Here is a 72,089-nt window from a genome sequence, read left to right as displayed (position 1 = left end):
TTGTTCTCTTGCTATAACAGTCGATTTTTCTCTTCTAATTCTATGCTCTTCTCAACCCACTGATTTGGTTGTTCGAAACTTGTCTCTTTTACCCTTTGAACTACCTCCCTTGAGGTAACTATTATATTCTTCCTTCTGTTTTTGCCTACCATGCCTCGTACCCACTAGTAACTCCTTCGTAGTGTCATTTTTTTTTACCTTCCCGACAGATTTCCATGTACATACTACTCGACGTTTTTTCCTTAACAATCTTCAAGATCGTATGAAAAATTAGAATCTTGTAGATTTTGAGTTGGTGGTATAAACTGTTTGAGTCATACCTAACGCAAAACTAACAATGGTGCATAGTTAACACCTCCCCATGGTCTCAATAAAGGCACATTATGAAAATCTCCACATCTATATATCACTACCTTCAAAAGAATCCATTGAGACACCTAAGCTTCCTTCCTTGGATATGTTAGATCCCAAACTTCCATACCAAAGTCACTGATTGTGTTGCACATTAAGTTCCATGGGCTACTAAAATTTATCCTTGGACACCTAAACTCTACGGGAAATTTGATATGACTGTGTATCCAAATATATGATAAAGGAACACAACAATTCAATTTTCCTTTCCCTTTATTTCTACAATAGTTAAGAGATCAAAAAGTTTCAGCCAATGTAGGTATAATAGGATTGATTCCTTGTTCTATTTCAAAAAACAATCAGATCACTTTTCCATCAACATAACCCTCTACCTTAGGAAAAATCAACGCTCCATAAATGCACAATGCCAAAGAGAGTAAGACCTTTGTCTTCATCAATGTAAGTTTGCGTCATCTTTATTAGATAATCAAATGGCACATTCTCTTTCCTACCCTTAACTTTTATGTGCTTTTGAATTATTGTGGCATGGACGATTTCTAAAAACTTTGACAAAGTCCTTTTTGTTGTTTGCATAGGGTTGAAGAAATAAATAATTTTCCTTTCTTTTTTAGGCATGCAAAATATAGCTTGATATTCTTCTATGGTTGGCAGTAAATCGCAAGACCCAAACGTGAAACAATCATATGCTAGATCCCAAAAGTTAATTATTGCTCTTAAGGCAAAATAATTCACCGGTATGTACATCAACTTTGCTATATGTCCATATTCTACAAGAACATGAATCTAAATTGAAGTGTCAATGCTTCCCAGATCATCTTTAGATTCGCTAAATTATTTTTTGTACAAGAGAGTTGGCACCTGGATAGTACTGATACTTAGAAGAACTATTTATACTATCTCCAAATTTTTGTTGCATCTCTTCAGCCGATTTAAGAACATCACTTGCCTCATCAAACTTAGACTCAAAAGATAAATGCATCGACATATTGGACATCTTAGTGTTTCACAAGTGTGTCTTTTTTGCACAATTATGACAAAGAGAAAGACAAGAAGAAAAAAAATAGTCATTTCACTTTGAACAAAATAAAATAAAATAAAAAAACAAAAAATAATAAACATAAAAATAATAAAAATAAAAATAAAAGTAAAATATAATTAATAATAATTAAATAAATAAAAGAAAAAAAGAAAAAAGAAAAAGTAAATAAGGTTTTCATGCACTTTTACGAAAGTCGTAATGAAAGTAAACAATACTCTCCCTATTATTATTGTATAGAAAAAAATATTTATTTAATTTTAGAAAACATAAAGAAAACTACTCTCCTTTAAAGGATGTATGATTAAAGCCAACGACTCAACAACCAAGATAAATAATGATTTAAATCAAACTTTCCTAACAAATCAGTATTTTCCTAACAAATTAGTATTGTGATTGAACCCCTTTTTTTTAAACAAAAAAATATGTATGATTCAAAAATTTTAGAAAAATACAAAACTTTGTTTAGAAAAAATAAAAATAAAAATACTTTGAACAGTTTAACATTCAGATAAAATATGCCAAAAAGACAATGTCATGGTGTTGGTATCATCTAAACTCCTAGAAGGGAAAAGCCATCAAACTTATTTTAATGTTATTTTAAGAAATAACAAAAGAATTAATATGAGCGAGAATTTTTCAAGTGCTTGCACAAGAGTCGAAACCCCTCGAAGGTTAACTTAATCCATCCTCAATTCTAATCCTAAAAGGTTGTATCTCAGGTAGAGGGCTTGTGAGTATGTGTAAAATGCATGATGACAAATTTAAAATAAATGTACCAAAGTACAAATATTCCATATAAATTAAATAAAATAAATAAATAATTAAGTGAACCAACGAATTATAATAGAATAAAAGTAAAAGATAAAAATGTAACAGCTCAACTCTCTTATACATTTTTCAAAATCCCCAGTGGAGTCACCAAGTTATTGCGACGCGGAGCAGCCGACGTCTTCAATCATTTAATTTTTAATAAATAAAAGGTTTATAGTCACCACCAATCATATTAAGGTGTGATTGGTTATCAAAAAACATTGGTCTACGTAAATTCAGATTTAAGGTTCGAGAGTCAGTTTGTGTAGGGAAGGTGTTAGCACCTTACAATACCCCATAAAAATTGTTGTCAAAATTTATCTTTTAAACTGAAGTGATATTTTTGAAAATTTAGAAAAAAGACTCGTTTTAAAGATCATTTTATACAAAGGTCTCAAAATATTATTACTTTCTAAACTAAGATTTCGAGATTTTTAAGGATCATTTTATCACTTATATTAATTACAAATAATATCTATTTTCAGAATTATATAAAAATATATACCATAAATAACTTATTTCACATTTATCAAAAATCTTAAAACTTACCTATTCAATAAATTAAATATATAATTATTTTATTTTATTTATTTTATATCATATTATTTATTAGATATACAAATTAATTATGGTATATATTTTAGTTAAATTTGGTAATAATATATTGAATATTTTTCACAATAGTAACGTTTTTCTCATAATTGCACATTGAACAAAGGCTTTCTATCTATGGTTTACTACTTCCGGCATCTTCCACCAATTTTCCGTCCACTTTAAGTTGTCTTTTACCTGATTCCCTTCGATTTGATTCAAATTCCGATCAATATTTATTTTTCTAGTCATCTCCTCTCCGCCGTTCTTCACCCTTTTTTCGTCCACTTATCAAGTGAGTTCATATATCATATTATTTTACCCACTCAAGTTTCCGATAAAAAAATTTCACTCTGAACTTTCCAGTTATCTCCTTCAACTATTAATTCCATGTTATTAATTTTCTTTCTTTAATTGTGAAATATAGTATACAGCATATAATGAACTTTTTTCTCTTTCTTATTTAAATATTAGTTTGCGGTTAATGAATTTCTTTTTTAAATATAGTATACAGTATATAATGAACTTCTTGTCCCTTACTATATACGATTCTTCATGGCACAGCAATTATCTTGGTCGATAGTCTCAAACTTTTCCAACACATATTTCAAATATTGCTATTATATGATCAATATATAATGATCAACACATAACAACATGTCAATACCAATACATAATAACATGTCATTATGAATATGTAAATATACCCGTGCATATTGATATATATACTTTAAAATAAATGGCATTTTATGCATAAAACAAATCATGTATATATAAATTATACCTTCTTTGTTTCTAATTTTCCTACTTTTTCCTCACTCCTCTTTGCTCCTTTTTCCACACTTTTTTTTTCTTTCAGTTTTTGTTTCTTTCTTCCTTGTTTGGTTCTTTTCTTCTCTTGTTTTTACTTCAACGACTCTTTTTCTTTTCCTTGATACCTACATTTTCATATAAATCAACACAAGATTATATTAATGTAAAATTTGTTAAAAAATTATACATTGTTAGATGCAATTTTTTTCCCTTTCCCCTTTGAGTTTTCTTTAAACAATCTCCTCTTCGCAATTGATAGATTATCATATACAATTATATTTTACATATAAGTACAACCAAACAAAATAATATTTTACAAAATGTTTAAACTAGTCAATATATCTCATCAGATTCTATGTTTTCCTCGAAAGGTACCTCAAATGTATTCTCTCCATCATTGATTTTTACAAAAAAAAATCATATATAATGATTTTTGTAACGACCCAACTTTTCCGGACTAAGCTGAGGTCACTACCAAATACCAAAACTCGACCATTCAACATAAAATTTAAAACGGACCAGATACGATTCATTAAAACATTATAAACCTTACAAAAGACAGTTTCGGGCCCTATTTTAAATAATTCAAAAAAAGTCACAAAATAAAATGTCAAGTCACCAGTCCAAAATCACAGTCAAAATATTCTGACAAAATACATAGCGGAAGCGAAAAGAAAACCAGACGCGTCCATATGGCCTTCACGCATCCTTCCTGCCTCTCGTCGGTCTGCCCCTCGCTGTACCCCTACCTGAAAGGTTAAAGAAGAGAAAGGGTGAGTATAAACATACCCAGTAAGGGACCCACTACTGGGCCCGTTAGGGGACAACAGTTAACTTCCTATTCGAGGGTACCCTACATAACAGTCTAGTGCTCCCGAAGGATGCACATATCAGTCTAGTGCTCCCGAAGGATGCACATATCAGTCTAGTGCTCCCGAAGGATGCACATATCAGTCTAGTGCTCCCGAAGGATGCACATATCAGTCTAGTGCCCCCGAAGGACGCACGTATCAGTCTAGTGCCCCCGAAGGACGCACGTATCCGTAAGGCACACTACCCCATAGACGAAGCTAACCGTTACCCCTCAGTCCAAACTAAACTGTCTACATCAGTCACATCCAAACGGCATTCATATCACAGTCCCGCCATAGGCTTTGTCAGTCAGATAGTATAGGTTTAAACATCTACCTCCTCAGTTGGTATATGCCTTTCCGATTCGCACACCAATAGAGAAAACCCTAGGTCCAATCGACTAACCAACCAAAACCGGACTCACTGTCCATCCCCGTCCAAATTCCATGAACCACATCCAGACCAGTGTTTTACTACATACTAAACCGTAACTTTAAGGTCTATCAACATAAAATTTTCAATCCACAAATAGCAGTCACAGTATATTTTCATCAGACAAAATATAATATCAGTACTTAACAGTCAACACGCATACAGTTATTCAGTACAGTCACTAACGTGCAATCCCCTGTGGATTGCTACGTTCTCAGCCTGGACTCGGGGTCCAGTAGTAGGAAAACCCTTACCTGATACTCGGTTATGCCCCTCGATCGAAATCCACGCTCGACAGATCCACCTAACGAAACACAAAAGTTTTAGTTGATGACTTTAGTAGAAGTCGTTAAAAAAAGGTCGGAAGCGACATCCGTTGACTTACCCAAGGAAAGGAAGCTATCTCCAACCAGGCCTGCCGCGGAACCCGAGAACTTAAGCGTCAACTCTGTACTATCTTCAAGGGAGAAAAGTAGGGCCATAACTTAATCCAACATTCAAACTCGAATCGGACGAGGTAACATTAGGGAATTCATCAAAACAATCCTTACCGAAGACTCACCGTGAACCGAAATGGAGGAAGGAAGGCTTAGGTGGCTCGGCTCGGCTCGGCTCGGCTTGGTTCGGCTCGCGGCTCGGCTTGGTTCGGCTCGCAGCTCGGCTCACTCGGCTCGCGGCTCGGCTTGGTTCGGCTCGCTCGGCTTGGTTCAGCTCGCTCGGCTTGGTTCGGCTCGCTCGGCTTGGTTCGGCTCGCTCGGCTTGGTTCCGGGTCGGGTTGGCTAAACGGGCAGCACGGTTTTTGGAGGGCTTTCTCTCTTCCGGCGACGGCGGCGGTGGCGAAACGACGCTGGGAGGCGTCCGACGGTGGAAACAAATGGACAGGCGGCGGCAGCGTTGGCTGGGTGCGAAACGGAGATCCATTAAGCTTCACGGCTGCGACTGTGGGCTCGGGTTCACCGGAGAAGAAGGAGAAGAAGGAGAAGAAGAGCTGAGGTCGCGACGGCTGTTCGTTTTTCGGAGACGGAGACGACGACGGAGATGAAGAGAAAAACGGAGATGGAAGAGAAAGAGAAAAACGGAGGCGGACGAGAAGACGGTGAGGCGCGGCGTCGGGGAGAGGAAGAAGGAGAAGAAGAAAAATCGGGGGGGGTAGGCGGCGCGCGGTTAGGGTTTGTTTTTAAAAAAAAAATTTATTATATATATATATATATATAATTCTTAATAATTATATAATACTAATAATTTAAATTAAATAATAATATATATATTAAATATAAATAATGATAATAATAATAAAGTAATAATAATAATATATTAATAATATTAATATTAAATAAATAATAATTTATTTTATTGTTTTAGAAATAACAATATTTCTATAATATTAATTAATAATAATTATTATAATATTAATATTATAACAAATAAAATAAATATTAATAATAATAATATAATTAATATTATATTATTATTATATCAACTTGCACTTTACATAAAACGAGAAAAATTTTACCTTAAATTTTCGGGGCGTTACAATCTTCCCTCCTTAGGGAACTTTCGTCCTCGAAAGTTTTATTCCTCGAACAGTTCGGCATAACGGGACCTCATGTCATCTTCACGCTCCCATGTAGCCTCTTCTACCCGGTGATTCCGCCATAAGACTTTAACTAGGGGAATTTCTTTATTTCTCAACGTCTTAACATCTCTAGCAAGCACCTCAACAGGTTGTTCAACATAGCTCAAGTTTTCATCAATCTCTAGTGGCTCGTAATCCACTACATGGGATTGATCTGGCACGTACTTCCTCAACATAGAAACGTGAAACACATCATGGACTGTCGAGAGTGATGGAGGCAACGCCAAGCGGTAAGCTACAGGGCCAATCCGCTCCAGAATCTCAAACGGCCCAACAAAACGGGGACTCAACTTTCCCCTCCTTTCAAAACGCAAGACACCTTTCATAGGTGCTACCTTTAAGAACACCTTATCCCCTACCTCAAACTCAAGGTCCCTCCGCCTCACATCTGCATAACTCTTCTGCCTACTCTGAGCGGTATGCATGCGTGATCTAATCTTCTGTATCGCTTCGTTAGTAGACTGAACTAACTCAGGACCCATCAATCTCTGCTCACCTACCTCACCCCAGCAAACCGGGGATCTACAACATCTGCCGTACAGGGCCTCAAACGGTGCCATGCCAATAGTAGCCTGATAACTGTTATTATAAGCAAATTCCATCAAATGTAAGTGGGAGTCCCAGCTACCTGGAAATTCCAATGCACACGCTCGCAACATATCCTCTAAAACCTGGTTCAGACGCTCAGTCTGACCGTCAGTCTGTGGATGGAAAGCCGTACTAAAGTCCAACCTCGTGCCCATAGCAGTCTGCAAACCCTTCCAAAATTTGGAAGTGAAACGGGCATCTCTATCAGAAACAATCGACACTGGCACTCCGTGTAATCTCACTATCTCAGGCATGTACAACTGTGCCCACTTACTAGCAGTATAGGTGGATTTACCCGGAACGAAGTGCGCTGATTTAGTAAGTCTGTCCACCACAACCCAAATCACTGTAAATCCCCTCAGAGTTCTCGGTAGCCCTGTAATGAAATCCATGGACACGTTCTCCCACTTCCATTCCGGTATGCTCAAGGGTTGTAATAAACCCGCTGGGTTCTGCCTTGGTGCCTTAACCTGCTGACACACCAGGCATTTACTAACAAATTCTGCTACTTCCCTCTTCATGTTACGCCACCAATAAACCCGCTTCAGGTCCTGATACATCTTCGTACTACCTGGGTGCATGGAAAATGGGGAACTGTGCGCCTCAGATAATAATTCTGTCTTAACCGCACTATCTGACGGAACACAGAGGCGTCTCTCAAACAACAGTCCACCATCGGAGGATAACGAGAACTCAGCCGTTTGCCCTGCCTCTGCTAGGCCACGTTTCTCAACCAGATAAGGATCGTTACTCTGAGCATCAATGATCCTCTGCCTCAAAGCCGGCTGTACCGTCAACTGGGCTAACTGCATAGTAACTGCCCCCACTGACACTGCAATCTCAGCCCGCTCGAGATCCCGATGCAATGGGGCCTGCCGGGTAATAAGTGCTGCTGAATGTGACACCTTCCTACTAAGAGCATCAGCTACCACATTTGCCTTGCCCGGATGATACAGTATCTCACAATCGTAATCCTTCACTAACTCAAGTCACCTTCGCTGTCTCATGTTCAATTCTTTCTGAGTAAAGAAGTATTTCAAGCTCTTATGATCTGTGAATATCTGTATCTTTTCACCATATAAATAATGCCTCCATATTTTCAAAGCAAAAACCACTGCTGCCAACTCTAGATCATGTGTAGGGTAGTTCTGCTCATGACTCTTCAACTGACGAGACGCATAAGCGACCACCTTACCCTGCTGCATCAAAACACAACCCAGACCCTTCTTGGAAGCATCACTATAAATCACGAAACTGCCAGAACCATCAGGTACAGTAAGAACCGGCGCGGTAACTAGCTTCTGTTTAAGGGTCTAGAAACTGTCCTCACATGCCTTGCTCCAAACAAAAGGAGCTCCCTTTCTGGTCAACTGAGTAAGAGGAGTAGCTATACGAGAAAAGTTCTCCACAAATCGTCGATAATAGCCTGCTAAACCCAGAAAGCTACGAACCTCACTGACTGTGGAAGGTCGGGTCCAACCAGTGACTGCCTCTATCTTAGCTGGATCTACAGAGACTCCAGCCTTAGAAACCACGTGGCCCAGAAAGAACACCTGCTTCAGCCAAAACTCGCATTTCGAGAACTTTGCATACAACTTATTATCCCGAAGTGTCTGCAAAACCATGCATAAATGCTCCTCATGTTCGGCCTCCGTCTTGGAGTATATCAAGATATCGTCGATAAACACGATCACAAAAGTATCTAGGAACTCCCTAAACACTCTGTTCATCAAGTCCATAAATACTACCGGAGCATTCGTCAAACCAAAAGACATCACAATAAACTCGTAGTGTCCATATCTGGAACGAAATGCTGTCTTCGGTACATCCTCATCCTTAATCCTCAGCTGATGGTATCCCGACCGAAGATCAATCTTAGAGAACACTGTGGCTCCCTGTAACTGGTCAAATAGATCGTCCATCCTGGGCAAGGGATATCTGTTCTTTACGGTTACTTTGTTCAACTCCCTATAGTCAATGCACAGACGCATCGATCCGTCCTTCTTCTTAACGAATAAGACTGGCGCACCCCAAGGTGACACGCTCGGTCGAATGAATCCCTTATCAAGCAATTCCTGTAACTGTACCTTCAGTTCTTTCAGTTCTGCGGGGGCCATTCTGTAAGGGGCTCTGGATATAGGGACCGTGCCCGGCTCCAACTCTATGGCAAACTCAACCTCCCTGTGCGGAGGTAACCCTGGAAGTTCCTCAGGAAAAACGTCCGGATAGTCCCTCACCACCGGTTCTGACGACAGGGATACATCCGCCTCTCTAGTATCCACCACACTCGCTAAGATACCCCAAGTACCCTGACTGAGCAGTTTACTGGCCCTGATGGCTGAGATTACCTGAGGCAACGACTTTGACCCTCCTCCCTTAAATTTAAAACTGGCCATCGAGGGAGGGTTAAACGTTACCTCCTTACGTGAACAATCTATACTGGCGTGGTTAGCGGCCAACCAATCCATACCCAGGATTACATCAAAGTCCAGCATATCCAGAACTATCAGCGTTACTTCAATCACATGGCCTACTATCTCAATCTGGCATGCCTTCACCTTTTCTTTCGACAACATACATTCCCCGGAAGGAGTAGATACTGACAGAACATGGTGTAAGGGCTCTACCTCTAAGCGGGCATGCGACACAAATGCGGAAGAGATAAAAGAATGTGACGAACCTGAATCAAACAAAACTAAGGCGTAATGCCCCAACACTGGGAGCGTACCTGTCACTACTGTGCCTGCCTTCTCAGCCTCAGTCCGGTTGGTAGCAAAGACTCTACCCTGATGTGGAGCACCTGCTCCCTGATTCTGCGCGATCCCCGTGAGTCTCAACGGGCATCTATCAGCTGTATGACCCTCTTGCCTGCACTTAAAGCAGGTCCTGGTCCCGAATAAGCAACGACCCAGATAGTGCTTCCCACAAGTGGTACACAACGGCTTTCCTCTGGCAGCCTCCCCTGCCTCAAAAGGTTTCTGCTGGAAGCTGCGAAACTCACCACCTGGTCTGAAATTCCGCTGTGGCACTGGAACAGGCTGCTGCTCAGCCTTCCTCTTCTGTCCCGATGTCGAACCTCTACCAGCGGTCTTAGACGAGTTGGCCCTCTCCTGTAAACTGAGATCCACTGCCAGGCGCAGTGCATCGGCATGAGTAGCGGGTCTGAAAGCTCGGACCAAACCCTGAATGTCCAGTCGGAGGCCTCTAACAAACTTATCAGCTCTGGCCGCCTCGGTCGCTATCATCTCGGGAGCGAAGCGGGATAACATTTCAAACTCCGCATCATACTGCTCCACTGTCATGTCACCCTGCTCTAAGTTCAGAAACTCCTGCCGCTTGGCATCTCTCAAACTGGCAGAGAAGAATTTCGCATAGAAACTCTCCTTGAACTGCTGCCACGTGATCTGACTCACATCACCACCTAGCATCCTCTCTGTAGTCTCCCACCATGCAGTACCTCTGTCAGTCAACATAAAAACAGCACACTGAACCTTCTGATCCTCAGGGCATTTCATGTAACGGAATAACGGTTTCCAAGGACGATAACCACATCTGAGCCCTGGTGGGGTCCTCCAAAGACCCATCGAACGTCGTGGGATTATACTTCCTGAAATCCCTCAGATACTTAGCCTCTGCTGACAACTGATCCGGCACAAACTGGGGCGCAACTGGTACCGGAGCCGGAGCTGGAGCAGGAACTGGTACTGGAGCTGGCGCTGGAGCTGGCGCCGGAGTTGGCGAGGCAGGCTTCTGCTGCTCCCGCATCTGCATAATCATATCTCTAAACCTCTGCTCCATGGCGGCTAGGTCCGCATGAGTAACTGGCGCAGCCGGGTCAGGGGCTTGGGCTACAGGCTGCACCTCAGGTTGAACGCGTCCTGCTCCCCTTCCTCGGCCTCCTCGGCCACCCCTACGTGCACCTCTCCTTGGTGGCATTTTCCTAACAACCACCAAACGATTCCTTTAGTCATAAATGGTAATTGAATTTGCAGTTTAACTTAGGTAAGGTAATGCATGTAGAGTTATACATATACTTTCATGAGAGCGTACCTGACGAGCGGCAAGGATCGTTTCAGCCATAAGGACACAAAACACAGACTCACATTATAAGTCAGTCTACAGAACCTAAAACTTAGGCTCTGATACCAACTGTAACGACCCAACTTTTCCGGACTAAGCTGAGGTCACTACCAAATACCAAAACTCGACCATTCAACATAAAATTTAAAACGGACCAGATACGATTCATTAAAACATTATAAACCTTACAAAAGAAAGTTTCGGGCCCTATTTTAAATAATTCAAAAAAAGTCACAAAATAAAATGTCAAGTCACCAGTCCAAAATCACAGTCAAAATATTCTGACAAAATACATAGCGGAAGCGAAAAGAAAACCAGACGCGTCCATATGGCCTTCACGCATCCTTCCTGCCTCTCGTCGGTCTGCCCCTCGCTGTACCCCTACCTGAAAGGTTAAAGAAGAGAAAGGGTGAGTATAAACATACCCAGTAAGGGACCCACTACTGGGCCCGTTAGGGGACAACAGTTAACTTCCTATTCGGGGGTACCCTACATAACAGTCTAGTGCTCCCGAAGGATGCACATATCAGTCTAGTGCTCCCGAAGGATGCACATATCAGTCTAGTGCTCCCGAAGGATGCACATATCAGTCTAGTGCTCCGAAGGATGCACATATCAGTCTAGTGCCCCCGAAGGACGCACGTATCAGTCTAGTGCCCCCGAAGGACGCACGTATCCGTAAGGCACACTACCCCATAGACGAAGCTAACCGTTACCCCTCAGTCCAAACGAAACTGTCTACATCAGTCACATCCAAACGGCATTCATATCACAGTCCCGCCATAGGCTTTGTCAGTCAGATAGTATAGGTTTAAACATCTACCTCCTCAGTTGGTATATGCCTTTCCGATTCGCACACCAATAGAGAAAACCCTAGGTCCAATCGACTAACCAACCAAAACCGGACTCACTGTCCATCCCCGTCCAAATTCCATGAACCACATCCAGACCAGTGTTTTACTACATACTAAACCGTAACTTTAAGGTCTATCAACATAAAATTTTCAATCCACAAATAGCAGTCACAGTATATTTTCATCAGACAAAATATAATATCAGTACTTAACAGTCAACACGCATACAGTTATTCAGTACAGTCACTAACGTGCAATCCCCTGTGGATTGCTACGTTCTCAGCCTGGACTCGGGGTCCAGTAGTAGGAAAACCCTTACCTGATACTCGGTTATGCCCCTCGATCGAAATCCACGCTCGACAGATCCACCTAACGAAACACAAAAGTTTTAGTTGATGACTTTAGTAGAAGTCGTTAAAAAAAGGTCGGAAGCGACATCCGTTGACTTACCCAAGGAAAGGAAGCTATCTCCAACCAGGCCTGCCGCGGAACCCGAGAACTTAAGCGTCAACTCTGTACTATCTTCAAGGGAGAAAAGTAGGGCCATAACTTAATCCAACATTCAAACTCGAATCGGACGAGGTAACATTAGGGAATTCATCAAAACAATCCTTACCGAAGACTCACCGTGAACCGAAATGGAGGAAGGAAGGCTTAGGTGGCTCGGCTCGGCTCGGCTCGGCTTGGTTCGGCTCGCGGCTCGGCTCACTCGGCTCGCGGCTCGGCTTGGTTCGGCTCGCAGCTCGGCTCACTCGGCTCGCGGCTCGGCTTGGTTCGGCTCGCTCGGCTTGGTTCGGCTCGCTCGGCTTGGTTCGGCTCACTCGGCTTGGTTCCGGGTCGGGTTGGCTTGGAACCGGGTCGGGTTGGCTAAACGGGCAGCACGGTTTTTGGAGGGCTTTCTCTCTTCCGGCGACGGCGGCGGTGGCGAAACGACGCTGGGAGGCGTCCGACGGTGGAAACAAATGGACAGGCGGCGGCGGCGTTGGCTGGGTGCGAAACGGAGATCCGTTAAGCTTCACGGCTGCGACTGTGGGCTCGGGTTCACCGGAGAAGAAGGAGAAGAAGGAGAAGAAGAGCTGAGGTCGCGACGGCTGTTCGTTTTTCGGAGACGGAGACGACGACGGAGATGAAGAGAAAAACGGAGATGGAAGAGAAAGAGAAAAACGGAGGCGGACGAGAAGACGGTGAGGCGCGGCGTCGGGGAGAGGAAGAAGGAGAAGAAGAAAAATCGGGGGGGGGGGGGGGGTAGGCGGCGCGCGGTTAGGGTTTGTTTTTAAAAAAAAAAATTTATTATATATATATATATATATAATTCTTAATAATTATATAATACTAATAATTTAAATTAAATAATAATATATATATTAAATATAAATAATGATAATAATAATAAAGTAATAATAATAATATATTAATAATATTAATATTAAATAAATAATAATTTATTTTATTGTTTTAGAAATAACAATATTTCTATAATATTAATTAATAATAATAATTATAATATTAATATTATAACAAATAAAATAAATATTATTAATAATAATATAATTAATATTATATTATTATTATATCAACTTGCACTTTACATAAAACGAGAAAAATTTTACCTTAAATTTTCGGGGCGTTACAATTTTTTAATATATACTACGTATAATATTATATTTAATCATAAAAAACATACCTCTTGCTCATTTCTTGGCATTTTTCTTTTCGATGTTTCAATGACAATATCTAGTTCAACCTCTCTTTTTTCCTCGTAGACCATTATTTGTGTCCCATGTGGTCCAGTTAAGTCGTAGTTTTCATCTTTTGGAAACACATGTGCTAGCAGAGGGTAGTCAATTGGGGCCTCTTCATATCTCTCTTCAAAATATAAAAGGTAATAATGACTTGTGTTTTCATCTATTTCATATATACCAATTATATATTAGTGAAATCCGTATACAATATACTATATAATTTCATCAATTGACAAAACAGTTCATATAGTTCACCTCTACATCGTCTATGACAATTGGATCATCTTTGTTTGATTTCATTAGCCTAGACCTTGATTCAAGCATTCTCTCGCTTCTATGTACCATAGTTTGAACTGCATATAAAAATGTCAATACCATATATACATATAGTACAATATCACATATATAAAACGAATTGTTCATTTACAGTTTTAAAGATTATGTTTTCAGTTCACGAAGCATGTATTACATAATATACTATATATATTAAATATACAAAAAAAATTTGCAGTTCACTAATCACACAGTCTGAGACGACAAGGTATTGAATAGCCAAAATCTTACTCTTTTGCTTCAGAAAAAACCCTAATTTCTTTATAGTCAAACTTAAGATACTGATCTTATTTGATTTCGGTCTAATAACATTATAATATGTTCAATCTACTGAATATACTCTAATATTTCGTATAAGAAAATAAATCGATGATGCAATACAGTACATGCGCAGTGGAATAAGGAACAAAACTTTACTCTAATTGTAACTAACTAATTAATGATTAACATGCATTATACCCTAATGAAAACTAAAATTAGGGTTAATAAAAACATCACCTTAGGAGCCTCTCGATTCCTTAAAATTTCCTCAGAACACGATCCCAGACATCCACTAGAGTTGACCCTGTATTTTTCAGACTACAAACCGGGTTGTAGGACTCGTAAGGTGAAGGAAATTGAGAGAGAGATGGAATGTTAGAGGTGGGAATTTAGGTTTAAAGTTTGGGAGAGAAACTGAATTTGGAAGAATTTTTAACTTTTTAAAATAACAAAATTTTTCCAAAAAGTTTTCAAATATTTGAAAAATGATCTTTAAATAACCTAATATGCAACTATTGAATGTAATTAGTTCACTTAAATTCAACACCTCACTTTCCACTTATAATTAGTGAAATTAATCACCATTCCAATTTCTCTTAGTGGGCTTGGTATCATCACCATGAGTTTCTACATAGCCCACGAAGAGTTAGTAGGATTATCCAACAAAATATTGGGTTTTTCCACTAACTTTAGTCAAGGGGTAAAATGGTCATTTGACCATTCTAGTCAAAATCAAAAGTCAACCTTTTGACTTTTTACCATTTGTCCATCTTGACTAATTCCAACCTTCTGAGCATGAATCCACATTCATTTTTTGAAAATTCAAATCACATTTGATTATAAAGTCGTCAAAGTTTGACTTTTCAAAGTCTAAAGTCAACATTTTGACTTTTTACAATACTGACCATTTCTATCAATTCCAAGCTTTTGAATATGAATCTATATTCATATTTTTAATATTTAAATCACATATAAATATAAAGCTCTATCTAAAACTGACAACGGACGAATTTATCACATATATTTGTCGATTTCTTTCTCTTCACCTAATTCGAACAATTCGAATTATTCTATCATATTATTCTAAGTTAATTTCATATAAGTTAGCAGGGGAACCTAATGGACCTATAGATCATGGGCTCCAACAATTCGAGATTAACTGACTAAACTCTTTTAGACCGAGCTAATCAATATTCGTTAACTAACGGGTCATTCCACTAAAATCCTGTAATTGCACTCCCCTCACTATAGATATATTTCTGTTCATCTGATATAACCATGATCAATAAGTTAATCCTTCACAGGTTGTTTATAATCTTAGCTGGGTCAAAGTACCGTTCTACCCTCGAGACTACATCTTGTTCTTTAAGTCTCACTGATCTATTATAGTATAATTGGTTTAAGGTCCAACCTATAAACCGAATCCTACTCGAGCCAATGAAATGTGGGGGCCCTTGTTCAAAACTTGGATTCAGTCCTTAAGAGAACAACCTATCCACTAACCTAAAACGCAGATAGAAGTGAATTCCATCTTGCACCTTATGTTTCTAGTCATCCACCCGTCTTACCCTTGAAATGGGAGGCTTATTGGGCTAGCGTCGTTGAGCTGCCCTCACCTATGCAGATCTAAGAATAATACTGTTTGAACAGAATTTCATAGTTAGCTCATGATTAAGATAAGTTACCTAGGTCATCATAATCGAAATAGTCAATTTTATATAGTCAACAGTGTTATAACTTAAAAGTGACTATTTCATGGTTCTAGTCTTATGTAAACTCTTTACATATGATGTCTCCACTTCCATGTCTCGACATGAACGATTCAGGATCACCTCATTTGTACTAACTACAAAGCGCGTCGCATCCATAGCGTTCTTACACTATAGACTGTTTGGGTTATAAACTCAAACTTAATCCAAGTTTATGTCTCAACATAAAGTTCAAGTCTACACTTGAAAGACTCAGGACCTTAGTTTATTAGATTCAAGATTATAGTATTCTATTTTCACTAATAAGTCCTCAATAACTACTTCATTGAATAGAATGTAATTTAAACTACAAACTACGAGTTTTAGGACCTAAATTCCAATAATCCAAACTTACTAGAAATATTTGCAGAAATAGGTTCTAAATTTCTCTACTTCAGCCTGTCATCGGAAAGGTTAGTAGTTAAACCCTTTTTTTCCTAAAAGCCAACCAAACCTAAAATTCAATAGATTAACATTTGTCATCCAATTCAAGCCCACATGACCGATGTAAACTTTATTAAATAAATAACTAAAAAAGCTTCTCATTTGGAGGGTTTAGAAAATTGATATTCCAAATCACTATTTTTAGAAGATCATAAACCTTTTATGAAGCTCTTAAAAACTACTATAAATGTTTGTAGATTGAAGGACTCCTCAAAGGTAGAAAGACTTCAAGAATTAAAAGAGTTTTTGAAGATCGAAAGGTTTTGAATACCAAAAAGTAAGATTTTGAAAATTGAAAGGCTTTGAATACCAAGATTTTCTTTCAAGACAGAGTCAAATATATATACACACACGTATGAGAAAAAGAACCAGATGATAAATATTAGAGATTGTACAATAACCACAAACAAATCAATAAAATTCAAGTTCACCTTAAGATATTAAATTTCTCTATTAAGATGTCATATAGGTAAGCACAAATCGTTTTTTTTTTTCTTTTAGTACAAATAAGGGTGCGAGGATTTGAATTATAGGCTCATCCTTTTTTATCCTCATCATACATTGATATCAATAATTGAGTTAAATTCTTGACAGATTTAAAGAAAATACCTAGTATCATTAGGAAATTTTACTAATTTCTTAAAATAAAGTTTATTTTCTTGATTAGGATTTCGTATATTTTTAGGACAATTATAAATTTATCATAATTATTAATTATATATAATTTTTAAAATTAAATAAAAAATATTTATTTATTTATATTATATTGAATTTATTATGTAATTTATTATTTCCTTACTTATGCTAATAAATAATATACAATTTTAATTATATTCAAAATTACGTTATCATTTATTGTACATTTGCAAATATTATCAAATAAAATCTCTTCTAATATGGAAATACTTTGCTAATTAAATTTGACCATATAATTTTGTCATCAATATTATTTTCATCACCATGTAAAACATCATTAATTTAATCTGACACCGCAACAATTTTTTTATCAAATCTGGTCATTTCTTCAATCAATTTCGGAGCCTTCAAGTAAGCTTGATTCCGGCTGAAACGTCCTCCATCGTTTTCATTTTTGATTTCATTCTTCACCGTTTGCCATTTCGTCCATCAATTTATCAGTTTATTTCGTCATTTCGTTCTCCTCAATCTTCCAAATAGTTGTCTTCCTTAATTCCTCATATTTTTCCTCACTCAATTACATCATAGTTTACCTAGAACATCTTTTTTTTCCTTCATTTTTCCTATCTTTTTTCCTTCCATTTCGTTTTAAAATTAGCTTCTTAATATCTTTTGGTCATGTTTTTAATACTTTTGGGGATGTTCTTCATTTTTTATTTTATTACAGGGCCTTCGGGTAATGTTTATCATATATTTCTTTATGTCTAGCATATTTTCTTTATTTACATCGTATTCTGGTCATGTTCGTTATATTTTGTTTAATTTTTTATTGTTCAGTTCATCTTCTTGTTTTGTTCGGCATAGATTTTTTTATTAAATGTCCCGTCATACATACATACTATGGTATACCACTAAATAATACATTTATATTCTATGATTTGTTACATATATATATATACTACTGCATATATTCAATAATACATACACATATTGTTTTTTCATGTTCTTAATATTTTGTTTAATTACGACATGTTTCGGTCATCTTATTCATAGTTTTGTTTAGTAAAGTTTCCGTGAACAATATATACATTTATATACCATTGTTTAATCTACTTCTATTATGTGATTTATCAGATATATATACATCTTATTCATATTTATGTTTTGTGATTTGTTACATATATACTACTGCATATATTCAATAATACATAAATTATAGTTTTTTTTAGCAAGAAACAGTAGGAGACTATATGAAACCACCTTCAAAGAGGGGCCATATAGCAACCCAATATATTAGAGAATCAGAGTCGATACAAATGGAAAGGCTAGATAAAAGCCCTATGAGAAGACACATCGAATAGGATCTTAATTAAAGAAAGCCTGGAAGTTTAAGGCAATAGTGTCAGAGAGTAGTTCGAAAGGAGTTTGTTCATACTATACCAAAGCCCTATTAAGTTGCAAATATTTTCCCAAATATTGGTAATTGAATTTGGTTTGCCTCTAAAAGTTCTATTGTTCCTTTCTTTCTAAATGGACCAAAGTAAAGTAGCTCCACCACTAAGAATGATGACGTTTTGTATGTTTGTGGGTTTATAGGAGCAAAGAGAAAGGCCAAGGGTATGTAAATTGCTTCTGTCGGCAGCTTCAAAGATCAGAGAGCAAAGTTTATACCAAAGGTGAGAGGTGATTTTGCAATTCAGAAAAAGGTGGTCCAAGTCCTCTCCCCTTTCCATACGAAGGATGCAGACGCTTGGATTGAGACAATAATTCTAGAGCTTTTTCTGGAGGATGTCGACCGTATTATTTTTTTGTGGAAGAGGGATCGAAGGAAGAATTTGATGTTCTTCGGAAGCGTGGACTTCCATAAAGAGGAGAAGAGCTGGCAAGTTCCATCAAATTGCTGGTTCGAGACCTTGTCTGCAGCCGATTGAAGCAATTGAGAACATATTGTCTTTGTTTAAATTCCATTTAGGTTTTTCTTCTCTCATAGCTTGATCTGGAATGTTAAGAGATGATTGAATGTTATCCCAGATTCTTTTTTCTCTATCATTTAGGGGTCTTATGTGATTTAGGGTCCAAATTTTGTTTATATCATCCCATTTATCCATAATGGTAGTCTCTTTATTGATAACTAGTGCAAATAATCTTGGGAAAACTTTATGAAGAGGACCGTTGTTGGACCAATTTGCAAAGCAGAAAGAAATGTTCCTACCATTGTTGATTTTCCAATGGTAATTCCTATCGAACCACTCCAAACCTTTCATAATAGAGTTCCAGGGCGCATTTGAGCTATTGTGTTAGCAATTTTTTGGAATATCCCTAATGTGAGTAACTTGGTATTTTGCTGAGATTAATTTTCTCCAAAGAGCCTGTTGTTCCTTTTGAAACCGACACAGCTATTTGCGGAGCATTGCAAAATTTGTGTCCTGAATAGGGGTAATGCCAAGACCCCCTTTGTCTTTATGAGTAGTCGCTTCATTCCAGTTGATGATGTGAGATATGGTGGATTCCTTGTTGCTTCTCCAGAGGAAATTTCTCCAATGCTATTCAATTTCCTTGTAAATAGAGGCAGAGGCTTTGAAAACTGATAACTGGTATGTTGGGATACTCGATAAAGAAGCTTTAAGGAGTGTAAGTTTGCCACCTTTGGAGATATGTTGATATTTCCAACTATTAAGCTTCTTGTGGATTTTGCCAATGATAGGATCCCAGAAACTTTTGCTTTGGGGTTTTCCCCCAAGGGGGACACCAAAGTAGTTGATGGGGAAATGATGGAGAGGGATGTCCCAAGTGGTTGTGACAGTCGTAACCCTGTCCAAGTGGACATTTATGGAGGATAGCGATGACTTTTTGCGATTTATTCTAAGGCCTGAAGCTTTTTCAAATAGCAAGATGGCCATTTGGAGATTGCTAACTGAGATACCATCATCTTCAATAAAAATAAGAATGTCATCTGCGAAAAGGATGTGGTTAGTGATCGTTTTTCCATTTATCGCAACCCCTTTAATGGCCTTTTTATCTTGGAGGAAGTAAAGAAGGCTACTTAGGTAGTCCATGGCCAAGATAAAGATAAAGGGGGGAGATTGGGTCTCCTTGTGTGATACCTCTGTTTGGTTTAATCCTGCCATATGGTTTGTCGTTGATAAGCACGGAGCATTGTACATTCCTCACGCTAGCCTTTATCTAGTTTCTCCATTTCTCAAGGTAGTTTTTCTTCATAAGCATGAAATCAATGAAGTCCCAGTTGATTGTGCCAAAAGCTTTTTCAATATCCAACTTTAAAACAAAATCCTTTGCCTTTTTAAGTTTCTAGTAGTCAACTATCTCATTTGCCATTAGAATGACTTCAGTGATTTGTCTCCCTTTAACAAAAGCTAGTTGGCTTTCTGCAATGGTTTCTAGAAGAGTAAGCTTTAATCTATCAGCCAACATTTTTGCAATAATTTTGTAAAGGGAGGTTGTTAGGCTGATAGGCCTGTAGTCTGTGGGGCTTTCGCTGCTAGATCTTTTGGCTATAAGGGCGATGAAAGTGTTATTCATAGCCTTGTTGATGATTGCTTTTGAATGTAAATCCCTACACAGTGTTAGGATATCAGTCTTGAGAAGGTGCCAGAATTTTTTGTAGAAAGCCATTGAGAAACCATCAGGACCAGGGGCTTTGTTGTTGCTGAAAGAAAAGATGGCTTTTTTTATTTCATCTGCTTCAAAAATAGCACATAAAGATGTTGGGTTTTATGTCCTAAAACTCGTAGATAGTAAATATAATCCATTGGTCGTTATTAATAAAGTGTTTTATTATTATAATTTCAATAAGTGTTATTTATTATATTATTAGTTTTGTCTTAATAACCTAAATCCAATAAACTAACATCCTAAGCTGTTTGATGAGTCTTGAACAGTATGTAGAGACATACGGGGATCAATGTTCAAGATCAGCTTAAAGTGTCTATAGTATAGGGTTAAGGTCGGGTACCTTATCCTGTTAACACTATGGATACGCCTCACTTTATATTTGATACAAACACATTGATCCAATGCATTCATGTATGTGACATGCGAGTGAGGGTATCCTATGCAATAAGTTTGCATAAGATCGGACCACGAAATAGTAATCACTAGATGTAACTCCGTTAACTAGTTGAATTTCTATTTCATTAGGATGACCTAGGTAACTTAGTCTTAATCCTGAGTGTATTATGAACTTCTGTTTGCGAGGGATTTTCCTTTGATTTTTACGAGTGAGAGTGGTCAGATTGCCGACTCAATATGCTTATGATTTTGGGGACAAGACAGAGTGCGGAGCTGGGAACATAATCGCACAAGATGGAATTCACTCCTTCCCACCTTTAAGGTAAGTAGATAATTGTTCCCTTAAATGGTGTCTCCAAAACTTGAACAAAGGGCCCTACCCTCTCTATGGCATAAGAGGGGTTTCTGTTTAGTGGTTGGACCATAAACAGATTGTTCATTAGAGGAGCACTGGTATTTAAGAACTAGAAGTAACCCAGGGGTAAAACGGTAATTTAACCCAGCTGGTTTTACAAACACTTGTGAAAGACTAACTTACTGGTATTGGTCTATATCCGTGGACACAGAAATATATCTATAGTGAGAAGAGTTTCGCTATGAGTCTTTAGTGGAGTGTACACACAGTTAACGAATATTGATTAATGTGGTTAATGAGTTTAGCTAATTAATCTCATATTGTTGTAGCTTCTGATCTGTAGGTCCATTAGGTCCCCTTCCTAACTCATAAAGAGTAATGAGATTTATTTATATTGATTGTAATTTGAAATGTTCAAATTTACTTTGGGAATTAATATAATGTATGTTGATACATTATAATATAAAGTTTATATTTTAATTAGACTTTATCATATAAATTTGATTTTGGATATGATTCAAAATTATATTATGAGAGAATAAAATATTTGAATGAGTTCAAATATTAATTTAATGTGAATTATATTCATATTAAAACTATAGGTTAAAATTTAATTTGTATTTGATACATATTAAAACTATAGGTTATGAGAGAAATTTATATTTGAATATGATTTAAATTATGGATTAAATTAAATATAATATATTTAATTTAGAAATTAATTAATTGGAGAATTAATTAATAGTTTAGTTTAATTTGATTTAATTAAATTAATTAAATTAAAACTATAGGTTATGCGAGAGATATTCATTTAAATATGATTTAAATGAAAATATTAATTAAATATGATTTAATTAATTATTAAATATGATTTAATTAATTATTAAATTAATGAATTAATTAGTTTAATATATATTAATTTAATAATTATTAAGTTAATAGGGAACGTGGGTGGTTTTCCCACGTTCCCATTTATTCTCTCTAACATTCCACTTCTTCCGTCTGAAGAAGAGGGATTTCTTTGCGTAACAAAACAGAAGGAGTTCTGTGTTTTTTTTTTTTAAAGATCCTCCCATTCTCTCTGAAAATTTTATCTCTGTAAAGAAAAATTCCTTCAATCCAATTTGGTTCCCACAAACCATCTTAATTAGAGAATAGGAAGGTTTCCAAGTGGTGGTGCCCCAAGTTGGTGTTTGGTAGATTCAGAGTTGTCAACGAGAGTAAGTTCTACTTCTCTATATTTTCTTCAAAGCATGTTTAGCCATATAAATTATTTTTGAAATTTTGCCAATGTATTGGTATTTTTTAAGGTTCCAATTAAAATTGGATCTCTGTAATTCTTCCGGTAAAGGGTTTTTTATCCCTTCAAAAGAAAGGTGGTGATTGCTATTGATCGGCCTCTAATCCAAATTGTCGATAAGAAAATTGGATGTGGTAGGACTATTGTAGATTTTCTCAAAATGCGACAAAAAAAGTTTCTGCAATAGAGTAGTTGGAGGTGTGTTCTATACCTTTGTCATCTATGATTTTTTAGATTAAGTTCCTCTTTTGTTGGACTTAGCATACTCTATGGAAAAAGCCTGAATTTTCATCACCTCCTTTAATCCAAAGTTTTTTAGCTCTTTGAGACCAGTAAGAAGCTTCTTTTCTTTCTTATTCTATTAGATCAGCTTTAAGGGTCTTTCTCTTGTCACTGTGTATGCTGCTGATTGAATTTTGAGCTTCTAGCTGGTCGATGGAATTGATTTCATCGATAATGGCTTGTTTTTGTGTTTTTGAGCACACAAACTTTTCATTATGCCAAACTCTGATCTTAGAAGCAAGCTATTTAAGTCTTTGCATGAAAGCAAAACCCGAATAGCCCACATTGGTGGTATAGTACCCCCAATTATTCATATTGTTTTTTAATTCGACGTCATTCAAATAAAAGTTGTTAATTCGAAAGGGGGAAGGACCCCATTTGATCTCAGAGCATTCAAGATCCAAAGGAAAATGGTCTGATGTTGTTCTGGAAAAAGTTTTTAAGTAATGAGGTTTGAAAGTTTGTTCCCAAGGAGAGTTATATGAAAAGCGGTCAAATCTTGAGAGAACTGGGTTTATCCTTAAATTTGACCATATGAATTTGTTGTTGGTAAGTGGCGGGTCAATCAAATTATTCTTTAGGATAAAATCGTTGAATTTGTTCATGCTAAAGATAGCTGGATTCTTGGAATTGGTTTCCTCTTTCCATCTAATAACGTTGAAATCTCCTCCTATGAGCCATCCAGAAGGGCACTTAGAGGAGATATCATTGAGCTCATTCTAGAAAACAATTCTTTGTCTTCTTTTAGCAGGACCATAAACAGCGGTGAGGGACGAAAGGGGAAGGAATTGATTGGAGAAGTTTGCCGTAATGGTGAAGTTACCTTCGAAGTAATTGACCAACTTGAATTTCCTTCAGAACTTTTATAAATGAAGTTTACGCATCATCCTTTTAACTTGAGACATTTTGGTTTCTGTAATGATAACAAAATCAGGGTCGTAGTTGGAAATAACTTTACTGATAAGTACTCTTTTTAGGGAAGAGCATAAACAACTTACATTCGATTGTAGTACTTTCATTTAAATGAGTTATTTCCCCCATTTTCTTTGACCCTTTCATCCCCAATTCCTGAAGCAATTTCTGTGGCCATTTGTTGAGGGAGGTCGATCATTGTGGTAGCCAATTTTAGGTTGTTGTCTTGAGCCACTGGATTAGTTTGACCTTGAAAGCATCTTCTTCTTCTTTGTTCGTCATGTCAACCTCAAATGAAGCTATTTGCAAACCATTTTCTCGAGCACCTTTTGTATTTGCGATTTGAGCTTCATCCTTTTATGAGTCTATGTCTTGTGTTTCCTTGCCAATATCTAGGTTGGAGTTTGTATGATCTTCAGTCTGAATATGAAGTTGTGGGTTAATAAGAGATAGCTAGCCCAAATCAACAGTGAGATCCCCTTCTTTGTTTTGGTCATAAAAAAGGTTCGATTGGGTTGGTTTAACAATTAGGCTAGGAATAGTGGGCTTTGGCCTATATTCCTCTTTTTTGCCTGGTTTCTTTCTTAGTTTCGGTTCCCCAATACTGTTGATTTTTCTTGATGACTCGACACTTTCAATTTGCCTTGCTGGAGCGTGATTGGAATTGAAGAAGATGGTTTTATTTTTTGGTGATAAGAAGCAAACTTTTCTCTTTCCTCCGGATCTAGTAGATACGTTATCCATCTCATTTATGTCTTCAAATGAATGCTCATGGTCAGAACTCATCTCATCATTGCTTGTAGTAATTACAACTCTTTTTTTCATCCATCTTTCTACCAATTTCGACCTCTTAGAGTTTTTATACCCGATTTTGGAAGATCCTTGTCATTAATTTCCTTGGCATGTGTGGGATTTCCTTCCATTGTCAATTCTACTATTAATGATTTGTTTTTTGGGATTTCAAACTCGTCGATCGGAATTGCCAAATCGCCGAAGAAGGTGAAGTGCTCCGCTTTTGGGTTGAAGTTATCAAATTCAATGGCTGTCTGTCTCTTGAAAGAACTATGTATTTTAACATCGCGTTCAGCTAACCACTTGCTCAAGCATATTGTAATTGAGTGAACAACGAAAGAATGGCCATTTTTGTCTTTAATTCTAATAGTAGCTGGAATGAATCCGCAGTAGTTGTACCTTACCTTAATTTTGGCATAAAGGAGATTTTCCATATTCATTGTAGCTTTGTCTACTTCCAACAGACCTCCACATGCGTTTCCGATTTGGAGGAAAGTGTCCATATTTCAAGCGTATATAGGAATCCCTCTAAAGAAGGTCCATCCTCCATAGCTTGGGATAAGTTTTTTACCCGCGTATTTTTCAATGCTCCAAAACTCAAATTTTACCTGGAATTTTTCGACTGATGTCCAACCCAAGTTGCTACAAAGAGACTTGGCATTCCAAGGATATGTGAAGATGATCAGGGCTTTTTCTGCATGGAAGGGATGATATGTGAAAGTAGATTCAGTTTGCCTCTTTAGACTGCTCATGATGACTTTCCAATCATCATGGAAGAGGCGTCTGGTTATAACTACCGCATTTTCAACAGGTGGAGGATTCACTTGAGTGACCTTCTGACACGACCCTTGCATAAGACTTCCTTGAAGAGTCTGAATCAGAGTCAATTGTTGCAATCTTCTTTCCTTTCTTGAAAAAATGATCAAGAGGAGGGCACACCTTTGGTTCAGTTTCCACATTGGGGTTGATCATAGAGAGGAAAGAGACCCATCCAAGGTTGAATCACCTTCGGGAACCAGAACACGGCATTTTCTGCCTTGTTGATCAATACTGAAAACTTCTACAATGTAGCCATTTCTATTTCTTGTCTTTTTGACCCAATAACAATATTCATGAAACCTTTTTTCAATGAAAAATCTGTTTTGTTTTGGCGTTTCAAAGAGAGATTTCATAGTGTTTCTGAGTCAGGTTAACGCATGCAGGGAGAAGAGAATTGAAAAGGACCTATGGGCCCCCAATTTTGTTATCCAAAAAATGGATAGCATTTGTTTTTTTGTCTAAAGATAGTATAAATTCTTTTCTTTCAATTTGACAGTTACGGGGTAAGTGTTTGAAAAGAGCTATATTGTCGTTGCAAGAGGGAAAGGAAATATTTTTAATGTGAAAAAAGGGAGGGTGTAAGTATGATAGGCAAGTAAAAGGTACCTTTTAAAGAAGTTGGTAGCTGCATGGTGTCTGAATTAATGGTAACAATCAGAATGTTGCATGTTCCATTAGTGGCAGGCGCCGCCATCTTGCTATCAAAGAGATGTACTTGAGTACCATTGGGTAGTGGAACGGTCTCATAAGGTTTCGTTTACCGAAAACCTCTCTCTCTCCTCTCTCTAACATTTTTCTTTTTTTAATACATAAATTGTAGTTGAATTTCATTATATATCATTGCATACATAGATGATGTTATCGGTATCCACATTTGTATATATATAAAAGCACATATTTAGTGACACATATAGTTTAGTTTTTTTTCCTTCATGTTTCGTATCGTTTTCTTTATTGTTTTCTTGATTCGATTAGTATTTTCTTTGATTTCTTACATATATACTAATGCACAATACATTTATGTTCTGTGATTTGTTATAAATATACTACTACATATATTCAGTAATACAGAAATTGAAGTTGTCATCCTTTCACTAAATGTAAAACGTTAAGTTGGTCGAGCAAAGAAGATTAGAATTTATTCTAAAATGGAGTTCAAGAGACGCGTTAAATGTGGTCGTTGTCACATAACCGAAAAAGATACAAGTTTTCTTTATTGAACTAGTTTTTCCTTATTATTATTAGACTTTTAGGGCTTGTTTGGGGTAGGTATGAGTAGGGTAGAGTGGGCTATTATAGCCCACTCCATGTTTGGCCCACAAACTAACATATTTGGGAATTAGGTTTATCTCAACTCCCTTCACACTATTCAACTCCTCATCCTCCACTGTTCAAACTCTCCGTCCTCTACTGTTCAAACTGCCCGTCCTCTACTGTTCAAACTCCCCGTCCTCCACTACTCAAACTCCCCGTCCTCCATTACTCAAACTCGCCCTCTCTGTTTCGTTTTCCTTCTCCGTTCTCTAATGCCTCTCCTCTCTCTCTCTTTCATTTTCCTTCTCCTTTCTCTGATGTATCTATCTTCATCTTCCTTCTCCGGATGTTTTTGTTTTCAACTCCATCTCCGTCTTCATTTTTGTCTTCCTCCTCCGTCTCCGTTTCCGGTCACTCGACTTTGGCGAGCGTAATGGCTATGGAGGAAGATGAAGAATATTTGCTTCTTTTTCAAAATATTTGTTCAAGGACAAGAATGGTGGTGGTGGTGGAGAATTTGTTTTTATAGATTAAAAAAAAAAAGAGGATCTGCAATTTTTTTCATTGTAAGTTCATATTGATAAAAATGAATGGTTGACATTAAATATCAATATTGTGTATACTTGAATCCAAAATTTTACTTTATGTGTGTGGTTCTTTTATATAGAGATTCAACTTTTATTCTCTTTAATTTTTTCTTTCTCTTTCAATTCACGTATTGCTGCCTTCCATTATTATTACACTAGAATGTTGTCAATCTGAAAGCCACTTCAATTATAAACTCCAGAATCTTAATTTTGGACTCTACTTCCAATATGATTTTATATTGTTTAAGCTTGCTTTTTGGATTATATCAATGGAATTTTTGTCTTCACATGTAAATCCCTTCCTAACTCTGACTTGATTCTCTGCAAAAGGATAGAGTGTAACATATCATTTAATTAAAGATGTTGAAGTTAATGGAGGATGGGTTCTTGTTCTTCAAACTTGAACAAAAAACAGAGTTTAGAGTTTAAGAAGAAAAGGATTTGAAGATGATAGGGGAAGAAATGGATGGAGAGTTGGCAACTGCAATAATTGAAGGGATGGGCAGAAATGAACACGTGGAATAATAAAAACTAAAAAAAACAAGAACCCATAATGAAACTAATCAATTAGAGGTAAGTGTATCAAATACTAGAAACAATTTTATCAATTATAAATTTTTTACTCTATACTTATAAGGTAACATGGGGCCGTTTAGGAACATTTCCGTTCCATGTTTCCCATTTCTGTTTTTTTATTTTTAGAATATGTTTGATAACATTTTCTGTTTTTCTCATTTCCAAAATATTATAAATGTTTTGTTCCTTCTTTTTTTTCATTAAAATTATCAAATGAACTACATAATTAACAAGATCGAATAAAATAACTTTAAAAAATATGTATATTGCAAAATGAATAGATAAAAAAATAATTTTTGACATAATCTGCACCTCAAACACAGATTATAATAACTCAGACTATAATAATCTGCATCCCAAATACAAACTATAATAACCACAGATTATAATAACTCACTCCATGCCTTAAACACGCCCCTTAGTATGTTGTTTCAGACTTTTATTCGAAATATTCATATTCCATTTTTTAGTTCAATTATTTTATTTTCATATGTTTTCATAAATTTCCATCAAATGTATTAATCAAAGTTTCTCAATTTATTATATTTAATATACTACCCTTCATACATAATCACTATTGTTTCAAACATAACATATTATTTATTACATATAATATGAATATTTAAAATGGAACACATAAACCAATTTAACAAATTGAAAACACAACATTTCATTCATATAATATACAATGTATTATTTCATATATACTATTCATAAACCAATTTAAAATATTCTCCCTATTCAACCACTTTTTCATACAATTCTCTAAATCTTCAATTCTTTCATCAAAGTCTCTACAGCATAAACATATTCAGTTTTCCTTAACATTACATATATTAGAGAACAACTAATGTTTTAATGGTATATATTACATATACTCATCGTAATTTTTTATCATCCACGTTGCTGTAAACATAAACAACTTTCATACATAATCACTATTGTTTCAAACATAACGCATTATTTACTACGTAAGATATGAATATTTTAAATAAAATATATAAACAAATTGATATCAGAATCTTTCATTCATAAAATATACACCATGTTATTAAATATATATTATAATTACGTGGAATATATGAAAAACAATGCAAAACAAAAGAAAAAATGTGGAGAGAGATTGGAAAGTGAGAGAGAGATCGGTATAGAAGAACTTTGAAACAAAATCACAAAAAAAAAATTAATTAAGGAGTAATTTTGATTATAATATTACCATAATATAATTAATCACTTACCATATTTCACACCTATAATGTCCATGCACATTTCTTTTTTATTTTTTATTTTTTATTTATTTTATATTTTTAATGGAAATGGGTAATAAGGTAAATTGGGTTATACATTTGTGAAATTTTATAACTCATTTAGAAATTGTCTGAAATTACTTAGTGAAAAAGACCCATTATGTAAAATGATATACCGCTTTAGGCTATTCTAGTTGAATCCCCTAAATTCTTTGACTTTTTCTTTTCTTTTTCTTTTCTTTTTATTAAAACAAACTGTTTTTTAATTTACAAAAGTGTGTTTTTATTGTAAAATATAAAATTACAAGAAGGCATTACACTTTACCTTGTGTTATTTTACTTTTGTGATTTTATAACATTGACAATTGAAAGGGAAGACTGAAAAAATAAAACGAGAGAGAGAGAGAATTGGGAACAAAAAAACATATATTATTATATTTATTCCTACACTTAAAAAAGGATAGCACCTAAATCCTCTTCACACAAGCATCCTTGCCAACAAGATGTATTTAACTAAAATCACAAACCAAAACACACATATTACTTATCTTTTCTTATAAACCCTAAAGAAACTCCCAGACATTACAAAACACATAAAAAGAACACACCAAATTTTGTAAACCCCCACTCTAAGATTAATACTTTAAGGAAGTTTAACGAGTCCACCACCACCACCAATCCCACCGATTCCCCCTATCACGCCACCTCCAACTCCGCCACCAATACCACCAATGCCAACCCCACCGAATCCGCCAACGCCGCCACCAAGCCCGCCTAAGCCACCACCTCCTCCAAGCCCTCCCCCGCCGAAACCGCCTCCGAAGGGGAGTCCACCGTCACCAATGCCAGAGAAACCACCAACTCCACCATAGTTGAGGAAGTTCTTTTGGTCATTGAGACCTTTTGCCGCCTCATTTGGGGCAGTTCTTGCAGCAACATGGAGTGCAAGTGCAGCCATAGCCATAACCAACATCAAATTAAGCTTGTAATTTGCCATTTCAAGGCCTCTTTTCTGTGTGGTGAAATGATATCAAATTTGTGTCTTCTTAAAGGGAATAGAAGACGGTGGACTGTTGGGGGAAAATTGAATAGGGCTAGCCAACTTTAGTTAATGCTATGGCATAGGATCCATTGTGAATTTAGGTTTGAGTAACATGAACCTCATGAATGTCTTAACTCTCTCTCATAAGTTATTTTAGTTGTCTTTCTTGTTCCCTTCACGAAATCTATTCTCCTTTAACATATTCACAATATCCCTTTGAAATATCTCAATCTCAGACGTCTAAGCCTTATGTCCAGAATTTTCCTAATGTTTTTTTTACCTATAGTACTCTTCATATTCGATTTAATATTGAATTCATTAGCAATTGGGTTATATATACTACTTTAGTATGTTGACTTTCGAATTTGGTTCGTTTTCATCTTTGTTGGCTTATAGCATTTTTAAAATCTCTTTTGGCTCACATACTTTTACCTTTGGTTTATTTAGTTCTTGTATTTTTCAAAATCGACCATTTTCTTCCCTTAAAATTGGAATATAAATGAAAACAATATTGACCACTTTGTCACATTTTAGAATTAAAAGTTAAAAATACAATGACCAAAATAATATTTAAACATTAATTGATTTGGGAGGTGAAAATATAAAAGATAAATTTTTTATATATACTAGAGTTCAAATTCTAAAACAGTGTTTTAGCCAAACTTAAACAATTAAATATAAATAATCGTATATCAAAATATAAACGGTCGTGTACCAAAAAATCTTGAAAATTTTGGCTACTCAAATTTAAACGATCAAATCTAAAAGATCGTGTATCAAAAAATTTTGAAAAAAAACAATCGTCGAGATTTGGCTATTTAGATTTAAACGATCAAATGTAAATGATCATGTATCAAATCTAATTGATATTGTACCAAAAAATCTTGAAAAAAAACCGTTATAAACGATCATGCAAATCTAAACGATCGTTTACCAAATATATTACGTATTGGGTGCCATTTAATCATTGAGCTTTTTTTTGTATTTTTCATGTAGACTTGTGGGTTTTTTCTGTTCTCAAAATTGTTCTATACAATATGAATGTTTTGTCGCTTTGTTATATTTTTAAAATACCATAATTTAAAAACTAAAAAATAGTTTTTAAACAGGACCACTTGCAAAAATGGCTTTTAAGCAAAAAATAATAATAAAATATATAGCACAAAAATAAAATAATTGTACAATAGCACAAAATTAGTAAAAGACTAAAAAACTCACATGCAACCACCATTTTGATCGGTGCTTCTTCCTAGAATTTTCAAATTAAAAGCTATCTAATAAAAGCTATCACTGATAGCTACTATTAGTTGTTATTATTGATAGTAGCTAGCTGAAGGAATGGAATTCTCAAAGCGAAAGCGTATGAATGCCGTGCAAAAAAACCAATTTGAAAAAAATAAAGAATGAAGAGAAAACAACAGTAAAGCTTAAACATGCTTCTAAAAAGGAAAAGAAAAAAAAAAAAAAAAACTAAAATGCCTTTATAGAACCTCCCAAAAACTTTTTGAATCTCCCAAGAACACCATGAAGTTTTCCTCATTATTCTCAAGGGGAGAATCAACGGAAAGTTATGGGCTTCTGTAATTTGGTAAGGAAAAAATTTTGAGAGAGATTTCTTTTTCCTTTTGGAAAAAAGGATCCTCCAAAAATACAGAAAGCAGAGGTTAAAATTCCATATTTTAAGAGAGATGGAGGGGATGTTATCAAATAACTTCCTCCCTCACTCTCACGTAGAAGGGAGTTAGTGTATTAAGAAAATCCAACTCTCTAATTAAGAAAATTGCAAATTGCCGGAAAAATAACTTAATTTTAAAAAGAGAACAACAAGAAGGGAACTCTCCAAATTATGGGCCCAAATAAAATGGCTTGAAAAGCCCAAGCAAACTTGGAATTGGAGTGGGCCCTTTCTTCCCGAGGCTGAGAATTTGTGGTTCTTTTGCTTAGTCAACTTTTAGCTTCTATTGAAGAAAGCCTCACCTTCTTTCTCAATTCAATTCCATCGTCGTTTCAAAATCATCCATTTTAATGGCTTCTTCGTGTCTATTTCACAACTTCCCTTCAATTTCAGCACACCCTTTAACACGCCATAGAAATCCAACTATTTCCCTCCATTCCCAGTTCCTCCCTTTGAATTCCTTAAAACTCAAAAAACAATCTCAAATTGAAAAGCTAAGAGCTCGAGGTTCTCCTTCTTTCCCTCTTGTATATGCCGCTCAGAACAATTTCTTGAGAGGTTGGCTTTCTTTCTCTTAAGGTTTCTGTTTCTGCTTCATTGCTGTCCTCTAACGGGTTGTTTAGAATTTCAGTTGAAGTGGTTGAGTTGCTCAATTGAAGTGAGTTGGAATTTAAGTGGTTGAGTTTCTCTAACTAAAGGTCTCCATTAGAATTTGTCAAAGTTTCCATGATGTTGGACATTTGTTGTCTTTGCACTCCATTGTTATGTTTTTACAATGGCATTATGAAGTTCTAATTCTGTTGAGAAATGCTTTGAAACAGTCTTTCAGACAGTTTGGAAGATTGGGAAGGATGGAATTGAGGCAGGAACAGACCTAGTACCTGTAAGTTCTCCTCTTCTATATTCATAGCTTTCTCTTTGTGTCATGACATATTTGAAAGTGATTTTGAAATTGTCGAAATTACTTTTGTTATGTTAACTGGTTAAAAGATATTTGACGTGTTGAAAGATATTCGATGTTACATTTTCAAATGCTATTGGCACGCCTGTTTTTGAATGGTTATAAGATATTTAGTGATTTTGAACTTGATGCAAGTGATTTTAACCATTTCAAAAATCAATCCCGAATATGCTCTCAGTTCATTCAAGTGCAAAGAATCGTAGAACTGATTGTCAATTTTGTGGCCTTGTTTTTAGGGCTCTGTACCAAGACCAATTGCAAGGATATCTGTTGGAATAGTTGCATTAGCAATTGGACTCTTTTTGTTCAAGTCAATTTTGTCTACAGCCTTATTTGTGCTGGTATTGCCTACTCTTACCGTCACTTGTGGACTTCTGTTTTTGTTTTTTTTTTTTTTTTTTTTGTTCTTTTCCTTTTTTTCTACTGCCTATATTTATATATTGTTTAACTGAATTTTTGAGTATCTCATTCTTTTTTTGAAGTTTGTACTATTTTCTTCGGGTACATTTGATTTTATAAAAAAGGTTAGTTGTTTTTGTTGTAACTCCAATTGTCTGTAGTTGTAATCGAGTATTTCCAGTACTAACCATCATGGATTGACCTAGTGGTCAAAAAGGGTCATGTATTCAATAAAGGACTTGGATGAACGAGTTCAATCAATCCATGATGGCCACTACCTAGAATTTAATACCCTGCGAGTTTCTTTAGTACCCAAAAGAGTGGTTGGAGAACTAGAATGTAATCAAGATTATTGGGAATCAGAAAAGTATTGGAATGCGTGAAAACAATGAGATAGAGGGTTGATGAAAACTGTTGAAACGAATGAGTCTTATATTACAAATTTTGGGCTCCAATCTCATTCCAAACATGGATTTCGAGCCATTACGGTCCACCAAAAACCCTTTAAATGATACAAGGTCAAGCGGGTTCTCCTATGAGATTAGTCGTACTCATAAGTTGGTCTAGATACCAACAAATACATAAAATTTAGTATTTCCCCTGCGTCATCAACTTGTAATAGCTGGAAAAGTGGAAAAAAACTAATTTTTTAGGTCAACCCTACTAGGAAAGTACGTTTGACATTTCTCTAGTCTCACTTTGAATCCTTTCTACCTTTACAAGACCACCTATTCCTTTCGTTCCAAATCACCCCATATGCAATAACCTGAACAATAGGATGTTTAAAGGTCTTGGAACGGATCCATGTGATGTTTGGCCCCTAGTGAGGTATCATGTTTCGCTATGGACTTCAGTTACAAAGGCTTTTTGTAATTATCTCCTACGTCATATTTTTATTTTACTTAGTTGGAAACTCTTCTTTTAGTGTGGGTGCTTTTGTGGACCTTTTTTTTCCCAATGAAAGTTGTTTTCATAAAAAAATAAATAAATAAATAAATAAATAAATAAGAAAACCAGATGTGAATCTAATTAATTGTTTTGTTAATTCATGGACCTTGCACCGTTCTTAAATACTACTCAAAGGAGCAAAAGTAATGGTTATATAGAAATTTATCTTGCTACTGTACTACTAGAGTATTTTCCCTTATTCTTGGAAAAGAGACCAATTGCAGGTTGGTAGATGTGATTCAAGATGTACCTCGAAAATTAAGCCTTTTGCAATCGGCATACATGTGAATGTCTGTGTGTTTTCTTACACATAAGTTGAACAAAATCTCACAAAATTCTACATGAACATGCAAAGGGGCATGACATCTATTGAGAAGTAACTGAGCAAAAGTTTTCCTTTAGCTTTTACCTATGAAGCACAAACATGAAAACAACACAATATGGACACGGTGACACATCAATTGGACTTGGAAATACATTTTTTTGTAATAAAATGTATTTGTAATTTTGTATGTATATATATGTATGTATGTATACATACACATACTTTTCTTTAGATAGAACATGTAAATTTAACACAAAAACAAAATACACTTCACTAAAACCATAAAAAGTCAATTCAATTAACTATACATGAAATCCTAAAAGATATGGAAGGATTTGGTTAGTTTTGGCAAGAGGAAGAAGATGTCTTCCTAATACTTCAGGATCGATCAATTCATTAGAATTCAGTCTGTAAAAGTTCTCTACTTTTTTCTTTATTTTTAGGTTAAATATTTTCCAGTCATGCCAAAGTCGTGTTCAACCATGTAGTCCATGTCCAAGTCATATTCCAGTTGTGTCCAAAACTAGAATAAAAAAGATTAATTCAAACACATTTTTTACCGTGCCAAACAAGTGCTCAATGTATCCAATATATTTTATTATGCTAAATTGAGGTTTGCTCGACCCGAACTTACTTGGGTACGGTCGGGTTTGTCCGAACAAAAACCAAACTAGGTTTGGTTGGGTTTGTTTTGAAGAAAGTTTGACGAAACCCATTTACACCCCTTATATTCATGTCTGGCATGTGTCAAACATGTTGCTTCCCTGTATACTAAGATAAAATAAAATAGTAATAGTATTGAAAAACAAATGGATCTAACACAGAACACAATGTCAACCACGATGTCATAGACAATATGTACGTAAGAGGGCAATCATGAAAACAAACATAAATATAAAGACAGAGATTCATAACTCAGTTCGGTGCAAAATCACCTACTTTTAAAGGAAAATGTGCCCGATGGAACGAAATAGTTTACCAATTACAACAAAAGTACTTATCTAATAGACTTCCTCTTCAGTGATTTACATATAGCCTCCTATTCAGTGTCAACTTAGGCTCCCCTAAGTTTGAGCTCTCCTCCACTTCCAAAATAATGATTCTTTAAGCTTTGTATGAGATCCCCTCAATACAAAATGCTTAGGCTCTTTCTAAAAGGGAGATCCCATCACCTTTACCATATTTAGGCTCCCCCTAGATACTATATCAAAACAAACTCCTCCCAAGTTCATCAATGGCTTCCGAACCAAAAAAGTCACAAGGATAAGAACAAGGATTTTTAATAGCAATACATGAAGGAGCGCTAAAGGGGTGTCAACCTAGATAAGATGTCCCTATGCGTCTACTGATCCTTAGGTTTTGCTCATGTATATCCCTCATATATCCCTCATGTACTTTGAGTTTCTGCTTTTTATTATTGTTATTAATCAATAAAGAGATATATTTTCATTTAAAATAAATAACAATACATGAAGGTTGAAGCTTAGACAAACCTTAAGCTCAAAACATTCAATGTACAAACTTTTATAATGAGACAGCTAATCCTAAAATTGAAAAAGAGCACCATATAAATATGACTAGCCTTGAGAATATATTTTAGCAGAAAATAAATATTCCTTACATATTATATATGGAAAGAATAGGTGTTATTGACAATGTCTTTAGACATGTTGTACAACATGTTACTCAAGTTTTGTCTTTTATAAAATTAGCTAACACACTGTTGTAACAAGTATAATAACAATAATCATAATAATCACCATAATAGGGTTCTTCTCTGATTGCCTTAGTTCAAGACAAGATCTTTTCTAGTTCAGCTGTTTACTCAAATTTTTATTTGTTATTATTTTTTTGAATAGATACCACTTATTCTAAATCCTATGCAATTTGAAAGAGATAACTGTCTGATTTTTTTTATGCAATTTTTCTATAATGTTTTTTTATCTTTTGTAAAGAAACGTGAGTTCATAGTCAAATTCCGAAAACAGAAACTAGACTTTTTAGTTTTCAAAAAGTTAGCACAGATTTTGAAAACATCCTTAGAAAGTAGATATAAGACAAAATGGTTATCAAACGGAGCCTTAGTTTTTTCACAAACACTAGGAAATGAAATTGGGGCCTAGGATGATCCTGTGCTGTCCTTCAGGACTATCATGATCCATGGTGATAATTCTAACACCCTGATAGTATGTTGCTTCACAACCCAGCTAGAACCTTTAGTTTCGCATACGAATTCGGCAATCAATATGCCTTATAACATTCATGTGTAGAAGACTTGGCACTTAATTTTTGGTTTCATCAATCGATTGCAACTCATGGTTGGTAGTGAGCATTTTAGCCATTGATTATTTATTATTTTTTTGCCTGGTAGTGATTAAATCTGGTTTCAAAAGGAATATCTTTAATGCTTTTCTGATTGCCTGATCATGGACCTGTTTCTTTCCTCGATGACTACATTGAAGTTGTCACTCGCAATCAATCAAATTGTGCAAAGTTACTGAAAAAAAAAGGGATTGTGTGAATGCAGGCTATGATGGGAGCAATTTATTTCATATTTATAGCGTTGAATAAAGATGAAGGGCCAAGAGGAGGTGGAGGCTCTTCCTCCTCCTCCTCCTCAACCTCTACAGAAGAAACTCTTGAAGAAGCCAGAAGAATAATGGAGAAGTACAAGTAGCAACACCTGCTGAAAGCCAGTGTCAAATACTCCGTAGGAATTTGGTATAAATCATTTCCCATAATTTGTCAAATATCATAGTCACCCTAGTCTTGCCTCCCACCAGGATATGAAGTTAATATTCGTCAACATAACTAAAATTGCTTCACAATCCAAACAATCCTAAGTTTTGTCTGCTTTATAATTTTTTGGGGTCACACACCGTACAAGAGGTTGCTATATTTGCTGGTATCTTGTCCAATTGAAGTTGTAAATACCATGAATTTGAGGACTACAAGTATAACGAATGCAATGCTCTTTTTGTAATTAAGATGCAAATCTATATTTTTCTGGGCCATACACTATGACCCATTTTATCTGCTGAAGAAGTGTTCCAGATATCACATTTTTGTAATTGTTTTGATCTTTGAATTCTACCCATTGATATCCTTGGTGAAGATTTAGATTTATCTTAAATGTAGTTGCGAAGTCTAAATTTATTGTTTTCGTATGTGACTCTGATTCATGATGAAATGATCCCTTGTTATAAATCAGTATTGGAGATGGTATCTCACTAACTTGTGGGCTTGTCATGTGATGTATGAGTTAGTTTCGCGGAAGTAAGAGGTTTTGAATGAGGTAGGGACCCTCTTTTGTTATACTACCAGTATTAAGAAAAAATAGGTACACAAAACGAGTTAGAAGTGAGTGAGTTTGGTGAGGAGAGACAGCCTCTTGAAGGCATGTGAGCTTGTAAGTTTTCTTTTCCCTATCAATATCAATGGCATTTTTTTGAGCAAAGCCTCAATCATAGTTTGAAGACAAAATCTCACTTACAATTAAGTTTTAACAAGTGGCTTTGTTTTGTTTCTATAGCTCATATGAAGCTTCATTTTGAAGCTCAGTCTTAGACTTCATCTAAACTTGCATTACTCCTACCTTTACTCATGTATAATCTTTTTGTACTTTAAGTTTTTGTTTCCTTATTAATATGTTAATGAAAGAGATTGTTTCCTTTTTAAAAAATTGTAAACTTGCATTACCTTGATGCATACTCGTAATATTATTGCCAAGCTAATTAGTTTTTTTTAATGAATTTTGATGGTGATGATTAGAAAACTTGCAGAACTTATTAAGTTGCAAAATATCTTATCTTCCTGATTCCTTTCTTTCGTTCATTATACAAAATGAAGACAATGAGGGCATGGTACAGCTATAGCTCAGTGCCTCTTCTAAGTTCACGTGGGCAAAAGATGACAACTCAAGTGAAGTTCATAATTGCAACATGGGTGGTCTAAACAAACTAGTTGGCAAGAAAAAACGACATTATTTTATAAGGTATAAGAAATGGACACATGACTACAGGCCCTCTAAACACCACGTGTCCACAGAGCAGGTTGTAGCATTTGTCATTTATTCCTGAATTATTGTGGAAAATATTTATATTAGACTCCTGTTCATGAATTGTGGAAGGAAAATCTTTAGTTCAGACATATTCTCATTTTATGATTTGATGTTCATTAATGTCTCTAATACTCACTTTTTAAACAAATGTAAAAGAATGAGAGTGGTGGACAATAGAAAATAATAGAGTATTTCATCAGAGGAACCCCGATTAAGTAGAGAAATCAGACAAGGTTGCCTCTTTAGGATTAAATTTCCTGATTGCTCAGCTTAGTCTTAGTTTCGAGATGATTATGACATGTCAATTCTCTCTTGTGGGTTAGTCGGAATGTCTTTGGAAGTTTTCTAAAATTGGTCGCGACCCCCTTTTTCATCCTTTATTTTGTGAAGCTTAGGAGAAGTAATAGTTTTAAAGTGAGAAAGAATCTTGATGTAGAGTATGGACAAGTCACGAGTCTTTCACTTTAGGTTTACGTCCATTGTTCAATTACCATAATCCTTCCCATTTGCCATAATCTGATTTTCTAAGTAATGTTGTCAGAAGATAAAATGATATGAATATTACAACATTTGGCATTAATATGTAACTGAAGAAAAATGTACAGTTTCCAATTCTTGATTGGGACAAGTACAAAGTGGGGGGTTTGTAAACAGAATGGATGGCTCAAAGCCTCAAACTCATTGGGATAATGCTATAACTATAACAATCATAAGGAAGAAGAAAATGAGTAAATTGTTTTCTTCTTCCTTTAAATGTTCAAATCTTTTTTCTTCTTCATTGCTTTTCCTTTTTTATATTTATCTTATTTTAACTGTGACTCGAAATTAACACCGGTATCCCCTACGACAAGCAAGGGCACCTGCATTTGAAGTAATAGAGCCCACCAAGGAAGAGGATTTAGCTCCTAAGCTTGAGGCTCTTGCATAACTGGCTGCTGCACCAGCTCCTGATGGAGTGAAGTAGGCTCCATTGAGCATAAGATCTCCCTCTGATCTCCAATTCCAGTGCTTCCATACACCGTTGTGTGTGTCAACTCTCTTTGTTACCTTCACACATTAACAAGTAGAACCAATCAGAGTTTGCAGGAGTGGAAGATCGATTGGTAATTGGTGCCATATTGACCTTACTATGTTTGAATTGTAATCTTTGCTTATGAGTTATAACCATTATATTGATTATATTTTTCTACTGTTCCAAACTTCCAAACAGGATTGAGATGTAGAAAGAGAGAAAAGATACCTCTTTGGCAAAAGGGTTGGCAGGGGCAAGATATCTGTTGCCTTGGCTATTAATGGTGGGATCAGCACTTCCACCGATGGCATACATTACCCAGTGAGTGTAGTCATTATTTACTACGTGGAAATACCCATGTCTACACCTGCAACATTAAATGATGGGTCCCAACCAACCATTAATTTTTTTTTTTGTTAAATTATAAGTTTAGTTTTGAACTTTTAAGCAATTGATCTAGTTTTATCGATTTTATATTTAATAGGTCCTTGAACTTCAAACTTGTCTGATAAATCTCTAATAGATTTCGTTCATTTTAAAACTTAAATTTGGTGGATAGAACTTTAAACTTTCAATTTTTTGTAATAAACAAAAATTTAGGGACTAAACGTAATTAGGAAAGAGAGAGGGGAGAAGGGAAGAGAAGAGTACCTTGGCATTCTTTGGATGAGACCTTCGCCAAAATGGTTATAAGCAATGGTGACTTGCATTTGCTTGTCTCTTACATAAGAATCACTATGACCCAAGAGCATCACCTGTTATGATTCTCAGCCAATTTCAGACTAAATTCCAATTTGTGATGCGCACATAACATTTGATGGATCATTGAACAAAAGCGTAGTAAGCTTTTTTACCTCATTGTGGTGAGTGAAGTAGTTGTTAGAAATTGTGATGGCAGTTGATCCCATGACAGCATCAATGAGCCCATCAGCACAGGAAGAAAGAGAATTATGGTCAATCCAAATATGACTTGACCCAAAAATGGAAATGCCATCACCATCAGCCATTGTCCTCCATCCATAATGACTTGGTGAGCTTCGAACCATGGCATTGCCCGTTGGCTTGCAGTCGTGAATGTGCAAACCATGAATAATGACGTTGGTTATGTATTGGATCGTAATACAAGCTCCATAAGCAATGTGTACATTAGCACCACGGCCATCAATTGTCTTGAAACTGTTCATGATGAGTTCTTGCTTTAGAGTGATAACCATATCTCTTTTGAACACAATCCACAATGGCCTGTCTTGAATCACTGCATGGCGAAGGGTTCCTGGTCGGGGATTGATAGGATCGTCATCACCGGGATCGGAGACGACGTAGTATCGACCATCACGTCCACCAACTGCATTACGACCGAACCCAATGCCGCAGTTGGCCAAGTGCTTTCGCCGCAATTGCCAACGTGGGTCACAACGCCAACAGTCATCTATTGGATTTCCTGTTCCACAAGAGAAGAACCCCAAGTTCCTCCTCTCTGTGCTATTGCGAATGCTCCTGTGGAATATTACCAAACAATAATTGATCAAGCAGCTCAACGGATTAAGACGTATATTAGTTTCAAATCTCGTTTTATACGTAAATTAAACCCCACATTTTTCCATGAGTTAGGTGGGTACGGATCATACGGAAAATGTTGAACCTTATTTAAGAGTTATAAAATTCGCTGGGAAAATTTAATGCTAGAGATGAAAGAGAGAAATTTCATTCTTTTTTGCGTTTATTTGACTAAAATTTGATGTGTCGGTGAAGGTGTCTTTAAATGCAAAGGTGGTCTCATTTATTGATTAGTATATAGTTTCTGCCAGCTAGGCAGCTGCCCCCTGCATGATTTCTACAATAAATTCAACCAAAGAAAAAAAAAGAGAATAACTTATAAGTTCCTCTCCTTCAACTTTCATGTTCGTATTTAATAGATCATCAAAGTTAGAGTGTTGGAAAAGCTTTTAAAGATTTATTATTTTTCAAGTTTAGGAAGCTAAGACACAAAAGTGAAAGCCCAAGATTTTAGAAGAGATATTTTGAATTTTAAGACCTATTTGGCACAGACCTATAAATTTAAAGACAAAACTTATAATTTAACTAGAAGAAAAATATAATGAGAAAACTAGATAGATCTAAAACATAAACGTATATAGGATTTAGCTAAAGTGATTCCTTTAGCATATGTCTAGTGGATGTCTAGTGTGGGACTCACACAATGAAATGAAGTTACATTTCTAATATCAATACATTTATATCCAAACTAACTGTGTAATCGCATTGATTGATTAATCTTTAGATTGAAAGATTGAAATAATATTGTCCGCTCAATATTTTGTTTCCTCTGCTTCAAAATCAAAGGATATCATAAAAAAGAATAAAACGTTGACAAAGTGGACGTAAGATCTTAGCCACAGTCCTTAGGGAACCTTTTCTGAGGATTGAAACAAGAAGATGCGTTTGGGCAATGGAGAGAAATAGAGTAATGAATCTTACACAGATAGATGAGGGAATGGGGTATTATTTTTCCTTTCTTTTTCAATAAAATTTTTTATGCTTATTTATATATTTATTTGTTTCTTTTTCAATATTTTGGATAAGGGAAAAGACAAGAATTAAATTATGAGCGTGACAGGTGGATCTCGCCACATGGGCATGTGTGAAAGAGATTGAAATTTCAGTAGCAAAGAACGTGGTGTTTGGGTCCCTCCCAATCATTATAAATTTTATATCACTAATCTCCTCCTTCACACTATGTTATTATTAAATAAATACAAAACCCATTTGTTTCAGAAATATCTTTACGCTCTCTAAACATTGAATATTATCTTTAAAATCTTAAATATGTTTTAGAAAGGGTTTAGATTTAATTCTTTTACGAAAATTGGCATTTGAATATTGTGGTAGTGATCTAAAATGAGAAATTCAATCACTACACTATTTTAAGTCATTGACATATTTTTTCTTTTTCATGTTTTGATTTATTTCAAAAGAATTTCAAGAATTTAGGTTTCAATTGTAGTTTTGAAACATTTATAAATTTATTTTCTAAATAATGGTTTAAGTTTATTTTACCAATCTTTTTTTAAAATTTAGCTTTAAAAATGGAGTGTTGTTAATTTTGAATTTAAAAAAGAAAAGTTGGCATAAAGGTTTGAGGTAGATTATCTCAAAATCACCTTCAAAACTCAATTATACATATGGAAATCTAACATTTTCTGCAAGTAGCCTAAATGTAATTAATTTTCAGGTTAATGATAAAGTATCTTTATTTTCATTAGTTCATGTATTTATTAAATTAGATCTCTCTCTTTTCGAGTTTGTTTATCATTAGTAAAAGAGACGTCAATTAAAAGTCTTTCTTAATACTTAAAATAATGATTTTTCTTCATTCTATAATATTTATTTAAAACTTAACATTTTCATCAAAACTTAACATATTTGGAGTGAAAAAAAAAAAAACACAAGCGAATCAAAAACAAATATTATTATTATTAGTCATTTTTAATTCTCTCATTTGTCGCCCATTAAACTAAATATCAAAGAAAGAGACAGGAATCTTACGAATCAACCATTGATGCAATTTCCTCTGGATTATCAACAGCATGTTCATTCTTAATATACCTGAAATTTTCAATTAAAAAAATATTATTAAAAATTATAACATTTAACTACGTAATTAAAATATCTCAACATAAATAAAAAAACAATAATAATAATAATAGTAATAAGCTCTTGGTCGGTGGAAGGCTGATCCATACGTTTTTAATATTTTAGTATTTCTCAAAATTTGCGCTAATTTTCTCATTAATGAAATATTTTATTTAATTGTAAAAAGAAAAAAGAAAAAAGAAAAGTTAACGCAAGTAATTTAATTGAGAAATGTGAAAAAAGAAAAGTTGTAGACGTGTAAGCGAAAATGGCCATTGACCAAAAGGTCCAAAATTAGGCGAAAGTTGGGATGTGATGTTGAAGGGTAAATTAGTCATTAAGAAGAAACGAGTCAATGAAGGTAATTAATAAGGGAAAATGAATGAAGGGCCCAGATTTTTGTGATCCGATCTCGAAATTGCACTTTTTGAATATATCCAACGGCCTAAGTTTTGCATTAGGCTTTAGATATTGAATTTATGGTAAGTGAATAAAAAAAATGTTTGTTTGTAAGCTGATAACTTGTGATCGAGCAGTTTAGCAAGTGCAGTACATCAAGTATTATATAAAATCGAAATTTCAACATTGACATTTTTCTGTACCAACAGATTCAAATGTCACATTTCCATAGATGGTTTGACCGGATTTTGAAAATACATCATGTTGTTGTCACAGATCATTAAACCTTGGTTTGTTAATGGATTGAAGTAAGCAAATAGAATGTTAGACATCCTCATTTTCATTCTCATATTCAAAACTGGATCAAGATCAAACCGGAAAAAGCAAAAACAAAAAGGAAAAAAGCAGAGAGAATAATATGTGTAGTTATAAGCGAAACAGACCGGTAGGGCATTGACGAAGAATTGAAGCTCTGCAATCTCTCATCTTCAGCAAAACTAAAGAAGAATGGGAAGAGAAAATAAGAAGAAGGAAGACGAAGAATAATGGGAATATAATTAATGAATGGGCGGGGAGATGATACATTTGATGAAATGAAAAGAATTGAATTACCTGGAATGAAGGAAGAAGATGAGGAGAAGGAGAAGGAGAAGGGATGTGGAGGTTCGTAGTGTGACAGAAACCGCCATTATTCAAGATTTCTGAAGCCTTCTTTTTGCTTCTGTGAAGGAAATAGCAGTAGGTTGGAGTGTGTGTATGTATTGAATTCAATTAGGGGTTTTGTCTCTCTCTTGATCTCTCAGATTTGTATGAGAGACAGACGGAGATAAATGCGAGTAGTTGTGAAACCAAATACACAAATTGAATGGGAACCAAAATTGAGATGTATAATCTCCTTTTATAGGCCCCCACTTATAAGCTTTTCCCAATTTCTTTTTTTCTTTTTTCTTTTTTCTTTTTTCTTTTTTCTTTTTTCTTTTTTCTTTTTTCTTTTTTTAAATTCAACGATTTTTTTTAATTTTTATACCTTTGACTATGAGATTAATTCATGAACCTAACTAAATTATATCCCAAATCATAACAACTCACCCCATAATCTACAGATTAAATTCTTTAACCGTACAAAAGAAATATATTTCCAAAATTTATTATGTAAATGTTAATATATGATAAAAATGTTTTGAAATAAACTAGTACATTAGTATGTATTTTCTTTCATTCATGTGGATAAAATAAATAATCTTTGCCTATCCGTTGGATCGAAAAAGTATTTTTTGTATTTCTTTGAGTAGATTTTTTGCTACAATGTTTATTAGTTATTTTTTAGTGCCTTGTTCACAAACTTCCTCCGATCAAAGGCTTTCTCAATAAGGTATGTACTCCACTATTTTCTTAGACTATGAGACGATGGTTCGTATGATTAACAAAGCTTTATTAGAATATTCTTATTATCTTCGAAAATATCTTAAGTTTAGTTTCCACTTCTCATTCCACCGAAGTTCACTTTGTACGACGAGAATGGAATAAGGTTGCCCATACATGATTTAGCTAGGTGTGGACATGATTCTTCTTTCATTTATTTTGGTTTGCTAATCTTTCTAAGCGGTTAATTTCTGGTATGTATATTCTCCATGTAGAAGAAACCATTTTTTTTATTAAAGAATAAAAAGAATGTGATTTCTATTGACATTTTTATTTCTCCCTTTTGAACTTGGATTTTCCTTCCGTCTTGAGTTTTAAAAATCAATAATTTATGTCGGAGAAGATTTAAATTTAGTTTATATTTGGTTTTTAAAACGAATATTTCAAGTTTGAATCTTATCTCTTTTTAGCTACGTTTTAAATTTTTTCATTTTAAAAATAATCTTTAAAGGAAAATTTAACTTTGGAAAGATAGTTGTAACTTGAAATTACAACCTTAAAATTAATTTAATCGTACAAATTGAGCCCTGGCACTTAGATAAGTGTTAAAATTAGTCTATCAAACTTATAATAGTTGTAAGATCCTTAAAATGATAAAAATTGACCCTTATCAAACTTACATTATCTTACGATCGAAAGTTTGAGAGTGTAATTACAACTACAAATTTATCACTGTACCAAAATTTCAAAGTTAAAGATATATTCTTCCTTTTTTTTCTAGCAGCTAATTAATACAATCAACTAAAACAATTAATCAAATAAAAATCACCTGAGCATTTCCATGTTAAGAATGTGACAAATAGTTGTATTAGGGACTATATTTAAGAATTTTGACCAAATTTTAGGGATCAAATTTGAACTTTCTAAAACCATATCGACCAAATTGATGCTTTTTAAAAAATGCGGAGATCAAAATCAAAGAAAAGGTTATGTACTAATTTAACAGAAATGTATTCTCTCTCTCATACTATTATGTTTAATCATTCAATTGGATATATTTAACCTCTATATATATATCTTCGTTATATTATGTTGAGTAAGGGTTTTTTTTATTAAAAAAAAAAGGTTAATTTTCATAAATGTAACAAAATCCAAAAAAACTCACGAGGCCGATAAAATATTTTCACAAATTCTAGATTTTCTCGTGATATTGCGGACGATTTGTCTCTTCTCTTTCTTATTCTTTGCGATTTATTCATATTCTTTTCCAGATTTTCTCACATTTCCTTCCCTATTTTATTTCTTATATTTTTAAATGATTAATTTTTCTGTTTAAATTTCTTATTTCATCTTTACCATTATCAACAAGATTTTTGAAGCTACTTTTTCTTCCTTGTATATGAGAATATCAAGATTGTTTAAGTATCATTTTGACATGATCTAAACAATTGTTTGTCGTTGTCAATACAATCATTTACCATGGTCAACACACAATTATTTAAATTTGAAACCATTTTCCCATCGTTTAAAAAGAACTACACAATCATGTGTTGATAACAATCACTTACCATAGTCAGCACGATTATTTAACATTCAACACAATCGTTTAGATTTGAAGCCATTTTCCCATCGTTTAAAAAGAACTACACGATCGTGTTGATATGATTTAAACGATTGCTTACCATGTATGCATGGTCAACATTATCGTTTAATATAATCAATATGATCTTTTATCATAGTCAACACAATCGTTAGATTTGAAGTTTTTAACAATCATTTACATTAATGAACTACACGATCGCTTACCATAATCAAGATGATCGTTTTCCATGATCAACCCGATTGTTTGCCCTGGTCAATATTATCGTTTAGCATTGTTCACATAATCGTTAAATTTGAAGTTTTCTTTTCCCATCGTTAAAAATGAACTACACGATCGTGTATCATGATTATAGTACATGATCGTTCAAAAACAGATTACTTGCGCACACGTGTGGCCTATTAATCGCGTATTGACTAGAGCATTTTTTATATTTTTCATTGTGAGTCTGTAAGTTTTTTTCGCTTTTAGAATTGTTCTATATGATGTACATATTTTATCGATTTGTTATATTTTTTAAAAAACCTTAATAATAATAATAATAATAATAATAATAATAATAATAATAATAATAATAATAATAATAATAATAATAATAAAACTAGAGTTAAATTTATAATTTAATCTGTTAAATTTTCTAAAATTTTCCAAGCGAATCAATTTAAAGTCTGACTAAAATATTCTTCTATCAAATTTTAATTGTCCATTTGATTGATGTGACATTTAAGAAAGTGTATACATGAACAAACAATTCGTCAGCAGTAATCTTAATTATATAAGTTTCAATTTTTATTTTTTTAGAAAAATTATGATTAAATCTAAGATTGATGCAAAAAAAAACCAAACCATGTCCAAATTGATCCAATAATTTGGTTTGGCTTTTTAGTATCAACTTGGACTTGATCTTTGGTTTGAATTTAGAAAAGACTAATAATAAGTATTGGTTCAAATTACAATTTTGTTGGAAAAACCAATGAAAACCAAACCTAACCAATAGTATATATACCCTTTAGAATCCATTCTGCCGATGAGTATATCTAGTTGTATTTTAATGACTATAGTGAAATAAGATTATCTAATTTAAATTTTTTTTAAAGTGGAACTAATTTAAAATAAATTATCTTAGAAAAAATTGAATTGTTTTTTACGATGACATACATTAGTTTTAAAACATTTTTAAGTGTGTTTTAGACCACTTTTATCAAATAAATTTAAAAAACATTGGATTTTTTTAGAAAATAGTATATACATATTAATCAATCTAACCCACTCTTAATGTTTAAAAATAAAGCAATTAGAAATAGAAAAAAATTGGAGTGATCAAATAACCAATAAGTAAATATATAGCATTGCCAAACATGAATACATTATACATGTTTGCGTATTTATTTGACTATGTGTTTTATTTTAGTTTGCTCGTAATAAATCTCAAAGTATTAAATTTTATTAAAGTTTTATATACCCTATCATTCAAATGCATTAAATGTAAATGCTTACTAATTAAAATCTATAGCAAATATAATTCAATACTTACAAATGCGATCATGTAACATTTTCTACAAGAATGTGTATAATCATTTCCTACATAATCGCGTATCATGATTGTTTAGAAGAAGAATTACGTAAAACATTTTTTTCATCGTTAAAAAGAACTAAACGATCGTGCATCATTTTCTAGACAATCGTGTATTATTTTTAACACAATCGCATATCATAATCTTTTAGAAAAAGAATTATATGAAACATTTTTCCATCATTAAAAAAAAACTACATGATTGTATATCATTTCTTACACAATCTACACGATTGCGTATCATGATCGCTTAGAAGAAGAATTACACGCGTGCGTGTGACCTATTAATTACATGTTAATTGAGACATTTTTGGTATTTTCTATTATGGGTCTGTAAATTTTTTTCATTTTCAAAATTGTTTTATAGAGTATAAATATTTTATCGATTTGTTATATTAAAAGAAAAAACCAATATTTGTTGCTATTTTAAATTGACATACTTCAACCAACAAATAAATCGTCTATTTTAATACCTTCTAATTTTAAATACAATTAAAAATATATAATTATTCTAAAAGTTATTTCAAAATAATTATTTCTTTTGTTATTCAATTTTTATTTGATAAATTATTTTTATGGCAAAATGGTGTTCTTATCTCTTAACTTATACTAGACATACCTTAAGTTAATAAAATAAATTTAACTCAGCCATAATTGTCATAGTTTTTCATCTTTGAGTGAAAGATCCGTTTTTTCATCACCATAATTATTATATTAAAAAACACGCTTTTAGTTATTAATTATTTTTTTCTAGATTTAAATATAAAAAAAGTCAATTTTATTTCTCTCTAAAATATGTTGCATTTGATGTTATTCGAAAAAAATAAATAAACACTTTATGTTTTTTAACAAGTTTAATGTGTGTGTATATATTTAGCGTGTATATATATATACATATATATATTATTTTAGCACCTTGCTTATTTTTATTGTATTTTACTAAAATTAAACTATGCATCTAATTCCCATTTATAAGATGGCAAATGCATAATAATAATAGTAATATTACTATTATATTATTATTATTATTATTATTATTATTATTATTATTATTATTATTATTATTATTATTATTATTATTATTATTATTATTATTATTATTATTATTATTATTATTATTATTATTATTATTATTATTATTATTATTAACGACATAAAATTTAACATTATACTTATCTACTCTGAAATCAATTTTAATAATGATAAAAAATAGTAAAATTTAATTAATATGAATGAATAGGTATTTAAAAATAAGAATTTAATAAAAATTTTAAATACTAAATCTTAAAATTTAGAAACTAAATTTATGTGAAATAAAAAATTCAAGAATAAAATTGAAATAAAATAAGGTTTTGACATACTGAACAAAGTTTGGAGAGTGAATTAAAATAGATTCAAAATTGAATGAATATGTATATATTATATTTTAAAAGTTGAATCGAATGAGACTAAAAACGTAAAAAGAAAAAATATAGAGGAAATTAGTAATAAAGTCCACGAATCCCCATGGTAACTGTCACTAACCAACTTATTAACTATTGCTCTTCAGTTTTCTTTTCTTTTCTTCTATTTTTTCACCTTGCTTACGTGTCACATCTGTCGGTCAATCACGTGGCCTACTCTTTCTTGTCTGACACCTCAGCCAACTTTAAAAGCGCTTGACCACCACATCCTCCCTGGGACCACCGTCTCATGCCACGTCAGAATATTAATTTCTTATTCTATACTTTCAATGCTGGACGCTCACAGTTCGGAGCGTTGGGACCACTCTCCATACACTTTCTCCACGTGTCCACGAGACCGATGTTGAAAAGTAACAGATTTTCTGGTGAATTTTACCCAACTGTTCGTATCAAGATCTGGCGGTTCTTAACACACAAGTTTTCCCAAACCGAGTACGGTTCAACCCTGGTTTTTACTTTTGCTACACGGCGTCGTTTTACTTGCCGGTTTTCACTTGCCAGCGCGACCACGTTTTACTTCAATTCTACTTCTTTTAAAATGAATCAATAATAAGTTTTAAGGTCAAAGTACGATTTCCAGAATTTTATTATTTTTATAATCCATAACTTTTATTGTTTTTTTCTTTTCATTGAAATTGGCTAAATTAACCATTTTCATTTTCATTCTTTTTGAAAAAATCAACCGTAAACCAACTGAACAAATATATACTAAATTTCTAAAACAATTTTATTTATTTAAAAAATTTACTTGAATGAACTAAAATTGAATATCTTAAAGTACAAAAATCAAAATCAAAATCAAAATAATATTTTAATTTAATGATATCTACGTTCCTTCTCGTGATAAATTGTAAATTGAAATTTATTATATACGATATTAATTTTCTAAAGTAACTTTTACAAATTAGTTCATTAAAAAATGTTGTAATAAAATAACAATGTCAATAAAATATCCCACAGAAAATATAGGAAAAAGACTTTTTTTTTTTCAAAAAAAAACCATTACATTAACTTAACCTATATTTTATCAATCACAAAGTCCTAAAAGGACCTAAACCATTACTCATCATTAACTAAAGATATTATGGACAAATTTAACTAATTTTTGCAACTACTTTCTTTTAAAAATTAATAGGTCAATTTTGAAAATATGTGACATAAAGAAATTAATGACAATAGTTTTTACCATAAATAAAAGCGGTAATCACATTAAATAATTACAATAATATAAAGAGCATGATGTAGGAGTAGGACCAAAAGTAAATTCACACACTTTATTTTATATACTTTGCCATGTTATTTACAAATGGTTACTTACACCAAAAGCAATGTTCTATTCTATGAAGTTTCACTACTTTAATAATATATATGTACATGTTAATTCTGCTAAATGGGACTATCATATATTAAATGATGTTTATTTGTTATTAATATGATTTTCGTTAAAAGAAAAGAAAAGAAAAATGAGATGTTAATTATATGGAATGGAAGGTAGAGGTTGGTATACATAGTTGGAAATTAATAGAGGTGTGGTAGCCTTGTCTTATCATGTTCAAAGATATATGTATGATTGGATCTACAAAATTGTATATATAGTGCCAAACTCAAAATGTGATGTCTCCATTCTCTTTTAGATAATGCATGGGTCAACTTCATTTTGTCTTCTTAAAATAATAGAGAAGTATATTGAATTTCACTAATTTTTTATAATATAAAACTAATCATTCTATTTTTTATAATATAAAAATAATTATCCGACTATTATAAAGTTTAACACTTAAAAGTGGAAAATATTGTTTCTGGTCATTAAATTTTAGATTTAACTTTTAATTGGTCTCTAAATTTCAGAATCTTTTAATTTCTAAAAATATTATAATTAACCATTTGAGCTTTATTATTATTATTTGGTTGGTTTCAAGTTTATACTTTTACTTTCCATTTTTCGTTTAGTATTAATGTTTATTACTTAATTTAAATAATTATATAATTAATCTTTTTCATTGCTATTAAAATTAAAATTTCATTTCATAATTCTTTTAAATTGATTAACGGACACCAACATTAAAAACAATAAATAATTATTCAGTAAGGTACGAAATTAAAAATGTAAATTTTAAGATCTAAAGATCACATCTTGTAACATTTTAAAATATAAAATATAAATTGAAACCAAACTCAAAACTTAAAAATTAAAAGTGTATTTTAAAGTTTAGGATAAAAGTTGAAACTTAAGGATAAAAAAAAAAAAGATATAATTTTCTCTTCTTTCATATTATTTTTAAAATAAATAATCGAAAAGAGAAAAATAATAATATATATAATAGTAAGTGATATAAAATTAAATATATTTTAACACATGAATTAAGTAATAATTGAAAGAATATGTATATAATAGGTGATATAGAGAGAAGTGGTTAAATAATATAATATTAAATTTGTTTTTGGCATATTAAGTTAAAATTTAGGGTGAAATGTGGTTGATTTAAAATACAAAATTCTGGCAGGCACAGGCAGAGAAGCTGTCTTGGTCTAAGATCTCTCCCTCCAAAAGGTACGCCAATATATATCTGAAAACAAAAGAAACACATTTTAATACTTTTTTATTTCCCCCCTTTTGAGTTCGAAGTAAACAAAATATTTTATACAATTGGTGGGTCAATAAGAAAGTCTCAATTGAAATCCTAAGTACATTTTATTTTAATATTCATATAATTTTGATTAGCTTATTTCATCTTTCTTAAACTTGATTGTGACAAAGGAATGATACAAAAGAAAGAGAAAGAGAAAGAGAAAGAAAGAATAAGATTACAGTTAAAAATAAAATACAAAACCAATATCAAAGGCATTAATTGTGCTTTCTAAAAGACCAAATTACCATTACAAAACATGCAAATATTAATAACTCTAATGTTATCATATAAAAAAGAAACGCCTTTTCTTATTTGACTTTGACAATTTAAATTCAAAGAAAAGTCTAATATTCATACACCTAAAATCCCATTAACAAATTTGACCAATTGGAGAATTGGCTCAAACTTTCACCAATCAACCAAATTCTTATACTACATGATAATAACATATACAGTAAAAAAATTTAGAATTAATGTAAATTTTGATTAATTAATTAATAGCTCATAAATAATAATAAAAACAAAATATCCAAAAAGTTAATACTCTATTTAATTTCTCCAACTTTGAAGGGTTTATTAAATAGAAGGAATAAATGTGAAGAAAATTTATCAATTTAAAATTATATTGATGGAAAATGATATTGATAGGGGGTAGTTAAAGAATTTGTTGAGGCTCTTTTCATTAAAGTTAGCTAAGACTTTTGGAAGTGTTTGAAAATGAAAATTGCCAAAATGAAAGGGACAAAGTTCACTAAAGGTCCAATTATAAAAAGAGTTTTTGTGTGTTAGTCAATTTATTGTATATATAACATACCATAATCAATGCCATAATTGGCTCCCCTACTTGTAACACTACTTTTGTACCCTTTACATTCCCCATATCTTATTTTATGTGGAAAAAAAAAATCTTCAATTAAACATTATTATATATAGCATTTAATTAATTAAGTTAATTATATATATAGAATAAGGTTTGGTCTAATTTGTTGAATAGATATATACGTTATTTGAATTTGACATTTCTTTTTGGTCCAGCTTTTATGTTCGGGCTTTTATAAAGTTAATATTTAGATTTTCATGTGCATATATTCATAATTTTAGAGTTATAATATATTTTTTTTGAAAATTACAAAGAAAAATATGTATTGAATTAAAAAAAAAAAAAAAAAAGAGAAAAAACTATCAAAATATGTTTTCACTATAGAACAAATAGGTTTATTTTGTGCCAAAATAATCATAGGTATACACCTTCATTTGAGGTTGGTTTAGAGGTTCAATTTTGTTTTTCTACTTCCACTTTATTTATGTACTTAAAAATGTTTATTTTCTTGTTATGCACAATTCCTTTCATTCTTGGTTTAGGCTTTGTTTTGATAACAATTTTATTTTTAAAATTTATATTTCGTTATTTCTAATTTTTCTAAAAAACTTTTATCGTATAACTTTTTCATGGACTAATTAACGAACCTCTTCTCGTGTAGTCTATCCAAAACGCTTCTTTCAGGACACACTTAGTCAAATTTTACTTCTTATCTTAACTACAGATCTTACAGTATCGATCTAATTCTATGAAAATTTGTTAATTTGTTTAACCTAGATGAACATGCAAGTTATCTTTGTTATAGATTTTAAAAGTATAAGTTATTTTATAGCACTTATAAAAGAATTAGGATATACTACAACATTCAAGTATTATATAATCAATATATAAAGAAATTAATTAATATGGATTTTAATTTGTTTAACTTTTAATTAAATCATATTAAATTAAATTAATCAATAATTCATTAATTCATTAAACCATATTTAATCAAAATTAACTTAATTAATCATATCAATTAATTACCATATTAATTAGGGAACTTTTCATAGATATTGACAAAGATAGAGCAATCAGACAAAGATACACAAATATAGGCAATGATAGAATACTATACAAATAGATATTGGTGTTCTATTTTGTTACCTTCATTTCCCTTTCTTTCTTTATTTATTTTTCGTTCCACCTTTCCTTTAGATTTCATTGATTTGCTAGTTGATGCTGCTTGCTTCTTGCTCACTATCTATGAAAAAAAAAAATAGGGTTAAGTTACATAGAATAATAATGATTATTCAATTAAATATAAACGAATATAGATTCAGATCTTTTTGTATGGGAGATAGATCGAAATAGTTAGAAATAGATGATGAAGATAGATCGAGATAGATGGAGATCGATTTGGTTGTGGAACCAAAATATTAAGCAACGACCATAATGCCAAAAATAAATTTTTGAACATTGATGAGAACGGAAAGTGAAGAACAAGATGGAGAAATTTTTTGAAAGTTTTGTTGAAGAAAGGTACAAGGAAATAAACGATTGATGAAGAAGATATATGACAAAAATGATGTAATAAGAAGATGAGGACTGTAAAGAAGAGGAAAAGTCTGAACAAGTGTCTTCTCCTTTTTATATATAGCGCGTTGATTTCGATGGTATTTTTGTAATTATGAGTGATTGAGCTTGACTTCTCTAAACGATCGTTTATACTTACATACACAATCAGATATACATATGTGGCGATCTTTGAAGGTACTCTACATGATCGTTTATATCTAAAGTTTTTCGCCATCGTTTAGCTATTATCTGATCATTTATATCTATGATAATTTACAAGATCATATATCAGTTGTATCTTTGTCTACACGATCACATATATGATGATCGTTTAGTAGAACATTACTCTCGTGCATGTGGCCAATTAATAGCATGTTGATTGTGATATTTTTTGTATTTTGTATTGTGGGCCTTGGACTTTTTTTGTTTTTGAAATTATTCTATAGAGTGTAAATATTTTACCGATTTGTTATATTTTTTAAAAGATCCCTTTAACTAAATAGCATTAAACTAAATTATTAATTAATTCTTCAATTAATTAATTACTAAATTAAATATATTATATTTAATTTGATTCATATATAAATTTATCTCATAAATTATAGTTTTAATATAATGTATATCATATACACATTAAATTTGAATCTATAGTTTTAATATGAATCTAATTCACATTAATTAAATTAATATTTGAACTCATTCAAAGATTTTATTCACTACAAGAAAATGGAGCATTCCCGACGCCGAAAAGCACGTCGGCATAAAGAACGTCGGGAATAAGGGCTTTCCCGACGCCCTCAACAACGCGTCGGGAGCTGCGTCGGGAAAACCATCTTTCCCGACGCACCATGAAGGTGTCGGCAAAAATACGTCGGGAAAAGGGGTTTTTCCCGACGCATCTCCCAGTGCGTCGGGAGCGGCGTTGGGAATAGGGGTTTTTCCCGACGCCGCGTGAAACGTCTGGAAAAGGGGTTTAATGAGCGTCGGAAATTCCCCTTTTCCCGACGCATTTTGAGGGATTTCCCGACGCCACGTCATTGCGTCGGGAAAGCCCCTTTAAATTCGTTTCAGTTCTGTGAATTACAGAACCGAAACCGAGAGGAGGAGAAAAAGAAAGGAGAAGAAGAAGAAGTCGCCGCCGTTGAAATTTCCTGTTGTTCCGTCGCCGTCCGTCGCCGACCGCCCTCGCCGTTGTTCCTCGTCGCCGTCTGCCACTTTAGGTAAGTGAAATATGTAAATTTATTTAGTTTTTTTAGGGTTTTTTTTGATAAAAATTAGTTTAGGGTTTGTTTGTTTTTTTGTTTTTTTGTTTCAAAGTTAAAAAAATGTATGTATTAAATTAACGTATATTCAAATTGTTTGCTAGATAGAGTTTATTGAAATTGTTAAAGTTCTTTTTTGTTTTTGTTTTAGTTTTGCTTTAGTTAATTAGTTTTAGGATTAGTTTTAGAATTTAGATTTTGAAATAGTTTTATATATATATATATATATATATATATATATATATATTCTTAGTTTTATTAATGATATTTAATTGTGACTATCAATTATGAGACTTGCATACTGTTTATGACACTTCATTCATCCCTAATCGGTTAATGTATGATTTAGATTTTTGTTCTATTTAGATTTTTTATATATACTTTTCGTTGTTTAATTTTCTTTTCACATAAGTTTTTAATAAATCTTAAAATTAGTCTATGTTTTATCGATTTTTTTTTCATATTATCTATTGTCCTTTTTAGATAAAAAATATTGAAGTTTATATTTGGAAGACTAAATTTATGTTTTATGATTTAATTAGACTTTTATTGAACAAAATTTAAAGTACTTATATTCAAGTAATTTTTTTTTAAAAAAATTAACAATAACAATAATAATAATAATAAGTATCTCATCTTCAAATGTTATAACTTTAGAGTTTGGACAAAAAATCATCTTTTCTAGTGTCTATGTTTTGAAGAATATTACTGTTTAATTCTAGATTTTAAAAAATATGGCTTTCAATCTTTTTGTTTATAAGAATAAATCTAGGGAGATTTCTACAAATTAGTTAAAATACATTTTCCATCATTGAAATTTTAAAAATATGTTTAAAAGTTAGTAAAACATATAATAAAATAGAATTGGATTGGATTGGAGATATATAGTCCATAACTCGAAAAACAAATTCCTCTCTCTGTCTTTAAACCACCGCAATTAAATGTTATATATACTATACTATAGTAAATAAGATTTCTTCTTTTCAATTTATGTATTCAACTTCTAATTTAAGTCTTAAAAATAAAACCCATAGTCTTAATTAAATTGTTCATAATCTAAATGTTTGTTTTCTATGTCCATAGCCATTATGTCATATCGACGATCAAATTTTATGGAGACGGACGATATGTTCCTCCAGTTTGAGGACGATTTAGATAATAACATCGCGGGAGGGTCATCATCTGTGGGCGACAATACGGGTGAGTCTAAGAATTTTCTTAATTTTAACTTACAAATATTTCATGTTCTTTTTTCTAACTTTATATGTTATTGTCTATTTATTGAGCAGGGTCTTCTTCTCAACAAACGACTCCGACTCCTAGGAGACGTGCGCAGTCTCGACTCTTAGAGTTAGAGCGCCACGTTGCAATAAATGGGCGCATTCCGATGACGATCGCCCCTGGAGCGGAGAAGCCTATTTCTCCACACGCCGTTCGCTTCAGCCAGGCGATAGGCGTGTGCGTGCGAAAGACATTTCCCGTCCACTGTCTTAAGTGGACGGACGTTGGGAGAGAATACATTGAGGTCGTCAAGGGCGACCTCCAGGTAATTAAATGCACTACACATTTATATATGATTTCATTTGAAACATATCTAACTTTAACCAATCTAATGTGTTATGTTTGTAATGTGCAGCGATTCTTTGTGCTTGATTTCAATGATCAAGCAATGAACAGGTTTGTTGAGCATCAGATGCTCATGACCTTTAAAGAGTTCCGGGCCGACTGTCATAAACATTTCAAAAAGTACAGCGACCCGGAGGAGGCTCGTGCCAACCCACCAAACGCATTGGTTGGACGTGATGAGGATTGGCACTTCCTCTGCGACCATTATATCAGCCGTGCATTCCAGGTATTTGTCATGATTAATTATGATAACAAGTTTTTATATGTATAAGAAATAAACAATATAATTGTTTTAATGCAGGAGCAATCACGGACAAACAAGGCTGCTAGACAGAAGCAGCCTTACAATCATAGTAGCGGGTCCAAGTCGTTTCTACAACGACAGTATGAGCTCGCTGAAAGAAGAGGGCAGCCGGTCGATCGTGTGGAATTGTTCCGGGAAACACACGTTCGAGCTGGGACATTCGTGTCGCAAGCCGCCGAGGATGCGCATGTAAGTTATACCCTTATTAATTATCCACTTTTATTATATATTTTTGCGCGTTACCTAACATAATTTTTAAATTTGTTGCAGAATCAAATGCTGGAACTCCAATCCCAGCCTATCCCAGAGGGTAGTCAGCCACTCTCTGAGGATGAGATATGCGATCAGGTGTTGGGTAGACGACCAGGCTACTCAAAAGGCCTTGGTTGGGGACCCAAGCCGAAGGCCCGCAGAACGGCAAGTGCAAGCAGTTCGTCGACATCTTGTTCGCAGTCCACACAAAAAGAGATTGAATTACAAGCTAAACTTCATGAAGCTTTGGAACGGATTGAAGTACAAGATAGAAATCACCAAGCATTAGCTTCACAAGTGGAAGCTATGAAAAAGATGATTGAAGACCTAACTCGTGCACAACAGGGACCACCACATGATCCCTAGCTCTGCGGTACGTCGTATATGTCTCTATTATTCTTAAGTTTTTGCAATATATGATTATGTATTAAACTTAGTTATTTTTATACCATTTTTAGGACCGAAGGTGTAGAATGACGCGCATACGCACCTCGTTGGGAGATTTTTCATTATGTTTATGTTTTTTCTATATTGAGAACTATATTTTGTTGTAGTCAACTTATTCGTATTATTAATTTTAATTCTATTTTTTAAATTTGTGTTTGTATATTTATTAATTTATTTTAATTTAATCCAAAACGTCGCGAAATTTTTTTGAGCAATCCGAACATCATTGTGAATGTTTGAGCAAAATATTATAAGGAAAAAAGTAAAAATAAAATATTTAAAAAAATATATAAAAAAATATTTCCCGACGTTCATTATGTTGGGAAAAAAACGTCGGAAAACAGGTTTTCCCGACGCCGGGAGATGCGTCGGCATAGACGGCGTCGGGAATAAGGTTTTCCCGACGCCGTCATGCCAACGCATCTCCCAGCGTCGGGAAAGGCTTTCCCGACGCTGATTTGGTACGGCGTCGGGAAAGCCTCTCGCGACGCATTTCTCCCGACGTTCTTCCCGACGTCATTTTGTACGTCGGGATATCCGTTCCCGACGTACTTTGCATTTTCGCCGACGTATTTGTGCGTCGGGAGTACCCCCGTCTCTTGTAGTGATTCTCTCAAAAAATAATTTTGAATCATACCCAAAAGTGTTGAAGGTTGTCCTAGGTAAGGCCTAAAGTTCATGGATGGAGCTAAAGTTCAAGAAAAATTAGGAGCTGACATGAGGGAACATGTGTCCAAAAGAGAAAAGTTAGAGTCCAAGTTTCAGGTCCGGTTGAATCGGTAGTATATACCAATCAAGAAATAATTGAGCATTGCTCGATCTGACGCCTTGTAACCTTGAGCATTGCGACTGAAAAAATGTAATTCCCAAAGTAGAAGCGAATAAACACCGTGCAAATAAAATTCAATTTGTAAAACAAAAAAATTTAGAGAAAAACAAAACTAAAGCCTAAGCATGCTTCTAAGGAGGAAAAAGGGGAAAGAAACTCACTTTTGTAGAACATCCAAGAATTCTCCAAACACTACGAAGTCTTCCTCGTTATTCTTAAGGTGAGAATCGGGCTTCTGTAATTAGGTGAGGAAAAAGTTTTAAGAGAGAATTATTTTTCTTTTTGGAACAGAGAGATCGTTCGAAAAAGCAAAGCAAGAAGAGCAGAGAGATAACACAATAAATCTTCTGAATATCTCAACTATTAAGAGAGATGGAGGGAAGTTATCAAATAACTTCTTCCATCTATGAACTTAGAATAACTCCATTGGGAATTATTTTACTAATTAAAATAAAACAAAATCAATATAAATTTAATCTATATTATATCATATATAATATAACCAAATGGTTTAGATCTCTCATATGATCTATATTTCTAACATGAATCGAATACATATTAATTTTAACCTATAATTTATTTATGAATCTTATTCATATTATTATTATTATTATTATTTGAATCATATCCAAATATTAACTTCTCTCATAAAAACTTTATATTAATAATGTATCAAATACATTATATTAATTGTATCATATACAATTTAATCCCTTTAATCAATTTGAACAATTCAAATTAAACAAAATAAATTTGATTCTCTTTTATCCTTATTGAGCTAACAAGGGGACCTTATGGACCTACATATTGAAGATCCAATGATATGAAATTTATTAATTAAACTATTTAATCAAATTAATCTCTATTCATTAACTATCGGTCATTCCACTAAAGACTAATAGTTGCACTCTTCTTATTGTAGATATATTTTTGTATCCATTAGAAATAACCAATCAATAGTGTAATGACCCTTTACAAATTGCTCGTAAGTACAGCTAGGTCAAAATTACCGTTTTACCCTTGTAGTTACATTTAACTCTTTAAGTACCACTAATTCCTCTAATGAACAATGTTCATAGTCCCACCATAACTTAACTCCTCTCGGACCAAGAGAGGGTGTGACACCACATTGTTTAAGCCTTAAAATTAGCTCTTAAGAGAGCAATTTCTCTACTTACTCTATCTATAGAGAATGGGTGAATTCCTTCTTGTGTAGCTGTGTTCCCAACTCCCCAATCAGACGAATCCCTAAAATGATAGGCATATTGAGTCGGCGATATAGGTCACTCTCACCCATGCAAATCAAAGAACCGCCTTCATAGGCAGGAGTTCACAACTTACTTAGGATTTAGGTCAAGCCACCTATGGTCATCTTAGTGAAATGTAGTCTCAACTAGTAACAGTGTTAATAAGAGAGACTATTCATTTTATGGTCCAGTCTTATACAAACTCTCTGTATAGAATATCTCGGCTCTAATGTCTCGACATGAATGATTAGGATCAAATCATTTGTAGCACTTTAGAACAATTGTAACAACTACAAATCAGGTCGTATTCATAGTGTCACCAGGATAAGGTATCCAACCTTATCCATCTACTAGAGACTATTTAGGTTATCACTTAAATATGATCCACTTGTATGTCTCCACATATACGTTTAGGTTACAGAAGATAACCTTGGATGTTAGTTTATTGGTTTTGTGGGTTAATGCAACTAAATGTCAAATGAAATAAAACACTTTATTTTATTAGATAAATAAAATGTTTGAATTGTAATATATACAATTACAAACTATAGGACCACGAGATTTAGGGCATCAATCCCAATAGCAACTACCCTAACATCATTGTTGGAGTTACACATAATCACAGGAGCAAAACAGAGGAAAAACATTATAAATAACCCCATTGGATGACCATAAAAGGAAGAGTAAAGTAATCTTCAAATAAAAGTTTTGCTCTTCTTTTTGTGCTTAATTAAACTATATCCTTTTTGTATTAATTTAGACATTAAAGTAGTGTAGTACTCGTCACCATATTTGTATAAGCAACTCACACACGTTAGTTCGAAAGACAAGACTAGACTAGATAAGTGGGAAAACAGATATGCCCAAGAAGGGTTCGTAGAAACGACGATCACGTGCGAATTTCCTATGCCAACAAAACAATATAAAAATAAATGACAATAACACAGGGATTATAAAATTTTAATGTTAGCATTTATGTTATAAGAATCTTGATACGTGAAAGGATGCAACAAAGCACTAATTAAGAGCATGTGATAGAGGAATCTCCTTCCCTTATCTCACTGTTGTTACAAATAATTTTCACATGGACCGACCGCCATGCAATTCCAAAACTTTCTTTATATTATATTAAATATTTTATAATGTAACCATATATTATACTTCTAAAATTAATTTTATTTTTAATACCCAGCTATGTACTTAATCAATGACGAATTATGATTGGCAATTTTTATTATCGAATTAGGGTCTTAATTAAAAGACAAGATTACACAAATTCTATACGTGGATTATTATTAGTCTTTATAAACCCAAGAAATGTTAAATCCAAGGTGGAAATATATTATATCTATATAGTATGGTGCATTTAATTCTAAATTTTATTATTTTGATTAACGTAAGAACCGTACTTAAAGGAAAGAGAAGTCGTTTTAATTAAGAAGAGACTTTTTAAATAACTTTGAGATCAACAAAAATTTCAGTATAAACATTAAACAAATATTTAAGTAATTTTAAAACAATAAATTAGTTTTTTTTTCGATCCTCAAGAATATTCTTTTTCAGAGTAATGGTTCTTGCAAAACGAAATGGTTATCCCAATCTAAAATCACCAAATACAACCTACAAAGCTATATAGGTCAACCTTCTTATACACTTGAATTAAAAGAATAAAAAAAAAAAAAAAAAAAAAAAAAAAAAAAAAAAAAACTACGAACAAAGGAGCACAACTTGTAATTTAGAAAAATAAAAAACTAGATTTTGTTTTTAGCATTTATCTAAAATTGTAACCCTGGTATTTAAGTACCATACAACTCATGGTAAAACTTCTTTTAAAAAATAGACCTAATTTTCTTAAATAAAAATAAAAAAATGATTACACAACCGAGACTAAAATTTTTCATTTTTTATCAAATATGAAAAGGGAAACTTTCGTAAATATAACAAACTACTAAAATATATTTACGGCCATAACAAAACTAGTCATTTTTTAAATATTCTAGGTTTGTCCTTCCATCTTTTTCTGCGATTTTTTATCATTTTTCTCCTTTACTTTTCTTTTTTTAGCTGCAATTTCTTCCATCTTTTTTCTTTTTCTCTTCTTTTTTTTACGTCGTATAGATTTGGGTAACCAAATCTGATTTCTTTCCATCGTTTTTCTTATTTTTCTTTTTTTTCGGTTGTGTGCATGTCTTTCTTCTTTTTTCCTTTTTTTTTCGTTCACTGCATACATCATTGTTCACTGTGTGAATTGTTTGGATTAGAGTAATCAAATCTAAAAGATGATGTATAAAGAATCTTGAAAGAAATCGTTTAGCCAAATCTAAACGATCGTGTACCAAAATTTGAAAAAGAAAATCAAATCTAAATGATCGTGTACCAAATTTTGAAAAAAAAAAAGTCGTTTACATTTAGAGTAGCCAAATCTAAATGATCGTGTAGTTAAATCTAAATGATCGTATACCAAATTTTGAGAAAAAAATCGTTTAGATTTGACTACCCCAAATCTAAACGATCGTGTAACCAAATCTAAACGATCGTCTAACCCAATTAATTAAACGATCGTGTAACCAAATTAAACAATAGAATTGAAAAAACAAATATAAACGATCGTGTACCAAACAATAGTGAAGTCTAAACGATCGTATACTAAATATATTACGAGCATTACCAAATATATTACGCGCATTGTTGACGGGACATTTTTGGTAATTTTCATGACGGGCTTGTGGGCGTTTTTCATTTTTAGAATTGTTCTAGACAATGTAAATATTTTGCTGCTTTGTTATATTTTTGAAAATACCCTATAAAAAAGTTTATGAATTTAATATATATATAGACGAACTTCATTGTATTTAAGGACTATCAGACCGTTCTAAAGTTCATTATACAAATTCAAAATTTGAAAACATATTTAGATACTTTTAAAAGTATCTCTATCAACTAAATTTGTAAAAAAAAAAAGAAAAAAAAACAAAAGAGCAAAATAACAACATAAAAAGTAAGGGTGTTCAAAAAACCGACAACCCGACGAACTCGGATTATCCAACCAAACTGTAAGGGTTGGGTTGAGTTGGATTGTGTTAGAAATTTGAAAAAAAAAAAAAAGCAGGTTATCGGGTTTGACAAGTAAGGGGTCGGGTTGACTCAACTTGACCCAGTTATAATATATATATATATACATGAACAATTCAAGATCATAATGATTGTATACTAACTACAAAGTGGTTCGCATCCATACCTTATTCAAGCGTACTTTGCACTCTTTTTCCTTCAAATTAATTATTTTTTGTTTTAAGTTTTTACATCATTGTTATTTAATTGCCTTTTTTTTTTCATTTTTATAGGTTATTAATTTTCATAAATATAATCAAACACTTATATTTACGATCTGTACAACAAAAATAAAAAACCAATGAAGTCGGTATAATTTTTTATAATTTCCAGCTTTTTCCTTGAATATTACGGATGATTTGTCACTTATTTTTCTTCTTCTTCTTTGCAATTTATTAATTTTCTCTTTCCAGATTTCTTCATATTCTCTTGCAAATTTTCTTTCTTCTATTTTTAAATGATTTATTTGTAATGCCCCAAATTTAAGGTAAATTTATTTTAATTATCTTAAGTTTAAATTTTGTAATTTTGAGTGTTTTTTGGTTGATTTATTTGATTTATGAAGATTGGATTTTATTAGATAATAGGAAAATATCTAATTGTTGTAGCCTTTGGAGTTTATGAGTTGGTTGTATTTGAGATTTGATTAATTATATATTTGATTGTATAATTAAATAAATTTTGAAGGTAAAATAATTATATTATGTGGATAATATAATTAGGTAGAGATATTTATTTTTGAAAGATAAAGATGATTGGTTTGGAGAGAAGGGAAATTTGAGTTTAAAGAGGAGATTTGATGAGTTTTAAATGAAGTGAGAGAAGATTTGTTTGGTTTAATTGGGAAAATAAAGAAAAGAAAAAAAAAGTTTATGATTAATAAAGCCTCGGGAACATCAACCATTTCCTTCATTGAGAAAAGAAAAGGAAACCCTAGCCACCTTCTTTCGTCGCCCCCGCCGTCGCCCGTTAACCGCCACAAGGAGCATCGAGCCGACAACCATCCCTTGAGCCGCGACCTCCTCCGCGTCAATCGTCTCGCGTGCCGACCCGAATGTGCTCCATCGATCAAAGCCCGACCCTTCAATCTTCGTCCGTTTCAATCTCCTAGTAGTCTTCTCCATTCGTCTCCGTTGCGAGTCGCCGCTCGTCTGCTGCCATCAAGGTTCGTCATCCGCCGTCGTCAGCAAATGCGCTCCGCCGTTTGAAGAGACGACTTCGCACGCAGTCTGAGCCGCACGCACGCCCCAACCTGAGCTGCTGACCCACGCCACCTTCTCAGCCTCGAGCCGTATGCAGTCGTTTCTACTTAGCCGCGTGCGTGTCTTCGCACTGAGCCGCCTGCAGCCGCGGTTCCTTCAGCCGTGTCTCAAGCCACTGACCAGCTGACTCCCACCTTTTACCCGAGCCACCCTTCTTTCCAGCCTTGAGCCGTCAAGCCATTTTCAAGCCATCTAATTTATTTTTGGCTTTTTCTCCTAATGTTGGTAAGTCTTGGTAAATTTGAGTGGGTTTTTTTTTGCATACCCAACTAAGGTTTATTTTTTACCCTAACAAAGTTAATTTTTGGATTTAATTGACTAGAGTTAACTGAAAACCGAGCTGGAAATTTATCTAACTAAGTCTAAATCGATTTCGGCCTTAATTTTTGGGTAAGTTAAATCAACTGGATTTTGGATCATTAATCTACTGCGAGTTAAATTATTTAAACTTAGTTACTTACCCTTGTTGCTTAGGATTTTCCCTTGAGAAGCTTGACCACGACTGTTAGGAAAATCTCGATTTAACTAATCTTCAGGTAAGAGATTCTACTACTAGACTTTCGACTGAAATTAAAAGATCGCATGGGTGTATGGTTATGCATGGACGATAGCTAAATTGCATAACTCGATTTTATTTATGATGATTGACATTGTAATGATGATTGATGCTAATGACTGATGTTATGTTATGACTAGTAGTATGTTAATGAGGACGACTGCGTTATGTTTATGATTAAGATATTTGGATAATTATGCTATGATTGTTATGTTATGCCATGTTTATGATAATGTTATGACATGTTACATGCTATGGATAGGGTGCACTGTTAGCTTATCTATTAGAGTCATACCCAGATGGGTGTCCCTCGGGATCACCACCTTTTATGACTGTGTAGTCTGACGGGATCACTAGTCCATTATGACATTGACATTGACATAGACATGATTATGAGTGATTCGACGTGGTCACTCACAGCTTGATTGTCTTAGTGTTTCTTTCGGGTACGCTAAAGACCAGTTTGTCCTAGGTGTTCCTTTGGGTTCACTGAAGACTAGATATGTTTCTACGGAACCACAAATTGTACGTGTTCGAGAATGTGTCAGTTTAGGGGTACTACTTTTACAAGACTTTAATAGGAAGTTAACATACACCTAACGAGATTAGTAGTGGGTTTCTTACTGAGTATATTTTTTTACTCACTCTTTCATGTTTAAATTTTATAGGTAGAGGTAGAGGTAAGAGTAGAGGGAAACTGGCAACTGACAAGAAGTGGTTGTGGCGAGCCATAGGGATCATTTTGCTTCTGCTTTATGACATTTGATTTTATGCACTTTCTATTTTATTTTATTCTACATACCTTACTTTAAAACTAGATAGGGCCCAAGTTAGGATTTTATTTAATTTTATCTTTACAAACATTTGTTTATGATTTTAATGAGTATTTGAGGTTTTTTTTTTATATTTTTAAATTTATGATATTTATTTACCTTTTAAATCAGTAATGACTTCGACTTAGTATAAGGAGTTGGGTCGTTACATTATTCTTCTGTTTAAATCTCCTATTTCATCTTTACCATTTTATGTAAGATTCTTAGAAGGTACTTCACCTTCCTCATAATTGAGAATATCAAGATCGTCTAAATATCTTTTTGATATGATTTAAGTGATCATTTATCACTGTTAACACGACCGTTTACTATGGTCAACACGATTGTTTAAATTTGAAACCCTTTTTCTATTGTTTAAAAAAACTACATGATCATGTTGATATGATCAAAATGATTGCGTACCATGGTTAACATGATTGTTTAAATTTGAAACACATTTCCCGTCGTTTAAAAAGAACTACATAATCATGTGGATATGATCTAAACAATCGCTTGACATAGTTAACACGATCGTTTAACATGGTGAACTCGTTTAGATTTGAAGCCTTTTTCTCATTGTTTAAAAAGAACTATACGATCACGTAGATATGATCTAAACGATTACTTACCATAGTCAACACGATCATTTAGCATGGTCAACACGATAATTTAAAATTGAACTCTTTTTTTATCGTTAAAAATAACTACACGATCATATATCAAGACCTAAACGATCGTATATCATTTGTTTATACTGTAGTACATGATTGTTTATAAGAAGATTACTCTTATGCGTCTGGACCAATTAATCGCATGTTGACTTAGACATTTTTTATATTTTCCATTATGGACCTGTGGGCTTTTTCCATTTTTAAAATGTTTCTATACAGTGTAAATATTTTACCGATTTGTTATATTTTTTAAAACACCCTTTTTTATGCATCATTTTCCTTTATAGTTCTTTTTTATCTGTTAATAGAATTTTAATATATATATATATATAATTTTCAAAACTTGTAATGAAACTAACGTATTTTAAAGTAACAGTTAATAAATAAAATCAAATTATAAAATTTATTTACTCATCAAAATATCACACGATGAATATGTAAAAAGATGAGAAGTAACAGTATTTTAACATTCACTTTTCTATGACAAAATTATTTACAACCAGGTAGTTAAAACTTAAAATAACCAATTCACCCCTCCAAAGTTTCCAACAATTTCATCCGTCGATGATCACCTCTAGTAATCAACTTCAGCAAAGACAATTTCAACCCCTAATTTCATATCAATAATAAATGTTGGGAGGAGAGTTGGTTATTTTGAGTTTTAACTATTCGGTTGTAAATTATTTTATCGTAGTAAAATGAGGGTCAAACTACCTGTTTACTTCCCATCTGTTTACATGTTTATCATGTGGTATTTTGACGAGTAAACAAATTTTATAATCATTTTTTTATATAAATATCTAGTTTTCTAATAGAAAAATAAAATTATTGATTTAGTCACTAGTTGTTACTTTACAATAATTGTAGTTTCTTTATAATTAGTTTTGGAACTTAGTCTAATAAAAAATAATAAAAAAAAGTATAAAGCAAAAAATTAAATAGAAGATTAAAAAATATATCTAACGTGAAAAAGACAATTGAATAACAAAGATATAAAGAAAATGTTAAAACAAAAATATTCAATCTCTTAAAAAAGCAAGAAAAATAATACTAAAGAAAATAATTGGATAAGACAACAAAATACTCCTATTTTTTGAGATAATTCAGAAATCACCTCATTTTTTAGATTTTTTTAAAAGAAAAACTTTCATAAATGGAACAAAACACCAAACTATTTACGGTATGTGTAACAAAGCATATAAAGTTAGTCATTTTTCAAATATTTCAGGTTTTCCCTTCCATCTTTCTTCTCTTCCTCGCGATTTCTTTCATCGTCTTCCTCTTGCTATTTCTTTCACCGTCTTTCTTCTTTTCTTTCTTTTTTTTTTTTGCTGTGATTTCTTTCCGTCGTCTTTCTTCTTTTCTTCTATTTTTTACCTCGTTTAAATTTGGGATGACCGTATACAAAAAATAGCAAAATCTAAAAGATTGTGTATAAAGAATCTTGAAAAAAATCATTTAAATTGGAGTAACCAAATGTAAAAGATCGTGTAAAAAAGTAATCAATCGTGTAGAAAAAAATAAAAGATCATGTAGAAGGAATCTTGAAAAAAAAATCATTTAGATTGGAGTAGCCAAATTTAAACGAATCGTGTAAAAAAAGTAAACAATCGTGTAAAAAAATAAATTATCGTTTAGAGAAATCTAAACGATTGTGTACCAAAAGAATTAAAAAAATCGTATACCAAATTTTTTTTAAAAAAATCTCAAATCTAAACGATCTTGTAACCAAATTTAAACGTAACCAAATTAAACGATGGTGTAACAAAATTAAACGATAAAATTAAAAAGATAGATTGTAGCCATATTTAAATGATCGCGTACCAAATAATAACCAAATCTAAACGATTGTAAGTATATTACACGCGCATTATTAAGGGTGTGGTTGTCGGGGCATTTTTGGTATTTTACACGGTGGGCCTTTGGCTTTTTCTGTTTTCGAAATTGTTTTATACAGTGTAAATACTTTGTCACTTTGTTATACTTTTGAAAAGACCCCTTTTTTAAAACTACTAAAAAATGACAATAAGTCCAATATTAACATGTGATGTAAAGCTTTGACATAATTGATTTGATGAGACAATAAAAAAAATCTAGAAACATACGAATGAAAATCATGGAGCAATGTAATTTTGAATTTGGTGTAGTTTCAAATATAAAAATTAGATTAAAAATAATTAAGTATATACCAACATTTTAAAAAATTTGCAAATATAGAAAAATTTGGCAAAGTCTATCACTTATAGATCATGCTTCAAATATTGGTCTATCGTTGATGATAGACCATAAGACTCGTCTATTAGCGATAGAAGTCTATCACTAATACACTTTGCTACATTTACAATTCTTTTAAATTTTGCTATATACTTGATTTTTATTCCTAAAATTTTCTCATTATAGTTACCAAAAAAAATGTTTGATAATTTGTTGGTCAGAAAGGAAATTAAAGTTGGAGTAAGTTTTCATTGGATCTCTAGATACAAATATAATCTATTTTCTTGATTCAAATTGAAAATTTTGGCCCAACTCTAATATGTCTCATATTTATGTCAAATAGAGTTGGTCCATTTTCTTTGGGTTAGATTGCAAAGTCAAAACGAATAATGGTAGGAATAGCAAAAACGCGGGGCAATTGGGATTTTGGCAAAATTTTAGGTTAATCAGTCTTTTACCAAATGTGTGCCACGTGTCACAATCGTAACCCTTCAAACACGATGGTGCGACACTTGTTCTGCTCGGTCAATAAGTCAGCTGTTTAAAATTTGAAATCTACGGATAAACTTGCGATATGATGTAGCCTCTTTTCACGTTCTTGAGAAAATTGTTTTATAAGACATGTGAGAGAAAAGAAATCATTGAAAACATTATAAATGAAAGCATTGATGACTGTCAATTGCAAAGAAAAAGCTTAGTTTGCAAAGAGTGCGACAAGGCTTAGGCGGGGATTCACAACTATTATGCCTCCCCTATAGTATATATTGAGATTTTTGGCCTTGGCAGGCTTGCATATAAAAATGTTGAAATTTCACACTCTAGCTTGGCGACACGAAAATGAAAGCAATAAATTAAACTACTTACAAGACATAAAGACAAAGCGATTTGGGGGTATTCGGGCATATAGCCATAGGCAAACAACGCCTTGGACAAGTATGTCCGTGACATTCTCCCCCACCTAAACGGTTGATGTCTCTGTCAACTGGTGAAGCTGGAACTCTGCGATCTTCTGCTTCCACGCTTAAAGATCTTTGACACGTTCTTGGCTTGTTACCTCCACGGGGAGGTTCTTCCACTCCACTAGGAGTTTATGTATCTCCCTCGTGGGTCTTCTACCTTTTATTACTTTGATAGCAAGGATTTCTTTGACTTCTCTACCTTCTTCCTGTTTCAGGTCAACAGATAACCGTACGACATTGTTGCACAGTTAATTGAAAACTTGATCATCTGCTCGAAACTCAAGGTGAAATTGCTTTTACTATCCTCTTCTCCATTTGCCTCAAAGCTTTTTCTAGGCATGCTTGAGCGATCTCAACCACATGTTCCCATTTCTCTTCAAACCTGTGAACTTGAGGGTTGTTCCTTACATAAGGGTCATCACCAAGCAGCGACAATACATAATGCCTACTACCATCAATTTCAAATTGATTTCTTCTGGCCAGGGAATCTGTCTGAGCATTGTGACCAAATTGGGCTACATTTAGCAGTTGAACCCAGTTCTTTTGCCTGCCATTAACAACATGATGCAGATATTCTCCGAGCATACAGTTGAATCGCTCCACCTCAACTTTGAAAGGCTTGGTCGCATCAGTGACCCCAAGACTTGGCCCCTTAGTCATGGTTTGCTTTAAACCATCGAAGGTGGTCTGACACTCGAGGTTCCCACTCCACTGAATGTCCTCTTTCAACAATTCAGTCTGGGAGCTTGCTTTTTTTGAGCACCCTTCCCCGCATTGCCTTCTGTGATTAGCTAATTTGGGTTAAGTGCATAACTCCACAACTGATTCCAATATTCTCAAATCACACGTTGCTGCAATCTTCTTTTTTTCCATGCCCATTTGGTAAAACTTCACTACACGATCGAACGAATTTATCTATCTTTGCACATAGCAGCACCTTTCTCTCTTGGCATCGGCGAAATTAGATGGCGCTATAGGGAACTCATACGCTTTATGTCCTGTAACACAAGTCATCTTGGGTCCCTCTGCCTCGTTGTTCTTACTCGATAATACCTCAGTTGGACGTATGACTTCGAGAAATACTTCTCCCCACGTGAGCAGTTAAACATGTTAGTGAGTATAGGAAGTGGGTATTAGCGACGAACTGTGAGCTTATTCAGGGTACAACAGTCAATACACCGTCGTATGCCTCTATCCTTCTTCTTTAGGGAAAGGACTGGGGCTCCATATGGAGCGTGTACAAGTCTACTAAATTCTGTATTCAACATTTCCTTTGATTGTTTTTAAAGTTCGGTTGACTCTGGTGGTGCCATACGATAAGCTTTCTTCCTAGGCGCTTTTGCCTCTGGCAACGATTCTATCCCATAGTCAATCATCATTTGCATCGACAAGGATTTGGGCCAACTATTTGGCATCACACCATGACACTTCTTTGGAACACACAGAGTGTCTTTGGAACACACAGAGTGTCTTTGGAACACACAGAGTGTCTTTAGTCATGCCGCATCTCGCATGACAAACAAGTACGTCTACGGGGAAGGGTGTGACAATTCTCACATGGGAAGTTGACCTAGAAATATTTAGATCAGGACTGAGTATTGAATTCTGCTATATGTTGTAGAGAAGTTGAAATCAGGGAACACAATAAAGGTGAGATATAAGGTGTGATATGTATATATGCTAGTATAACAAAT

At 33.4% G+C, this 72,089-nt stretch overlaps 4 protein-coding genes across 4 annotated transcripts; 2 read left to right on the top strand and 2 right to left on the bottom strand.

Moving 5' to 3' along the window:
- Positions 1-29,792: 29,792 nt before the first annotated feature.
- On the bottom strand, positions 29,793-30,418 carry LOC103489805 (uncharacterized). The gene has a single exon (XM_008449112.2). The coding sequence runs from the start codon at positions 30,379-30,381 to the stop codon at positions 30,028-30,030; it is 354 nt and encodes a 117-aa protein (XP_008447334.1). The 5' UTR covers positions 30,382-30,418; the 3' UTR covers positions 29,793-30,027.
- Positions 30,419-32,382: 1,964 nt separating this feature from the next.
- On the top strand, positions 32,383-37,721 carry LOC103489804 (uncharacterized). The gene is made up of 4 exons (XM_008449111.3): positions 32,383-32,659; positions 32,923-32,984; positions 33,299-33,403; positions 37,262-37,721. The coding sequence occupies exons 1-4, from the start codon at positions 32,452-32,454 to the stop codon at positions 37,409-37,411; spliced, it is 525 nt and encodes a 174-aa protein (XP_008447333.1). The 5' UTR covers positions 32,383-32,451; the 3' UTR covers positions 37,412-37,721.
- A 1,623-nt stretch (positions 37,722-39,344) lies between these two features.
- LOC103489803 (probable pectate lyase 8) lies at positions 39,345-44,713 on the bottom strand. Its single transcript, XM_008449110.3, has 7 exons — positions 44,451-44,713; positions 44,282-44,335; positions 43,353-43,412; positions 40,661-41,303; positions 40,458-40,561; positions 40,035-40,173; positions 39,345-39,841 (listed from the first exon to the last, which is right to left on the bottom strand). The coding sequence occupies exons 1-7, from the start codon at positions 44,525-44,527 to the stop codon at positions 39,620-39,622; spliced, it is 1,299 nt and encodes a 432-aa protein (XP_008447332.2). The 5' UTR covers positions 44,528-44,713; the 3' UTR covers positions 39,345-39,619.
- Positions 44,714-55,981: 11,268 nt separating this feature from the next.
- On the top strand, positions 55,982-58,882 carry LOC127148788 (uncharacterized). The gene is made up of 7 exons (XM_051083110.1): positions 55,982-56,063; positions 57,189-57,305; positions 57,395-57,651; positions 57,742-57,957; positions 58,033-58,224; positions 58,306-58,660; positions 58,746-58,882. Exons 2-6 carry the CDS (start codon positions 57,194-57,196, stop codon positions 58,651-58,653), a joined length of 1,125 nt encoding a protein of 374 aa, XP_050939067.1. The 5' UTR covers positions 55,982-56,063; positions 57,189-57,193; the 3' UTR covers positions 58,654-58,660; positions 58,746-58,882.
- Positions 58,883-72,089: the final 13,207 nt, after the last annotated feature.

This window comes from Cucumis melo, chromosome 4 (assembly GCF_025177605.1).
Source record: "Cucumis melo cultivar AY chromosome 4, USDA_Cmelo_AY_1.0, whole genome shotgun sequence".
Lineage (NCBI taxonomy): Eukaryota > Viridiplantae > Streptophyta > Magnoliopsida > Cucurbitales > Cucurbitaceae > Cucumis > Cucumis melo.
The sequence above is the reverse complement of the archived record's forward strand: the minus strand, read 5'-3'. Positions and strand labels throughout refer to the sequence as shown.

Coding starts and splice junctions, on each gene's coding strand:
- LOC103489805 (XM_008449112.2), bottom strand. CDS start 30,381: ATGGCAAATTACAAGCTTAATTTGATGTTGGTTATGGCTATGGCTGCA.
- LOC103489804 (XM_008449111.3), top strand. CDS start 32,452: ATGGCTTCTTCGTGTCTATTTCACAACTTCCCTTCAATTTCAGCACAC. Junction 32,660..32,922: donor TCAGAACAATTTCTTGAGAG/GTTGGCTTTCTT, acceptor GCTTTGAAACAG/TCTTTCAGACAGTTTGGAAG. Junction 32,985..33,298: donor CAGGAACAGACCTAGTACCT/GTAAGTTCTCCT, acceptor CCTTGTTTTTAG/GGCTCTGTACCAAGACCAAT.
- LOC103489803 (XM_008449110.3), bottom strand. CDS start 44,527: ATGGCGGTTTCTGTCACACTACGAACCTCCACATCCCTTCTCCTTCTC. Junction 43,413..44,281: donor TCTTCGTCAATGCCCTACCG/GTCTGTTTCGCT, acceptor TGAAAATTTCAG/GTATATTAAGAATGAACATG. Junction 40,562..40,660: donor ACTTCACTCACCACAATGAG/GTAAAAAAGCTT, acceptor GAATCATAACAG/GTGATGCTCTTGGGTCATAG.
- LOC127148788 (XM_051083110.1), top strand. CDS start 57,194: ATGTCATATCGACGATCAAATTTTATGGAGACGGACGATATGTTCCTC. Junction 57,652..57,741: donor TCGTCAAGGGCGACCTCCAG/GTAATTAAATGC, acceptor TGTAATGTGCAG/CGATTCTTTGTGCTTGATTT. Junction 58,225..58,305: donor AAGCCGCCGAGGATGCGCAT/GTAAGTTATACC, acceptor AATTTGTTGCAG/AATCAAATGCTGGAACTCCA.